General features: G+C 38.6%; 7 protein-coding genes across 8 annotated transcripts; 3 read left to right on the forward strand and 4 right to left on the reverse strand.

Moving 5' to 3' along the window:
* The first annotated feature begins 330 nt into the window (after window positions 1-330).
* On the forward strand, window positions 331-4,874 carry LOC133796638 (ribosomal RNA small subunit methyltransferase, chloroplastic). Its single transcript, XM_062234239.1, has 10 exons — window positions 331-618; window positions 972-1,121; window positions 1,373-1,426; window positions 1,760-1,858; window positions 2,457-2,552; window positions 3,020-3,104; window positions 3,455-3,507; window positions 3,836-3,919; window positions 4,117-4,227; window positions 4,316-4,874. Exons 1-10 carry the CDS (start codon window positions 373-375, stop codon window positions 4,379-4,381), a joined length of 1,044 nt encoding a protein of 347 aa, XP_062090223.1. The 5' UTR covers window positions 331-372; the 3' UTR covers window positions 4,382-4,874.
* LOC133796640 (uncharacterized) lies at window positions 4,735-5,665 on the reverse strand. Its single transcript, XM_062234241.1, has one exon. It carries the CDS (start codon window positions 5,438-5,440, stop codon window positions 4,961-4,963), a length of 480 nt encoding a protein of 159 aa, XP_062090225.1. The 5' UTR covers window positions 5,441-5,665; the 3' UTR covers window positions 4,735-4,960.
* Window positions 5,666-6,355: 690 nt separating this feature from the next.
* LOC133796639 (protein-ribulosamine 3-kinase, chloroplastic) lies at window positions 6,356-10,222 on the reverse strand. The gene is made up of 9 exons (XM_062234240.1): window positions 9,949-10,222; window positions 9,148-9,301; window positions 8,881-8,971; window positions 8,720-8,794; window positions 8,547-8,635; window positions 8,270-8,388; window positions 7,497-7,637; window positions 6,841-6,917; window positions 6,356-6,629 (listed from the first exon to the last, which is right to left on the reverse strand). Exons 1-9 carry the CDS (start codon window positions 10,052-10,054, stop codon window positions 6,483-6,485), a joined length of 999 nt encoding a protein of 332 aa, XP_062090224.1. The 5' UTR covers window positions 10,055-10,222; the 3' UTR covers window positions 6,356-6,482.
* A 3,951-nt stretch (window positions 10,223-14,173) lies between these two features.
* Window positions 14,174-15,755, forward strand: LOC133796642 (uncharacterized). 2 transcript variants are annotated; one of them, XM_062234243.1, is made up of 2 exons: window positions 14,174-14,436; window positions 15,041-15,755. In XM_062234243.1, exon 2 carries the CDS (start codon window positions 15,057-15,059, stop codon window positions 15,489-15,491), a length of 435 nt encoding a protein of 144 aa, XP_062090227.1. In that variant the 5' UTR covers window positions 14,174-14,436; window positions 15,041-15,056; the 3' UTR covers window positions 15,492-15,755. The 2 variants fall into 2 exon arrangements, with proteins under 2 accessions (XP_062090227.1, XP_062090228.1); XM_062234244.1 differs by having other exon boundaries at window positions 15,044-15,755.
* A 481-nt stretch (window positions 15,756-16,236) lies between these two features.
* LOC133796641 (RING-H2 finger protein ATL5-like) lies at window positions 16,237-19,036 on the reverse strand. Its single transcript, XM_062234242.1, has 3 exons — window positions 18,516-19,036; window positions 17,700-17,797; window positions 16,237-16,995 (listed from the first exon to the last, which is right to left on the reverse strand). Exons 1-3 carry the CDS (start codon window positions 18,672-18,674, stop codon window positions 16,611-16,613), a joined length of 642 nt encoding a protein of 213 aa, XP_062090226.1. The 5' UTR covers window positions 18,675-19,036; the 3' UTR covers window positions 16,237-16,610.
* Window positions 19,037-29,800: 10,764 nt separating this feature from the next.
* Window positions 29,801-32,244, reverse strand: LOC133796644 (probable xyloglucan endotransglucosylase/hydrolase protein 32). The gene is made up of 2 exons (XM_062234245.1): window positions 31,404-32,244; window positions 29,801-30,174 (listed from the first exon to the last, which is right to left on the reverse strand). Exon 1 carries the CDS (start codon window positions 32,076-32,078, stop codon window positions 31,422-31,424), a length of 657 nt encoding a protein of 218 aa, XP_062090229.1. The 5' UTR covers window positions 32,079-32,244; the 3' UTR covers window positions 29,801-30,174; window positions 31,404-31,421.
* Window positions 32,245-36,434: 4,190 nt separating this feature from the next.
* On the forward strand, window positions 36,435-37,397 carry LOC133795227 (ethylene-responsive transcription factor CRF2-like). The gene has a single exon (XM_062232683.1). It carries the CDS (start codon window positions 36,435-36,437, stop codon window positions 37,395-37,397), a length of 963 nt encoding a protein of 320 aa, XP_062088667.1.
* Window positions 37,398-71,348: the final 33,951 nt, after the last annotated feature.

Consider the following 71,348-nt stretch of genomic DNA (forward strand, 5'->3'; position numbering starts at 1 on the left):
TATTTTTCTTTAAAAGCTTTTTGTTTCTCATTTAGTATATATTTATTATTTATTTTTTCTTTTTCAATTATTTTATTTTATTTTAATTAATAAAACATGTTTAAAGATATAATATTTAAATAATGTAGAAAAATATATAGAAAAGCTATGCATAATATAATATAAAACTTAGATGTAAAATAAAAAATATATTGAAAGTGCTCTAATAATGCCATTATACATTGACAAATGGATTTTCAATTATACACATAAATTACATACAATAATAATAATTCCAAAAAAAAGTAGTTTTGTCACATAATAACCATTTATTTTATGTATATTTTTATCGTGGAAGCACTGTCTTTGTGTGGATCAGTAGAGCCAAACGACATGACTTCACCACTTCATCTCCTCCAATATCTCCCGCCAATATCTATAGCAACGACCACGAAACAGAGGCTAAAACCTTCACTACCATTGCCCAATAACCCAGAAGGCTCTCGAAGACCCTCTTGTCCGTACATTAAAGCTTGCTCCAGAACAAGAAATGAGAAGAGGAATGGCCCAGATGACTACCACGCAATTCTCAAAGCTCTCAACTCTAAAGGCCGCTTCCCAAGAAAATCTCTTGGCCAGGTTTCCTACTGTACTTATATTTTCTCAGTATGCTTCCCGAGAAAGGAATTGCCATCCGTGTACTGAGTTTGCTTTCTGCTCTTTTGTTTGGTTGCTGCGGAAAGTTAAACTTAGTGAAAATTGAAATGACTTAGTAGTGTTTTCCAAATGATTTTAGAAAAGGTTTGCGTAATATGGCTCAAAATCACCTTTTCTCTTTAATTTTGAAAATGGGTTTGATTGAATTTGGGTGCTAACACGTAGAAATTGGTTGAGACATTTTGTCGAGCATTGTTTATACGATTTCTGTAGTACTCTAGTATATAATAATTTTTCTGTTGCCCTGGGTTTTGGCCTTTTGTGTATGTTTACAGCACTACATGTTGAACTCGGAGGTTAACGAGCAGCTTTCCATAGCAGCCGAGGTTAAAGAAGGTGATTTGGTATTAGAAATTGGGCCAGGAACAGGGTCTTTGACTAACGTTTTAATCAATGCAGGCGCTTATGTCCTCGCAATTGAGAAGGTTAGTGGGAAAAATCATAAGCTCTATACTGTGAACTTTAAAAATACTTTTCAAACTGTTGAGTTTTAAAATATGTTGCACATGACAAATCACATGATTAACTGTTTCTCAGCTTTTCTGAAGTTGTTTCAGTTGTTGTAACTTGTAACTGGAATAATTCCCAAACTCTTTTGTTATATATATAATGTTTCAAATTATATGGATCCTGGATGATATTGCAGACTGATTTCATGTATTGTTAATGAGTTTAGGATCCTCACATGGCTGCTCTTGTTAGTGAAAGATTTGCAGGCAACCGTTTTAAGGTATACAATATTTTGGTGATAAAAGTGAGTTTTAGTGAAAGTGATATGTTTATTATGTCTAGAATTCTTTCCAGCATTAGTAAATTTATTGCTTTTATTGAAGAGTGGGAAATATTTTGTTGCAAAATGAAATAAATTATTCTACAGGGACCAGTTCTATAGTCATTTTTCTGTACAGCTAAGAATTGAGCTATGCATATCACAATAGTTTTGGGAAGCTGGATTCATTTGTTTTATGTATTGCAAGTCCCTTTCATTCCGTATTCTTATCAAAGCAAGTTCAGTAGTTAATTTCTCAGGCATTCTTATTATCCTTTTCCTTGAAACTTAAAGGTAATCTCCGAGGACTTTCTCAAATGCCACATTCGCTCACACGTGCTGTCGATTATGGAAAGTGCAAAGTCCCTGAACATAAATTCAAGATATGCAAAAGTGAGAACACTACTCCACTATTATTACTGCACATGTATTTTTTTTTCCTTTGTGGAATGATACACCTAAAGTTGTTTTAATTTATTATTTCTGAATTTCGAAAAGAAGTCAACCAAGTTGAGACTACTTTAAGAGGGGAAAAAGAAAATCCAGAAAGCCAGAGGTCTAATATGATTTTCTTTTACTGCCGTAGTTCATAGGAGGGATATTCCTTTTACTGACGGCCAATTAGAATATATTTGAAATTTACATATGTTGGACCTCACTTTAGAGGATATATTTATATCTATTGAGCTTGAGAATTAAATCTAGTCTGTTTTTCACTGCATCACAGGCAAGTATATTACCAATGAACACGGCATCTTCATTTTGGAATGCCAAGTCCCCACACTGGTATTCCAAAAACCTATTCTAAGAGTCTTATTTTGGGATGAAATAGACCTAGTCAAAGTAGATTGGCTTAACAAGGAAGTAGTTGTTCTCTTTAGCTGCCTTTGGAAGTCCTTGGGATTGTTTCTTTGCTTACATAACCCAAGTAAAATTAATAGTAATAATTACTTGTTTTACCAGTGTACTTGTGTGACTTTTCAATGTGCAGGTAGTCTCAAATCTTCCATTTAATATAAGTACAGATGTAGTTAAGCAACTTCTTCCAATGGGTGACATATTCTCAGAAGTTGTTCTCTTACTCCAGGTTGTTACTTTTTCCTCATGGTTCATTGTGGAATCTACATTCTTGTTGTTTATATGTCATGGTCCATTTCTTAAAAAAGTATTCATGGCTAAAGTCGTTTCACTTATGAATTATGTTAGGACTGTATTCTTTCTGTCTTCGTATCTGGTCATCATACCAATGGCAGGCTCCAAGACGTTCTTTATGTTAATTTTGAATTGTTAATGTAAATATTTGTGCTAGTTAGAAGATCATGAGCTCTTCCAAAAATAAGGGCATCATCACCTCTAGGCCTTCTGCTTTCCAACCTTTTTAGAAAATAACTCTAAATGCTTGAAATTAGAAAATGCCTTATTTGTTGGTAATCTTTGAAAATTAAGCTCTATGGTCCCACAGCATCATAAAAGCAAGTATGAATTGAAACATCTTAATGAACTACTGAACCTGTATCCTTGCTTTATATGGCTATGTGCTTAAAATTTATTCAGGAGGAGACAGCTCTGCGATTAGTAGAATCGTCTTTGGGGACACCTGAATACCGACCAATCAACATCTCTGTCAATTTCTATTCAGGTATCTTTAAAATTTGTTTACTTCTCTGTTGGCCAACTTTGTCGTGCTTCTAAGTTGTATAACGATTGGTGGTAATTTGGAATTTATAAAAGCAGAAATTACTTAAAATTCTTTTTTTACAGAAAATAGTTGAGCTTTTTACAATCTCGTTGTATTTGTACTTTTGACTCCAGGTCTCATAAAAACTACTAACATTACCTGAAGGGATACTTTCTAATAAATATAGTTTTAAAACTGGTTTCTAGATATTTACACTATTCTATTTTATGAAAATTTGTGCGACATTATGTATGCAGTTTCTCCTTTTTTGGATTTAATACCAAGGTTTCTGTTGTGAAATCCTATTTCAGATCCTGAATTCAAATTTAAGGTGCCAAGGACAAACTTCTTCCCTCAGCCTAACGTAGGTGATCTATCATCTCAGGAATACAGATTAAATGCTAATAATTACCATGGACCATTTTTTCAATATGCTTATGAGTGTATTTCATAGTGTTTTTATTGGAAATTCTACCCAAATTCCTATAGATAACTGCTTCAGCTCTCTGTTTCTATAGTCAGTCACTCTATGTACTTTAAACATATTATGTCAAGTTGTCAACAAATGAGACATTAAAAGATGACTATTTGTTTTGCCTTCACATAATGCACGTACATGGTAGACAAACATCATGTACATTGGTCTTTTATATGAATTGAGGCTGCTCTGATCCTTTCTTATGCTAGTGCAGGTTGACGCTGCTGTTGTTACATTTAGGCTGAAGCGAGCCGAAGACTACCCCTCAGTTACCTCCACCAAAAGCTTCTTCTCCATGGTTGCTTACTTTCTGACATGATTAAGCGTTTTAACTTGTAGAATTTCATTATAAATTATCTTGTAATGTCATGTTAAGTTATTCTCTGCATTATCTTGTTGCAAGCTATGTCAAAACAGGTGGTTAGTTACCTTTGTTCATGCTTCTCTAAATCTACCCAATTTCTGCTAACTTTCTCTTATTGTTTGTCGATAAAGATCAATTCTGCTTTCAATGGAAAACGAAAGATGTTGCGAAAATCACTTCAGCATTTATGCTCATCAACTGAGATCGAGAACGCTTTAGGAAGCATTGGTCTTCCAGCTACGGTATTCAATTATCTTATCCTCACAATTAAATCAACTTTATGTTCTCATTCTCCAACTTACCTTAAAATTCAAACATTTCATGTCACAGTCGAGACCAGGAGAGCTTACTGTGGATGATTTTGTGAAGCTTCACAATTTGATTATGGAGATCTAACTCTTAAATCTGGTCGTTCTACTAAAGCTAAGCTAGAGAAGAAACTATACATACACTCAACTATGGCTAAAGATGGATGGAAAATTAGATTGACAATCCAATCCAGAATGTTCCAGCTGATGAAAGGAATTGGCACTCGGCTGCATTAATTGGAATCAAAGAATTTTCTGGCCCCCCAAACAGAGGTTCGATAATTTATGTTGCACCACTTATTTTGTGTTGGATCTTTAGCAAACAGAAATGGGAAAATTCATCTTCTTGTTTGCTTTGACAGCGTAAACATCGTCATTATATAAGAAAATAAAATGAAATGAAAAATGCAATTGATATATCTGTAAATTGTGTCGACTCAGTGCAAGAAAATAATAATTGCCATTCAAAGATTTAACTCAAAAACTCTCCCAGGATTAGGAAAGTAGGAAAACAGGTTTCTCATTGTAACGTAGTGTACATTTCTGTTCAGCTCTTCTGAATCACAATATTTCTTTTTCTTTTTTTTCATCTACAAATTTCTTTTCCATAAACACACAATGAATATAAGAAGTGACTAGGGGCTGAGTTCTATGTCTGTTCCCTCTCTCATCCATGAAATTGATACACAAGGTTCAGAGCTCTCAACCTCGTGGCATAAGGATCAAAACCCTCAATGACCCCATGAAACCCATCATCATTCAACCTTCTCTCCTCCGCCATGGCCACCGCCGAAGGCGAAAGCGGCCGCTTGGGACGCTTATTCTTAATGAAGCAGTCCCTCATCTTCTCCTCCACACTGTCCACGGTGCCTCTGTAATTATCTTGTTCGACATCGTCGTAGTCGTCATCACCCACTTGCATCGGCTCATTGCCATTGACGACGGCGTCGGCGGTGGCGAATAGGGGTTGGGGGAATTGGGGTTTAGAGAGGAAGGTGGAAAGGTGTTTATGAGATTGGTGGAAGGAGGAGTATATTTGGAGAAGGTGGGTGGGGTCAGCGGTGGTGGGGAGTTGTTTGGCTGCGAGGATAGCTTCCTCCATGGAGAGTATAAGGTCTGGTAGAGATGGTGGGGCTTCTTCGTCCATGGTTGAGTCGAGTTACGAGTTAGGACTCAGACCAAGGATGGTGATTCGAGTTCGGAAAATTAATTACTAGAGTAAATCAAAGGTTTTGAGTTAGGCTTTTTTTTTTTTTAATTCTGAGTGAGTGAGTTATCTGGTCTATGCTGCCTTTATAGTTCACTTGCTTCTTTTTCTTTTATCCAAAATTAAGTTTCCTACTAAAGTATTCATGTTAGCAAAGACGCCACTAATTTCAAATTAGCACTTTCTCTTTTCGCATACTTCAGGTGAAAATTCGTCAACTCAATATAAATTTATTTTTTCTAATTGTTTTTCATAGCAACTCAAAAAAATGATGAAAATTATTTTATAACACACTCAATTAAATATGTATATTTATTTATCCATTATTAATTTCCTGATGAACTAAAGTTACAATGTGAAGGGCAATGAGTTCCTAAATTTTGTATGTGAAGTTCTTTCTAAATTTTGAAGGGATGAGAGGGATGATTTTTGAATTAGAGATTTTCTTTTTTTTTTTTTTGGTGTTGTGTTGTGCTTTTAGAGGTAATTAGGTCATTTTAAGTGGGTAGATAGATAATTTATGAGAAACACCAAAAGGGGTATAAACACAAGACATCCAGCTTGCTGTCATGATAAAACGCGGTGTTTGGATGTGTGAAGGTAAATGGATGATAATTTTTTGAAGTTAATGTATGAATTTGGATAATTAGTATTTTTAGCTGGGGACAATATTCCAATTGTGTTAATTGGCTTTGGGTTAACATTCAAATCAATATTGAGATTAACTCAAAAGACAAATAAAATTGAGATTTTATCATAAATTCAGTTAATTTTTCAAATGGCTGTTTTTTTGCCATTAGAAACCATTTTTGTCAAACGATCAACATTTACCAAAGGCAATAATGCAACAAGAACAAAGTTCAACCTAGGCTTTTAGAGTTCAATTGATCAAAATAGTATAAATGACAAGCTAGATGGTATATACAATATACATTGATATTGAACTTGGTCACCAAAAAAAAAAAAACAAATAAAGGAAGGCCTAGGCTTTTAGAATCCGTAGATAGTGATCTATTATAGACATGGCAGAAGAACGATAGCCAGAACCAAAAAGATTGTAATGATTCAAGTAATGATACAACAAATACAGATCTGTCCTCTTCTCAAACCCTGGTTGTTTGGGCATCACCTGGAGAAAAAAACACACACATATTACTCTATAATGATGAAACACTTGTGAGTTGGTACTTAGATTAGGCAAGCTTGAGTTGGTTGTTCTTAGATTTACATTTACTTTAGGAGAAACCAGAGTTATTTATATCAATATTATGAGGTCTAGTCTCTATAGACAACAGAAGAAACGGTTTTCTTTTCAGTTCTGAACTGGAAATGACAATTACCTCAAAATAGGCACTGTAAAAAGATCCTCCAAAGCCAGCACACCAGGACATTCCAAACTCGGCCTCATTGTGTCCATCTATAAGAGAAAGAAAAATAGCACATGAAAGTGAAACCAAGTTTAACTTTTGAAAAATCATTACCAATTCTTGAGTCGTGACCAAACTCTTACATGATTCGAAACTAAAAAGGTATTGTATTGTAAAAGTCGTAATCATCAAGTTACACAAGTATTGTTTTTGTTCCTTCACTCTAATACAACCTCAACTTGTGTAACCTAAATTCTCCTTTCATCAAAATTTATAGTTAGGCTCTGTTATAGAGTTGGTTAATTTTGTAATGAGAGCTAGCTAATTATACATATACGTAATAGCTTGTAATCATTAATTAGATATGAAAGATACAGATTCCCTTCTTCATATTTTCCTTTCAATAATGACTAATATCATCCTAGTAAAAAGCAGAATAGCTGGTACAGAAAACAGCAGCAATTTGGAGAATTTAAAGCTTCCAAACGGTTAAAATTCCATTATGTGTAACTTATCATGCGAATTACAACCATATATTAGTTTTAGAATGTCTTCAACTTAATAGTTCACTTTCAATGAATTCTGTTCTAGCAAGATGCGTAACTATCATTAGCCTCGTTACAACTTACAATAACATGCAGGGTCAAGTATAATAGGCTCTCCATTTTTGTCGGCACCAATGTTCCCACTCCACAAGTCTCCATGTAACAAGCATGGCTCTATCACCACACCATCAAAAAGGGGTCCCATACTTTTCACCAATCTTTGTCCTGAATATATGGATGACAATAACCCATAGTCAATAAATCATTTATCAACTATAATTAAATGTTAAGGATTCTCAAGACCCAGTTAAATAGTCATAGTAACAAAGCAGACCACCAATAACAACAAAATCAAAATAAGGTTTTGAATACTGATAGACCTCCAATATGGTTCGCTTATGTGAGGCGGAAAAGAGATAACTGAATTAGTTGCATTGTAATTAGTTAGCACTGATTTGGTGGCTGCAGTGTGGGTTTGTAACTGACAGTTTGTTAGGATTTTAGAATGTATAATAGAGTATAAAGGCTGGTATTGAGATGACAAGGGCATTTTGGAACCTAAGGAGATTGGCTATCTCGAATAAGCCATTGTACACTGTCTTTGTGCTTGGTCTCTGATTTGGGGACTAAAGTGTGAGTAATAAAGAAGAGGAATATCATAGAATTGGCTGAGTTCTATCAAATACATAGTGTGTTCAACATCATATTAATCTAAGGGAACCAGAACCGAACTAAAACTATGCTTCCAGTTTACAGTCATGGCATAGTTTCATTTTATGTAAATGATTTAAATTATTTACAGTGAGTTGTAAGTACAACCAGACATGAACAGTGAATTTTCCAATTAACGAGATCACCTTTCTCATAGATGGTCCTGTCACCATACTGGTCTTGTGCTAGCTTCAACTGAAAGCCCAATCTATGTTCTCCATAAAACTGAATCCAATCTGACGCCCAAGTATTTATCTGTGGAGTACTGCAGAGATAAGAGGAAACCATCAAATCATCTTGTTATAAATTATTTAGCATAAACAATTTAACTAGTCAAAAAATTCCACAATATTGTGGGTTCCCAAGTATATGATTATGAATGATTGACAGAAACCATGTTTTTTCAATATCCAATAAAAGTACCTTCCAATAGTGTTATCAACATCAAAACCAAAGCCTTTGTCTGTTTTTCCAGCTCTATGCATTTCTGCAAGTTTCCTTCCTAGAACAGACTGAAGACCAATAAATTCAATAAACTTGGAAGGCAAGCTTTTTGTAGCAACATTTAACTTATAGAAAAACTTAGTAATCCTCACCTGATCACCTCTAGATGAACCAAATTCAATAAACTCCATGATAATGTAAGAACCACCCGTAGGTAGGGACCCAACCTACAATGCTTAAGAATATATTCAACTAAAGTCTGCCCTCATAGCTAGTAAACTATTACCAGATTAATAGATTCAAATTTTGCGACCTTGAATGGTTTTGGTACACGAATTGAATTGGTTTCGTACATGGCATTTAATCCAAGAGCTTCTCCCTCAAACATTGAGGGTCCAATACTCCTGATTCAGGGTTTTATAAAGCATGAGTACTTGAATGATTTGAAATTGAAATTATAATTAATGTAGTAGCATCTATAACAACAATGGCCTAACAGAAACAAATTTTGCAATAATTGGATCGGTCATTGTGAGCAGAATAATCTGATCAAGGACAATACTAAGTGTGTATAGTATACCTATTTGTTTTGACAAAGAAAGAATCAGCATCAGTGTCATAGCGATTGGCACGATTGATGCAACCACCACCTACAGGACTAATTCTTGTTATTTTCGTCGCGTTTCCTTCAGAGAGAATCCATTCACGGATTGGATCATCACTCATGGCATTCACTGTAAAATAGCTCAAGAAAATATGAGTTTAGTTAGCAAAAGAGAGGTCCTGGTATTTGAAATTTAAGGCTGAAGAATGCAGCTTAGCAGCTAATTTTTTCACCTAAATCAGTTCCATTAAAGTTCTAATTTATAACAATCAATAATTGCCAACCGTTAAGATGTAAATTCTTCTAGAACTCAAATAACTCAAGAAATACACTGACACAGTTTATAAACATTCAGAAGCGTTCAGAGAGTAAATTTGCAATACCATAGTCTTGTGTGTCAACAAAATAAAAAACAAAAACAAGATACAACAAATGAAAATCAAATTGACACTGTGAATAAGAACATTAATCCAACCAAACATTATAAATATGTACATGTTAAACCATATAAAAACCCAGGAACATTATAGAATAACAGACAAACTCCAATAGCAAATGCTAAGATTAAAAGAGAAAGCGCATTCATGATTGCGACGAATTAAGAAATGGGTATACTCCAAAAAAAATTGAACTGTGACCGCATATAAAACTAAACTCTTCATGGAGAAGAAAAATTAAAGCTAAAACGCCATCCGCGTTCCGGTTTCCTTCATTTGTTATGTTAAATAGGACTACTTTTTTCCTTTTATAATCACAAATTTGATGACATATTCTTACTGATAAAAGGTCTGTGCTTGTGCTTGGTAGAGGAGAGTCGAGGAAGACGAGTAAGACGATAAGGGAAGCACGAAGGTGGAGCTATGGCTCCCAGATGAGCCACCATTATCACCTTAGAAAAAAAAAAAGTTCTCTTTCTACGGGTCGGACGGCCGCCGAACCGGGGTCGGTGATCTGTTACTCGTGTCGTTTTAATTGCTGGACTCGTGTCGTTTTGATTGCTGGGTTTTCATTCGTCTGTTATTCAGCGATGAAAACAGACAAACGACTAGGATGGGATCGTCTACCTGAGACACGTGTCTCATAAAAGTGGAGATATAATTACTTTTGAGATTTGCATAGCAGGTCCCAATTATACAAAAGTTGGGAAGTTGGTTTCCTAAAATTTTGACAGTGTATGGTGGAGGACTATTGCTGCCAAGAAAATTAAAATTGTGGACATTTACTAAAAAAATTTACAGACTAATGTACTAAAAAAAATTAGGACTAACTTGCCAAAATAAAATTATTTGTACTTATATGTTAAGACATTGTTCAAAATTTATATAGTTATAAAAATATAATATAGAATAAATCACATATCGACTTACATGTTCACATATTTAATATTTTTGAGATAAAAAATATAATTGTAAAAAAAATATTTTAATAATAATAAAAAAAATAATTTTACTTTTACTTTAGGGCTTTTTTCATTAATACATATATACAAAAGTTTTAATGCAAAAATATGGTAATTAAAGAATTCATTCATTAATATATTCCTTTAAGATGTTTTGTAAAAATACGATTTGCACAATAGTACGCTTTTGAAGTAAGTATTACAAACAATGTGAATCTTAGTCTAATTGAAATTGAATAAAGCATAGTCAAACATGTGTATATGTAGTATGTTTTGTTATTATTAATTTTTTTTTAGATTCCATGTCACATGAGTACCATGTATAGAACTTTATGTTCATTTATATATATATAAACTAAATCATATATATATATTAGGGCTTTTTTCATTAATACATATATACAAAAGTTTTAATGCAAAAATACGGTAATTAAAGAATTCATTCATTAATATATTCCTTTAAGATGTTTTGCAAAAATACGATTTGCACAATAGTACGCATTTGAAGTAAGTATTACAAACAATGTGAATCTTGGTCTAATTAAAAGTGAATAAAGCATAGTCAAACATGTGTATATGTAGTATGTTTTGTTATTATTAATTTTTTTTTAGATTCCATGTCACATGAGTACCATGTATGAAACTTTATGTTCATTTATATATATATATATATAAACTAAATCATATATATATATATATTATCATAAATTATGGGTGTTGTACAGGTAAAATTATGTGGGTATATGTTCAACACGTGGAGTAGCTGCATTTATAAAAAAAAAAAAACAAGTATATAGTATGTATTGATATTGTTGATCTTCTCATTTTCATGATTATATATGTCACTTGAAATAAAGTTGAAGATCAACAATTTTATTAATATAATACTGGGGAAAATTTTATAATTGTGAAAATTTTAAATGTGTAAAATTGAAAACTTGGAAATGTCCATGTGAAGTTATGATGCTATTTTAATTAAATTAATTAATTATTCCTTCATTTTTTTAAGTCTTTGTTTTGAAGAAATAAAATAAAGGAGGTTGCAACCTTCAATGCTTTTCTTCCCACCTTCAATATTTTTTCCCTCTAATTTTGAGTTGTGGTGATAAGTGTTATTTCGTAATCGGACTTGTTAATTGAAATTGTTGATACTACAAAAATGAAACTTTATTATATGGTTGTTTAAGGAGTTTCAATGGTTGCTTAACATGTTACTTTATGAGTTGTTAATCAAGTTACTTTAATGAATGCGTAAGGAGATTCAAGGGTTGATTAATAGGTTATTTTATGGGTTGATTAGGATATTTAAGGTTGTTTAACATGTTGCTTTATATGTTGCTTAATATGTTGTTATATAGAATTACTTCAGAATTTTCAAGGGTTGCTTAAGATGTTGCTTTATAGATTGTTTATGAAGATTATGGGTTGTTTAGGAATTTCAAGAGTTGCTTAAGATGTTGCTTTATAAGGATTATGGGTAGTCTAAGGAGTTTCTAAGGTTGCTTAATAGATTGTTATTCAGTGTTGCTTAAGGAGTTTCAAAAGTTGCTTAATAAGTTAATTTATGCGTTGTTTATCAAGTTGCTTTAAGAATTGTGTAAGGAGTTTCAATGGTTGCTTAACAGTTTGTTTTATGAGTTGCTTAACATGTTGCTTAATATGTTGTTATGTAGAATTGCTTCAGAATTTTCAAGGGTTGCTTAAGAGTTTGTTTTATAGATTGTTTATGAGGATTACAGATTGCTTAGGAGTTTAGAGAGTTGCTTAACATGTTGTTTTGTGAGGATTATGGATTGCTTAAGTAGTTTCTAGGATTGCATAATAAGTTGTTTATGAAGTTGCTTTAAGGATTGCGTAAGGAGCTTCAAGGGTTGCTTAACATGTTAATTTATGAGTTGCTTAAGATGTGTGATTTATGTGTTGCTTAATAAGTTATTACATAGAATTGCTTTAGAATTTTCAAGGGTTGCTTTATAAAATGTTTATGAGAATTATGGGTTGCTTAGGAATTTTAATGGTTGCAGAACAAATTAAAAGAAACATATACTATTTTATTAAGTTTATGAGGTAGCTGCAGCTCAGGTTGCATATATAAGGTTGTTGTTGGTGTTCCATAGGAGCTTGCTGAGGTTGCATCTCATGTTGCTGAGGTTGCATATAAGGTTGCTAGTATGGTTGCTTAAGTTGATCCAAATAACTTTTTTTTTCATCATTGTTTATCAAATTGACAAATCAACCGAAACATCTAATAAAGCAACCAAAACAACCTTATAAACAACATCATTAGACATATGATGAATTCAAAATAAAGTTTAATAAGGTTACTATAGAGTTTAGGTTGCATATGAGGTTGTTACGGTTAATTAAATTTATGTTTGTGTTAATATTTAATTGTAGCAACCTCATATATTATCATGTTGCTTTGATCTTATATTGATTGTTTTTTTTTTAAAAAATCATCAGATTAATTAGGAAAATTTCTTGTTTGTCATATTTTTTGTCAACTTAAAAAAAAAAACAACCTAATCATAATTTTTAATAAGTTTTTATTTCAAAATTAATATTGTTATAATAACATTAGTTCTACAAGTATATAACTCTCATCATATATGTATATATATAGAACTTTTTATAAAATGTGGAATCAATTTGATTCAATTCTCTCTTATAAATGGAACGTACTTATAATCATTTTAATCAATAAATAATATATATATACATATGTGAGTACAATAAAAATGATGTCAATGAATTAATAAAGAGAAGCAAACCTACAAACTCAATTGTGTTTATCTGGAGGCATTGATAAAAATACATATCATCATATAACAAAGTTGGTAAGTGGTAGACAACAGCGTTTAAATAAAAAAGTATATTAGCTTTAAGTAGATCGTATTTTTGAAAATTTTAAATTAGTGAAATAGTATAATTGAAAAAAATACAATATAAATATAAAAGAGTAAAACTTGGACCGTAAAATTGAAATTTTATAGTAAATGTTAGTATACCAGGGAATTTCCCTTTACTTTATTATATATTTTAAGAGTATGTGTTAAGATGTATAATTTTATTGTTTAATAACTAATAATAAGATAAAAATTTAAATTAGGTGTACAAAAATTACAATTTTTTAAAATACATGTAAAAAAAATTATTTAAATAATTAATTTATTAAAAATAATATATAAAAAATCATTATATGAAAACATTTTGAATCATTATAGCAATTAAAATGGTGATTATCTTTTGAAAAGAAATAAATAGAATGGTACTATAGCCAATTTTAGTAAGACACCACCTCAAACCAAAAAGAAAAGAAAAATGCCCTAATTATTATTCCAAAAGTTTAATTAGTCTTATTTGCAAATCCATCCTGAACTTTTTATTTTTTGCAAATTGGTCTTGAACTTTTTTTATAATTTTTTTTTTAACAATAAACATTTCATTGAGTCAAATGAGTCAACTCAATCGATGTAGTCTTTTACAAATTTGCCAGATTCTATTGACTTTTCTCAGGACTTTAATTGAGGGTTAAAGTGTCTTTCAGTAGCAAACTTTGTTTCACCATTGGATAAGATGAATCCAACGGCTTATCACACGGGTAGGAGTACGGGACTTTCTTCCTCTTACGTCTCTCTCTTCCCTGTAACCGTCTTCCATCTTTGCACCCAAAATAAAAAACCGAGCTTTGTTTATTTTCTTTGATAATAAATAAAGTTTTTTTTTAATGCGAAATTTGTAATTCAAAACAGGTTGTTGGCTCTCTTTTGGTTTTTTTTGTCTGTTGGGTTTCTGGCCTATTTTTTTTTTTAGGCATAAACTTTGGGATCAAAATTTGAGGGTTTCTTCTTCTTCCTCCGCGGAAGGTATGATTTTTTTTTTTAATTATAATTGTTGTTTTTCATGTGGGTTTATTGGTATTTGTGTTTTAGATTCGGTTTACAAAACAAGTTCAGGAGTGTTAATCTATATTTTAGGCCATGATTTTTTTATTTTAATTTCGATTTTTGATTTGTGGGTTTTTTATTTTCTTTTTTATATTTGATTGGCTCTGGTGGATTAAGAAGAAGAATTTGACTCTGTGAAACATGAAATTTGAAATTATTTCATGAACTTCTGGTTTTGAAACGTTACTCAATATCATTCCAATGTTATTTTTCATAGTTGACTAGCTTGCTTAGTTTTTACTTTTGTACTAGTTTTAGGGTAAACGAATAACTGTACTATAAATACATATTAAAATCATCAACATAACAAGATCTGCAAATGACCGCTAATTTATAATACAACTGTGTTTCGGGGGGCTATTAAGCTGAGGACTGGTGTTAAATGTTGTGGCATTCATTTGATATTGTATTACTATAAAATTTAATGTTAGATATTTTTACTTCTTTCTATAATATGGGATTTTTTTTTCCGTTTTAAGACTGTTGATGCTTACACTTTTTTTTTTCTTTTTCAACTTCGTAGTAGCACTGGGGGAGAAATGCAGGATCCAAGGATGTTACAACCTGATGAAATATCGAATCATAAGCCTCGAAAGAAGAAGACACCACACCGAAAGGCTCCTATGCTTGCTGCCAATGCAGGTCAAGATGTACAAGGTTCTATGCCGATGAAAGCAGTGCCAAAGGCTCCTAAAAGAAATGTGACGAATGTGGTTTCTCCATTGGTTCACCAATCAGATAGGTCAAACTCAGATTCTGTGCCGGATTCTTCAACTTCTGGGAACGATTATCGAGCACTCAGGCGGAAGTATTTGCTGCTTGAGGAAGAGAGTTGCTCACTGGGGGGAGACTTGAGAGCAATCGAAGAGGAGGTTAACACCCTTGAAAATGAGAAGCTTGCACTCTTGGACAAGCTTGTTGTGTTAGAGGGCCTGGTTGATCCTTCCGAGTTGCAGTCTCAAGGGAAATTATAACTCATAGTTTCTCACATCATCACAGCTTGTTGTGATATGTTTTCATATAGTTGAAGAATGGATCAATGTCGAGCTCGTTGAGGAAGTCAGCTCTCCAAAACAAGGTTTTTATTGGGTAGTAAATGTATGATGAATGAATGAAGAATGCCCTCTGATATTGTAAATAGAGGTGGATAAGACAGACAGCTCGTAGTCATAGGTTTGATTCATTGTTTTTAACTCACTGAGTTCATATATAAGACTTTGTTGCATTGATTTCTTTCACTTCGCCGGTTTGATGTTTGTGATCATTCTAACTCCATAACGGACACTAGTGAGACATTTTAGAGGTATAAAGGCATGTATAATCCTCCTTATCGTAAAACTTGGCCCAATCACTGCTTTTGTTTGTTAATCTATCCAAACCTTTTCGTGTCAAATGGGAGAAAGAACCCAAGTGCAAATTGATCTGTCAAAAACCCATTGATATTTTATTTAGAATAATCCGCAGTTACCATCTTCAAAGTGAATTTTTCTTTCTTCGTCAGTTTTTTTAAACATTATATCACGTTTGATGCAGTTCTCTTCTGCTAGTTTGTTTCCTCTTAACTAGCATTGAGCTTCAGAAAAATGGGATTTAACTAATAACTTGCAGTAGGTCTTGAGGCAGTTTTCAAATGTTGCTAATCAAAACTCGCTTCTGTGATGTTAACTGAAAGATGTTTTTTTTTAAAATAAAAAAAAAAAGATCAACTTACGAATCTCATGGAGAAAAAGACTAATTTCACTAACCAGTAAAAACTGAATACTTATGATTGTAATTCCATACTTAAATTGTGAGGATTATGTCACAGTAAATTAGCACGACTTCAGTCTGATAATGCTACAAAAGAAAGGTGAATCATATGTACAAAAAGTATTGAGAAAACTTCCAAATCTAAAGACCTCCTGCCCTACCATCGATTTCCATTACCCTGGTAACTTGGAGAAAAGTAATATATAAAGTTATCACCACTCGGAAACAAACAACAAAAGCTACTACTCTCACCACCGAACTCACCTTTTTCTTTTCCAGGAAAGAAAACAATGCATTACCCATTGGGCCACGTGTAACATTTAAGAAGAGCTAAACTTGTGTTATCATTGCCTTGTTTCTGATTGTCCAGAGGTAGTCGGTTCAGCTTCAGAGTGGTTGCTAATGTTTGCCACAGATGATCGTTCTAATTCTATATGACTTTGGTTGCTAATGTTTGCCACTGATGATCGTTCAGGGCCAGGTAATAGCCACTGATGAGAATGTTCATGTGGGGTATTTTCAGACTCATCAAAAGACTGAGCCGAAGTGAACATTACTGGTCTGCCATGTTTTGTTCCCATAGACTCTTGTAATGGCAAACGGCAAACTGGACAAGTAGACTGTTTTCTTAGCCATACATCGATGCAAGAGAGGTGAAAATTATGGCCACATTTGGGCATAATTCTTAGCACTTCTTTCTCTTGATACTCACCCAAACATATTGAGCACCTGCATCAGAAAAGCGACAATAAAATTTCAGTCTCACCTGCGTTATCCATGGAGAAGGGAAACTACATAAAAAGACCAATAAACTGTTGAGTTTGATTAACATATTTGTGAAAGTTTAAAAAGCAAAAGAAGTTTTGTCTTAATTTCTAATGCTCAGCGTTAAGCGATCAGGTGGAGCATGGTGTCTACAACTGCTAAAGTATGTAAAATACGTATTCCTAATCAGAGTAGGACGACTAATCCATTCTTATTAGGACTACGAAAAGTGCAAATTCATTACCTCTACATAGTTAAGGTTGAAAATAGTGTCAATCAATTGCAGAGATAATAGGTAAAAGAAGGGCCTTGAACTGCAGTTTATAGTTTCAAAACTTTAAAAGATTGTATTTTCTCAACAGAAAAATTGGCTGATTTGATCTGTGAATGTAGGCATTCTTGAATAAACACTGGCGCTCAGCATTTGCTTGTATGCACATTTTTTAAGTTCTTAGCCTGTATCAAGGATTATTGGTAAACTGAATCGGTTCTTAACTCTAACAGCATGCTACAGAAATTCCTAGTCTTGTATTTCATCCTCATATGAAAAGTGAGGACCCAAATCGCCACATCACTTTATGGCCAAATTTTGGTAAAGATGATAATTTATATCTATATAGTTAAAGAGTTTATCACTTATATAGAGGTGGGCAGGTAGCCAAACTTACTGTGTGTCTTCTATAGAACTGAAGGCCTCATGGTTGAATTTCATAGTAGGAATTGCAGCAACCAAAACAGGTTCAAGGCCACTAGCCTGGTGCTCTGGCTGCCAGCAAACAATGAAAGCTTAAAATCCATATCTCCAAATTGAACCACTAACAGATTGAAAGAAAAAAAAAACGTAAAAACGTCAAGCTTAATACAAGAAATAGAAAATGCAACTTTGCATTTTTCTCACAAAGCCTCCCACAACATTAGGGTATAAATTTAGAACCCAAGAAGTCAACCAATGTCCATATCTATCTATATTTAGTTAACCACTGAAACCGAGCAAGCAATTACAACAAGGGGGTTTATATTTGTCCTAAATTTTCATTAGATATTTCAGCTATCTTCCAACTTCAGCAATGTTTAACCATTTTCAGCTAAAAGTAAATTTTATTTTCAAAGTTTCGTTTCTTCACCATTTCAATCCCCAGTACAAGAATAAGAGAGGGAAATTGTTTCCATCAATTTCAGAGCTTGACTCTGAATAATAAAAAACTCATATCAAAACAATAATAACTATATCAGCATCATATTTTCCCATGGAAAAAATAAGCCTGGATGAAATCAAATCTCTCATCTCTGAAGAAGCTACGGAGGTGCAAATTGATATCTGGATCACCCCCATATGTAAAACAAACACATACAATATACTAGATATATATATATGTGTGTGTGTTTATACAGAAGTAAGTGTCTCTAACGAGATTCATACATGGATAAAACCACTAAAACCCAATAATATAGTTGAAAATATCAGGAGACAGAATCAAACATACCTGTTCAAGATCAATCCTGGATTCAATCTCGAACATAGGCCGGGATTCGTTCCTCCGAAGTCTCCCACAAATTATTCTTGTGCAAACAAATACAATAAATGTTGCGCTCATACCAAACCCAATAACAGTAGTAATCAAATTCATGCCTCCACCCACCATATTTCAATGGTCTCCTACTTCTATACCCGATTTCAAGACGACCAAAAAAAAGTACAACCAAAAGCCAAAAATGGCAACAACAAAAAAATCCCTCTATTCCAACACAGAAACCAAGAATGCCCACAATCAAATTGCAACAATTTAAGAAATATACAGATCAGAAGCAAGAAGATTTGGAAGCCAAATCACAAAAACGAGGGTACCCATTTGGAATTTCAGTCGCTTTGTAATGACTCAAAGGTGAGTGAGCAATACTATTAAGAAGTGGGCTATGAAAAAAAAAAACAAATGGTGGGGATGAGGGATTAGACTCTAGAGAGAAAGAGAAGGAGAGAGAGAGAGGAAAAGAGAGTGGAGGTGTGGGAGGAACGAAAGAAGGAAAGAAGAGAAATCATTTTCTTTCCCTTTGGAATGGTATTGAAGTGGGGTCCATCCCCATCAAAAGAAGGGACCCACTCTAGACTTGATGAGCTTTAAATAATCCGACGATTGAGGATGGTTGTCAGTTTCGGCGGCAAAATAACATAAACGGTAAAAATAAAAATAGAAATAAAAATAGAGAGATTATATTCATATTGGTTGGACTGGGATTCTTTCTTCTTTTGTAATTAGTAAGTTAAAAAGTGAGAGAAAGTGTAGTAGATTTTGTTTTTGTTTTTGTTTTTTGGTCAGGTATGTTTGTGTTTGTGTCTGTGTTTGTGAGAATCTAATAATATCTCAACTCTTCTATCTTTTTTATCCTTTGCTTTCTGCACTTTCTCCAGTCCAGTTCTCAGCTTTCTCAACCATACTACTTGTGGATAAGGCAAGGCCTAGACGCCTTGAGTGAGTCAAACCCCTTTTTTTAAGTTTTGTTTTTATTTTTTTGCTTTGTGGGCATTTTGGCCTTTTTATGTTTTTGTTTTTTTAATATGAAAAAACAATGTAAGCTTCGCTCTCTACCAGAGGTCATATACCAAATTTTTTAATATGCATTTTGTTTAATTAATGCAAATGATGTAACTTTGGCTAATTTAATACGTTTATAGTATTAGATTCAACGGTAGAATATAAAGGGATAAAGAAAGGGAGTGGAATACTTGGATTACTTGCTCTACAATTGATGCATATTCTAAGCCAGTAGTTTTCCTTTTGGTCTTAAGACCTAAATCTAACTTCAAACAAGGTTGTTTTTTTATCCTAAGAAAAGTCATTATTAGGGCAAAAATGTCATGGTAAAATATGACTTAATTATTAACCATCATTAGATTATCCTTCTTGCTTGTGGTGTTCTTAAAATTGAATGTTAATGTTTTTTTGTTATGAATATGATTTGAGCCTCCTTGGTTGTGTTTTTTGCTTTCATGATAAATTTAAGAACTTTATGAACATGTAGAATGTTTGTAATAAGTTTTGATTTTATCATAAATAAAATGTCTCAAATATGTTAAGCTTGATTAACATTTTTTTATATCCTTTTTTATAAGTTTTAAAATATAGGAATAACATTTTTTGGATCTAATGATATAATTTGTAAAAATTAAAAGCACATCTAAAAAAACTTTAAGTTTCAATTAATACCATTTAAAAATATTAAAGACCTAGCTGATAAAAAGCAATTTTTAAGACTTAATATTACAAAATATAAAAAAAAGACAGAAGCTAGCAAAACTCATTATACGAGGGATGTACTAAACTTCATTGTTTAGATAAATTACAATATATAATTGAAGTGGTTCACACAAAATTTACTAGCCAATTTAACTTTATAACGATGCAACAAGCCTACTTTGCTAGCTTAGCTTACTTAAGAAGATTTAAGTTTTTATAAGATTTAAATATGAATATTTTTATATTTCTTAATTTATTGTACTTCATATATATATATATATATATGACAAAATACTAAAATGTTGTGGGCATTTCCACCCTTAGTGCGAGAAATTATATTGCTAGTGGATTCGCACGAGTGGATTCGCACCATATTTGTTAATAAATATATATTAGGCGAGGCAATCTGCATATGATTATGTCAAACGATTCTATATAGACATGACGATGTGATTGCGTGTTACAATGTGAATACTTTCAGGGTGCTCACATTTTTTATACGATTCCCTTAAAGAACTCCTTGAAATCAGGACACTCGTTGAGGAAACATTCAACCAGCAGAATCAGACAATTAACATACGTGTTTCAAATATAGAAAAAGTGGATTCTATAAATTGTACACTTATTATAATTATTATATAAAGATTATGCATTTATTTTAATTTTTGTCATTTTAATTGTAAATGATTAAAAGATACCTAGTTTAAAAAAATAAACAAAACAAAAAGGAAAGTTTATTTTTCTTATAAATAGGTAATCTGATAAATGAAAAAGAAAATTGAATTCAGACATAGTGTAGATAAGCTCGAATATCTGGTAGAACCACCATAATTCTTTGTATCTTTGCTTTATTTATTGAGTGCTCAAAACTATATTTGAGTACTTTGTTACAAAATTCCTCCAACAGCATAAATCATTTTTCCATCTAGAGTTTATATATATATATATTTATTGGGGAATTCTCTTATAAGGATTTCACTTTAAGCCCTACCGGTAGGGCTTTCAGTGTTCTCGACCCGTGAATAGTTTTTGGCGCGATTTTTTATGACCGTGTATATTGTAGCTATTTAGAGCATATGCAGATTTTCAAAAAATTTCGAATAGTTTACAGTACCGAAAACTAAGTTCAAACATGTTGTTGCACGTGTGACTAATTTTTTTTATGCGCGTGGAAAGCAACATCTTTGAACCTAGTTTTCAGTACTGTAAACTATTCGGAATTTTCTGAAAATTTGCTGGATACTCTAAATAGTTACTGTTATCCTTGTTTTCCCCGGGACGCGTGGCGTGACACCATGGGTGCATGGGCTCCCTCAAAGAGATCCAGGCCCATCCTGAGCCCAATGAACAGGGAAGAAGAAAGTCCTGATAGACCTTGTCCAGAATGAACCAGGCCATCAATAAGTGAACCCGGACAAGGTGTCCCCGTCCAGAATGAACCGGGCCATCAGTAAATGAACCCGGACAAGATGTCCGGATAGGGAAAGTTTGGTCTTCCCTGAAGCTGACAGGTCCCCGAGAAACACAGAAGTTGGTCTCCTCAACTATGAACAAGAAGTTACGCATGGAGCGTACACTGTTCCTGGGATACAGTGCCGCCACTACACTGACATATCTTGTCCCCCGAAGCTTCCCCGTAGACCGTAACACCCAGACTGAAGCTACTGTTTGTCGCGAGTCTTATAATGTGATCATGTTTGGGCTGGCCCAATGGGCCTTGGTTAATATATGTTGTATATTTCAATACTTTGTATTATGGCTCCATTAGCGAGCAAACTATGATTACATCTCTATTGAGCCAGGATTAGTCCAGCCCAAGCCCATTGCACAAGACTGTCTATAAATAGTGCTAGTTGTGCACAGTAGGGGAGATCCCCAGGTTTTTCTTGTAAGCAATTACTCTGCTCAAACTTGCAGAAAACTCCATTGTCAAAAGCTCTATAAACTCTAATACAACTGACTCGTGGACTAAGGCTCATTAACGTCCCAACCACGTAAAAACGTTGCTTGCATTTTCTAAATCATTTCTCTTTAAGCTCTCTTATCTTTAATAATTCTAGTTGCCGAAAATCTCGGTAAATAGTTACAATATACACAATCACAAAAAAAAATCAGACTGAAAACTATTCATGATTGATAAATAATAAGAACTCTATGGATATATATATAAATATATATAAAAAAACACTATTATCCTTTCTTTATATATATAAATATAATTTCTCTTTCTTCTATTGCGTAAAGCTAGAAGTAAAATCTCTGTTATTTTCTAAACTATACAATTAACTCTTCCATAAGAAATGAAATTTATATCATATTTTCACACATCGCATTTAGTTTATTATTCTTCACGGCAATGTTTTTATCTCTATCAAATGAGGAACTGTATCATTAAAAAAATAAAGTGAAATCAATAACCATAATGTATAAAATAAAAAATGTACAAGTATTAGTATTTATTTACCAATAGGATTATAACAACATGGAGTAACTAAAATGGTAAAAACGTCTCGTTTAAAAGAATAATCATAAATAAATTTGTGGAAATCGACTTGCATTAGTGTTAGTGGGTCCGTGGAGCCACAACGTACCTTCCAAGAAATTTTAGAGTAAGACACGTGTATGTTAGATATACCAACCCTTCTATATCTGAATTTATAATTTCGGGAAAATATATTACTTTATTTATTATTATTTCGTAAAAGTAATTTGTCACATCATAGCAATACTTGTGCCTAGCTACAATCTCCGTAGTCCACAAAACAAATCTTTGTATGCTAGTCGAACAAAACATCTACTCTTAAAACTCATTAAATTCTATCCACCACTATTCATGGAAATTAAATTTAAGGGGGCCTCCCTACTATTCAATAATATTATATAAAAATTGTGCACTTATGACTTATGTGCCAAATCTAAAGAAAATCTAAACAACATATAAAAATTGCAATCATTGGAACTAAAGTGTTATTTTCTTACCTATTTTCCTATATTAATTAATATGGCCTTTACCTTGGAATAAACCTTTACCCATGCAATTAAAAAATACCATGATTTAAAACTTTTTATATATAACTAAGTTTATAATATGATATTTATATAAAAAAAAAGTTTATAATATGACAAGTGTTTAAAAGTGAAAGAACGTGAGAAAAAAATATTATGAGATTAAAACTCAATTTCTTTGGCGAGATATCAATTGAGGTTTATCATTAATTGTAACGTCTCAATTTCTCTAATAAGGCTCAGTGTATTGATTAGGGGTCAAGAGGGCAATAATTAATTTATTATGTAAGTTCTATTATAATATAACAGTATTTACATGTTTATGTGTATTAAGCATGCATGTGAGTCTATTTCTTATTAGAAGTGCATTTTCGTAATTTTGGCACGTTGATGACATATTTGAATATATATGTATTATATGATTGAGACCACATCATTATGTGGATATATTTTGGTTATTCGACATGAGACGATCCTTGGGAGCAAGTTAGCGGTATAGTCATAACGATGTCAAAATACCTCGCTCGGGGTGAGCCTAGGGGTATTTTGGTAATTTAGTACATTACCGAGATTTATCGGGTAATGGGGAATTATTTAGTAATTATTTGAGGATATTGGAAGTAACGGGAATTATGAGACGTTAATTGAGATTAGCGAGAAAAGTGGCAAATGACTAATATGCCCTTGAGGGCATTGAAGAGTACATTAGTGGGCAAGGGGCATTTTTGTAACGCCCCAACTCCAGGAACCGTTACGGTGTGCCTCGTAAACAGTGTTAAACCCGCTAATCGAGTTATTTGGCCAAAATTGTGTAGCTAAGTATGATTAGCGGTTTAGGGATTAAAATTTTTGGTTAAGATGTAACGTTTCATTAGAACGTTTAATATATACATTGAGATCCCAAAACTATAATTTCAGAGTCTACTACAAGAAAATATTTACAACAGGCCGTTCTAAGCGGCAAAACAGGGTTTAACCCTAGTTCCTCTTTAAACCTCGGCCGTGGCGGACGAGCAGCTGCATATGTACACATCATCACCTAAGCTCTCCAACTCAAGGATGGTCCAACTTTCTTTTGCCTTTACCTGCACCACATAGCACCCGTGAGCCGAAGCCCAGCAAGAAAACACAATACAATATGATATAATATCAACAGTGATCAATTGTTCAGGACCAACAGTCCAAGCAAATAGGTGACTATCACAAAAGTCACAAATGTGGGGACAGCACCCTTTAGCCATGTGATGATAGGATCATCAGGGCTTAACAAATGAGTGAGCATCTCACTAGCTTCAACAGGATAGGTGCATGGTGATTGGTCACCAACATAACCTTCCTCCCGACTCTAGAGTCGTAACTATGGAACAGCGTTCCCTAGCCATGTGACAGACAGTCACCGGGGCCCTATGCCCTGGCTCTGAGTGCTAGTCTTAGACTAGTCAAGCGCTTATAAGTTCATCGACCTTAGGGTCGGTCCAGCATTAATGCCATAGAGCCATTCAATGCTGATATCGATTAGATCTAATCTTCATTCGGCCCTGCGTCCTCGACGCTCATGCCATTTCTGACCCTCAGGTCAGTGAAACACGACCGGTGCTCAACCCGTTGTGAACTTAACTAATAAGTCACAGCCTCACAGACGGATCTGACACCATTGCCGATTCTGATTAATAAATCAGTACCATACACAAGTAAGCCATGCCACTAAACATATATCACATGTTCATTATCCATAAACAAGGTATTCAACATGCTTACTTAACAGGTACTAGTACAATTAGGACCATGCACAAACACAGAGGCTCAAGCTCTGAACGATATCATACTCAGTATACAAATCATGTCCTAACCACATGTTTCTCGTGCATCACATGCATCATATTTAACAATCCAACATGCATGGGGCATCAATAATAACCATGCATGTCACGTTTAATAATCAACCAACATGCATCAAGAATAATCATGCATGTCACATATACACAGGGTGCAGTTTTCTTACCTCAGATTCGAGCAAGAACTAGTAAAAGAACGACCCTTGAGAACGATCAATCCTTTGATCCTTTAGCGGTCACCTAGTCATAACCAAATATAGAACCCCATCAATAAAATAAATCATAAAAATGTTTATAATCTAAAACCACACTCCCGGAATCCATCCCGCACTCTCGGGAATCTTAATATGCTCAAACGGGGCAAAGGAACCAAACCCCGAGCCTTAAGGATCATTCCGAGCCCTAAAATAGGCTTGCTGAAAAATGGACCAGCGCTGCAGCCCTATTTCCAAGTCAGAGAGCCCAGCTCTCTGCCCTGCCTAGCGCTGCTGCGCCAATTACAGACCAGAAACTTTCGGGTTCTTCTTCCTTGCGATTTCTCTTGAAACCAACCCTCCAAACCAATCCAAAACCTTACCAAAACACCCAATTCAACCCCTAAACTTCATCTACATCATACCCTCATCAAAACCCAATCAATCTTACACAAAAACTCTCATTGATTCCAACTATCCACACCAAAACTATAAGCTGAAAACTATAAAGAAAAACAGAGTATGGCTTGTTTTCATGAATGAATTCTTACCTCAAACTTGGGATTAAACCCTCTTCAATGGTTGAACTAAGTTTCTAAGTTCCCACCTTTGATCTCCTAGCTTGTTTCCTCAAGTTGGCTTCAAAATTCCAAAGGAAGAAAGAGAGAAAATGGTGTACGGGTGAGGGAGAAGGATGAGGATAATGATGCTCTGTCTTTTACACTTCCACAGCCTTCTAAACTCCAAAGGCCGATATATAACTTAGGGGTGAAAAGACTATTTTGCCCCTAGGTCAAATAAAGGCTCCTAAACACTCCCAAGGGTAAAACCGTCCTTTCCCGCTTATCTCGTTAATTATAATTAACGCTCTCCAATTCCCGCTATTCTCAATATTCTCAAATGCCAATAAATCATATCCCATTACCCTTTAATTCCCAGTAATGTTCTAATCATCAAAATGACCCCGAGACTCACCCCGAGCCCCGAACTTAAACCCGTTATGACTAGACCGAACACTTACATCTCATGATCGTCTCATGCCGAATAGCTCGAACCAATCCACCTTATAATATGGCTATATTAATTAATCACAACCATGCACCCAAAATACACAATTACGCCCACAGTGACCAAATTACCAAAATACCCTTATAATTATAAATACACCCATATGCACGCATTTACCATCATATAATAATATAATTCACATAAACATGCATATGATCATTAAATAACATCATAAATCAATTATGGCCCTCCTGGCCTCCTAATCAAGGTCCTAACCCTTATTAGGAAATTCGGGGCATTACAATTTTGGTCCTTTCCTTCCTAATAGTGACTTAGTCACTGAGTTCCTTCAGAGGTAGGAAACCAAAGAAACCACACTCAGCTCACTCACACACACACTCTCTCTCGTTCCTCTATATATCTCTTGAAGCTCTTGAGGAGTTTTGATTTTTTTTTAAGGAGAAAAGGCTTGGAATTGAAGGGAGTTGAAGCTAGGATTGAATTGGAAACAACTCAGGGGTCGTGATTCTCAGTTGAGGTAAGATTGTGCTCTGGTTTTTGGTAAAATTCTGTTGTGGTTTAAGTTTTGGTTAAGTTTTAAACTTATGGTTGAATTTTGATTTGGGTTGAGGTAGGATTTGGCTTGGTTTTGGGGTGTATAAGTTGTTTATTATGTTTGGAAATATTTGTGGGGTATAGTTCTGGATTTGGTTTGGAGTTGTGGTGAGTTTGCAGGGTTTTGGTTCAGAGGAAATGGTGGAAAAATCCCAGATATTCTGGGTTCGCGCAAGAGCGTCGTGACGCTGTTCTTCCGAGCCGCAGCGCCTGCTAGGTTGTGTTGCGACGCCAAGCCATTTTCAGGGGCCTAGGTTTTTGTAGTTTTAGGGCATAGGCCCAGGGGCTCGGGGGACGGTTTCACCACCCCGTGTGGTGGAATTGGAGGTCCCGAGAGCACGAGATTAGTCTCGGACTTCATTTATGGAATCGAATGGTAATAAGAATGTTATTTATGGGTTGTAACTAGGTTACCGCAAGGGCTCAAGAAAGGATCACTCTCGAGAGTTGTGCTTGCTTGAAAATTGCACCCAATACGTGATATATGTGATTAGGGCTTGGTCCGGTTGTTAAATATATATATGATAAGGGCTCGGGCCCCTGTGACAGAGCATGATTATGATTATGTCTGTGATTAATTGATTAAGCATGCTTGAATGCTCTGTATAGGGATAACTGTTAAATGATGTATGCTTGTGTTACATTATTTGATTGAAAAGCATCGACTTATAAGTCAAGGGTGACAATATCGCGTTGAACGTTGGTCGAAAGCATCGACTTATAAGCTAATGGCGGCAATAGCGCTCCTAATCAGGAGCGTGACATACACTTGTCCGACCCAATGGTCGTTGGAAAACTAAAGCGTCAGGTACACTAGGCCAACTCCAAGGCTGGTTATACAGAGGATAGGGCAATGGGCTCTGGGGTGACTCCATAGTCCCATATCCTAGGGTACTGGGCCTCGATATGACTTATTTATCATTTATTTAGAGCAACGGGCCCCGATGTGACGCTGCAGTCACTTATCTGAATATAATACATGCATTAGTAGAACTATTACTGCTAGGCATGCTTATTATGATTATGTAATATGTTATCAACTGCTTATGAGCATGCTTAAGTTTTCTTGTTGAGTCTTGGCTCACGGGTGCTATGTGGTGCAGATAAAGGGAAAAGGAAGTTGGACCAGCTATGAGTTGGAGAGGTTTAGTGGCGGCGTGTACATATACGGCTGCTCGACCACCACTGTCGGGGTTTCTCAGAGGAACTAGGGTCAATTCTTATTTTGCCGCTTAGGTCGGCTGGTTGTAACTTTTAAATTGTAATTAGCCGTTTAAACGTTATTTTGGGATCTCATATATGAACGTAAACATTTTAATGAAATGGTTATCCCCTTGGACCAAATTTTTTAACCTTAAACCGTTAATCATGTTTAGTTACACGTTTATGGCCAAGAGACTCGTTTAGAGAGTCTATTACTATTTAAAACATACAATGTAATGATCTTGGCTATCTAGAGCGTTACATTAATCAAATGCCAATAAATCAAGCTTGAAATGAAATGGCTTGGACTGTATTGGCTTTCACCTTTTCCTTCTATTGTTCATGTTTTGTAAAAAAAAAAAAAAGAAGTCTCAAGTTTCACAAGTACTTTATTATAGTGTGGGGCTGTAATCCAGAAAATGAATGTTCCAAAGTTATAGTCTCCTTTTCTAATCAGATTAAGATCATAATTACATGATTGATATGATATAATTTATGAAAATAAAGTTATAAAAAGAGTCAGTTCATTTCCGCCCCCACATACCATTCTAGTAATGTACCATGCAATGAAAATCACATTATCTCTCCCCCTCAAAAAAGATCCTAATAAAACTGTAGTTTATTTGGTCATGCATTTTATATCGAAACTAAGTGTTTGTCCCATACTTTAAAACACAAGAATTAGCTCGCAAAAGTTGTCAATCATGGAGTGCATCATACCACATGGGACTCACACCCACGTGCATTAATACATGGTTAGTCCTTTTAACATGTCAAATTCAAAGGCACATGGTGGAACCTTGAACTAGAAATACTCACTTTGGAATACTACTAAGCTCACTACAGAATTGTATATTTACTTTATTTTCAAATCTCGACACAGTACAAGTGGCACTCTATCATATTCATAGTGGTGCTATAATGTGTAAGGTTCTCATATCCAAACTAATCAAATTATTTTCAACCAATTCAAACAAATTGAGTTACAAAAAATTTGATATCTAATTATAATTAGATTGAATAAAAAAAACTGAATCTATAATTAGTCTGGATTGATAGGCATATGAAACTGAAAATACAATTAAAAACTCATCTAATTCAATCTTTATTAAAATATATTTTTAGTTTTTATTGGCGGTCATTTAGACTTATTATTGTGTTGTTTTCATACAATATTAGCGTTTTAGTTATAAGTTTGAAACTTATTAGTTTTAAATTAAAATTTTTGTTTTTTAAACTTAATATTTCCCTTAGAAACTCAACTAGTGTAATGTCTTAATGTAGTATTAAATAGTGTTTTGTTTTTTTTATTTGTTAATTTATTTAATATTAAAATTTAAGTTAAAAGATAAAAAAATATATATATATTAAAATAACTTATATAATCTAATTATTGGATTAGATTTTGAGATAAAATTGGATTGAATTAGATTAGATTTTGAGACTAAATTAAATGTGATTCGATGCTCATTTACAACATCTAATCTTTAACTGGATTGGATTGTTTAAAAGTTAAAAAATTGAATCGGATAGGACCAGCATACTTAGTTCTGCTCATATCAAAACTACAGGTGTTGAAATCGTTGGATAAACTATAGGGAAGGAAAAGAGTAGTGTGCTTTAGTTTGCCAAAAAGTTGGATCGGAAAGTAACCAAAAGTTGGAAAGTGAACGAATAAGAAATATTGGATTAAACTAACATTAGCATTGCCATAAACGACACCGACACTCGACTCGTTTCTTGGACGCAACTTTCAATAAAACAAATAGAAACAAAAAAAATAGAAAAGAAAAGGCAAGATAATGAAATAGTGGATTCACGTGATACATGTTTTGTGCTCATGATAATAAATAGATACATAGTAACCTGTTAACATCAGAGGATTCTCTTGGTAAATGGAAATCTATAAGGTTATATAATACATTTACCAATCAACAAGGCAAAATTTCCCAAAACACCGTGTGATCATTCACTGCATCAAGTTTCCCCTTGACGCTTTCAAAATATGAGATATCTAGATCAATCATTTCAACTAAGGTTCTCTTTACTCTGCTAAGATAATTCCCAAAGAAGAGATTAGATGCCAAAACACGAAAGATTCATTTCTTATCCCTGTACTGTACAAAATATTATGGTGGGCCTGAAGAAAAAACAAAGCCATTTGGGTCTATAACTCATGGTTTTTGACTTTTGAAATCCGTTTCAGGAGTGCTAGTTGGAAATTTTCTTTATCACATATATTAGGATATCATATATATATAATAATAATAATAAATAATGGATACTAATCCAAAGTTTTAGAAGGTTTCTTATGGGTACTTATTATTTAAGATCACAAGAAAAGCGAGCAAATGATGCAAGAGTGGCATCAAAAGGTAACATCAAGAAAATAAATTCAAAGAAACAATCGTTCTATGAAATCCACTATAAGAAACAGCCACGCATATATATATATATATATATTGACTCTGGTGTGACACAAGTCATGTGTCTATAATCATAGAACCTAACACTAACCCACCAAGTCAGAGCTCAACTCAGCAATTATAATAATCACCCATATATATGTGACCCATTTTTTTTTTTCTGAAAGAGAATATATATGTGACCCAAAGCAGCCAAGTCTCATCTCATCCACGTTCACAAGTGTTTCCAATCCACAAACTAGACCAAATGATAATCATAAAGAACACAAGTAGACAATAATATCATACAACACCCCAAATTCTCTCCAATTGGGATTTATATAATGTTCGCAGATATAATCATTTCCTCTCATCAATCCCTTTTGATGTAATTAAAAAAATCATCAAAGAATTAATTAGAAAAGGGAACTTCACCAGCTTATATAAACACCAAATATTTGAAATTTGTTTTGTTCCTTGACAAAGCAGACTCACTTTTAGAACTCAGAATGGGATAAAAATAAAAATAAAAATATATTGGCAAAGACACTATTATAAAAGTCATAATCAAACAATTCAAAACTAAATAATCATAAATTACTTTCTCATCAATTTGCTAAAGAATACCTTTTTCCCAATCTTAATTTGGACAGACCAACTTATTATTATTTTTTAATATTAATTAACAAAAACACATACCAACAAAACTCAGCTAACCCAATGGTACCAACTAATTTCCATTCTGAAAATTCACCACATAAAGATTTCCATAACAAACAAGAATAACATTAGAAGAATTAAACAAAAGAAACCAAACCCATCACAGTACAAACAGCCTAATATTCAGTGGAAAAAGTGTAATAGACAACTCACCAAACCAAAAACGCATTATCAGAAATCTTCAACAACGGCAGTCCCAGCAGCAGGCACATGAATCTCCTTGTAGAGACAATGATAAGGTGCATCGCAGCCCACGTAAGACCCAGTCCACCTCCCTTTCGCAACCTTGCTAGCGTCCCAAATCGAGGCATATAGAAACATGGGTCTGTGAGGAAAACCCAGGCTTTCTTTCCTCTCCTCCTTCCTGATAATTTCCCCATCGATCAGCCACTCGATCGAATCGGGGGCCCACTTGATGACGTACAAGTGGAATCCATCCGAGCAATCGAATCCCAGATGGTGGATCTTTTCTCGTTTACCGGTGCCGGCGTTGTAAAAGTTGGTCTGAACAATGGTACGGTCTTTGCCCAAGAACTCGAAATCGATTTCGTCTTGAGACTTGTCCCCTTCGAGTGTCGAGAGGTAGAGATTGAAATTAAGACCACTGGTGTTGCCTCCGGGGCAACGGATTTGGGCGCTGAATGTGCCGTAGCGGAAGCGCGTGGTGGTGCGCCACCGAGCTCCGCCGCGGTGATCGTAGGTGAGGGTAATGGAATTGGACTCGGCGCAGTGATTGCATGCCTCTGGGGTGTAGTCTATGGCGATCTCTTCGAGGGGTTGGGTCCGGTGAAGTGGTGGAGTCTCTGGGTGGAGAGCTGGGTCCGCCATTGGAGTTGAGCTAAGGAAGATGATGAATTTTAATCAGATGAATTTGGACCACATGATCTGATTACTTTTTATAACGTTAGTTTGCGTTCGCTCTTCTTTATACCAAAATTATCAATTAAAACAAATTAAAGTGTTTAAAAGTTATAGAAAGAAAGCAGTTAATGCATTATACATTTGTTAATACGATGTAAGATACAATTAGGATTTTCTTCAAACTATTAGGGAAGATAACTTAATTGAACGTAAGCTAATAGGCTAATAACAAGTAAATTTGGCGAATGGAATATTGATTTGTTAAAACAACAAAAACTATTATACCACTTTTTTTTTTGGCTAGACATTCTATAATGTAATGTTCCAAACAACATTGGATTAGTGCTTCCATGGTACTAATCATAATAAGATTATATTATTGGAATCTCCAAACTTATATAATAAATTTATATAGAATTTTTTTTTGACAAAGTAAAATTATATAGATTTAAGTGTCATCATATTACAATTAGTTAATTACACTAATTTAAACATTACACCGTACTATTATAACATCGCTTAATCACATTATCGTTTTAATATGTTTTCATTAGAAAGTTACATCCAAGGAGAGCTTATTCTAATATTGTGCTAAGCAACAAATTAATAATAAATCATATATGATTTAAAATTGAACTAAACTATATATATTGAGATTTTAACATAACATTTAAATATAATATTTAATTTGATGACAATATAATTATTTAATACAAATTTATGATAAGGTTCTAATAACATAATATTTAATGCTTAGTTTTATGTGAGTTTTCATTACTAGGCTATTATAATTTTGCTCTTTAAATTCCAAAGCTTACTATTATCATTATTATTGACATTGGAAGATATTTTTTTTTTGTCGGGTTGGAAGATGAATATTTGAATTTTAAGATTTTCTCTTTTCAGGCTAAGGTATAGTACCACAATATGTTATGTCTATAACCAATCTTAAAGTACATTAATTGTTTGAGATACTTTTTAATTAATATAAATTATCCATTTCAATGGAATCTAATTTTACCAAGCATGATGTAAATAAATAACTTTACCAAGTAAATATTGATATCTTAAATTTTGGGTGAAAAAATGTGAACTAACAAGGTTTACATAAATTATACTTAAATTTAAATATATATATATGATGATTTCTTACATTAAAAATCGTCAAACCCGCAACATAATTTGAAGGTATTGGAGTTGCAAATTTACTAAATTGCGAAAAAAAAACCACATTAATTCTGCATCCTGTTTCATTAGTTATCTCTCGAAACTCTATATTCTTTCAATAAAAATAAATAGGGTTTGAAACAAATTTTTTTTTTTTTTTTTTATAACTGAAACAAAAAATTTCTCAATCACGTACGAAATCAGCTGGAATCATTATATAATAAGGGAAATTTGCGTACGATTTGTTTTATTTTAAATAATAGTTTCAATAATTATTTGTGATAATTAGTTAGCTTTAATCGATTTTTAATTAGGAAAGTTTAAAATAAATCTGTTAATTACAAATTAGGATATTTTATTAAGTTTAAAAGAAATAAAAATAATTTTGTTTAATTTTTTAATATTTATTAGTTTTTAAACCAATTGGATAATGCCACATGTATATGTTTGACACACTTAATAGTTGAGAGACTAATTTCTGCACCAAATGTATAAAGATAAAGATTTTTGTCGCCAAAAAATTTACATAGAGATTTAAGTACAACAAAATGAATTACGCAGAAATTTATTGCCCAAATTTCCCTTATAATAATCTCTACATGATTAGTATATGAATTATGTATTTACATTGGACGCACCTAAAATAAAATATTAAAGTATGCTAGCATATATTTAAATATATAATGTGTATGGACTTTTTTTTTTCTTTTCTCAAATCATACATCACATTATGAAAAAATACTTAAACTTTATATTCAAGAGAAACATTTTGCGAAAATAAGTACCGAGATAAATCCATCAACTAGCCAAGTTGAAGATCCATCCAAAGGTAGTACTCCGTATTGGAGCATAGTGTCCTACATGAAACAAGTATAAGAATATTGAGTCATTAATAAGTACATGAGTAACTCTATTAATAACCAATTGATTTTTAAGATAGAACCACATAATTCTTATCATGGTATCGTGACTCATATCTATAAATAGCGGGCATTTGATCCACACTGATCCAAATAATAAGTCGAATTAAAAAAAGAAGTAACTTGCATGAGATTTGCATAGTACAATAAGATACTTGAGATCCAAATAATAAGTCAAGCCGAGATCAGCATAGTGCAAAAAGACACTTGAGATTAAAAAATTAAGCGAGCTGAGAAATATCACTTGTGATATAGTGATTCAAGATTTGTGAGTAAAAACTAGCTACCATCTTGAGTGGAGATATTGGAGTATAATGTCTCACATAGAATATTGAGTCATCAATAAGAACATATGTAACTCTACTAATTACTAATTAATTTTTAAATTGAATCTAATAATTCTTGTCAGTCCCAATTAATAACATGGGGACCAAGTCTTTTTATTTTGGCAGCTAGATAATTAATATCGATGGTTTTAAAGACAAATTTTACTATATAACACCAATTAGCAGACAATAATCACTAAAGTTTAGCTATTCTAAGAAGATAATGAAATCCAAACTCATGTTTGGATTGAATCAATAATTAATAATTATTTTTTAGAAAAATAAAAACTTAAATGTGGTATAATTTTTTTAAATTTAGATCAATTATAAATATATACAAAAAATGTATTAAAAAATCTCTTATTAAATTTGTGAAAAATATTTTTATTAATTTTTTTTCCCTTTTATTTTCCCCCATAAATTTTTTTCTTCCTTTTAAGTAATTCTATCAAGAGAGCTATAGTACAATTCTAATACATTGGATTCTTGAGGCCGTGAGCTTATTTATACAAATCAATAATTAAATCAAAATTATTTTGTTTTTAGATACCCTTGTTATTAAAATCCATTAGCAACCCTCCCAAGCCATTGGTTAATCCTCACGATGTTAAGACACTAATCGGATTCCACGTGTCATTCCACGTATGTCTTATTGCACAAAATCCTTATGGCTAATGGACAAATATCTATTTTCTATCCCAAGAGGAATGAAAATATTGGGAATCTTGGGCTGCCTTAGGACAAAACTTCAGTCCCAAATGACTCATTAAACCTCATTCCCAAACAAAATAATAAGTCGAATTTTGGGAGAAAATTAAAGCAAGGGTAGTTTGGTAAGGAAAAGTACAACCAGCGGAAACGACACGTTACGGAGTTATGGAGCCCACAATAAAAATTCCAAATGGTAAATTCAACGTCACTAACCATTAAACTAAACTTTCCCGCCGGATTTTAAAATTCTGACCCAACGTCTCAAATCCGTTAATCATTTATATACTGACAAATTTGGACCGCCTTTTTCTTTGTCCTCTTCTCTATGCACACTTCTCAAGCCCTTTTTATGGCTCAGGCTTAGCTTAATTTTCTTTTTAGGAAGCTCCAAGAGGAAGCTGCTCAATTTCAATTTCCACCATGAAACACCAAATATGGACAAGTGTTTTATAGTTACTTTTCTCACTTCTTTATCAGGAAATCAAACCAACTTAAGGTCTACGTAGAATAAGCTATATTGAAGAGTATTAAACTAGTATTATATTGTTTTAACATTCATAATAGTGTAATCTATCTATTTTTTTATTTTTAACTAATTAATAACTTCGTGAGTGAGTAATAATATGTGTATTCAAAATAAATACTTAAATATTAAATATAGTAATATGATAGTTTCTTTTAATCCATCGTATTTATTTAAATTAAGACCTACTATTTTAAAAAATTAATATATATCACTATATATAATGTTTGAGTATATATTTTAAATTCGGATATCTCTATTCTAAATTTGGAGCTTTTGAAATTACTTATATATAATTACTATGCATAGATATAAGTTCGAGTTGATCAGCAATCAACTTGTAAGTACATCACAATACGTACAAAGTATTGAGCATTTAAAAAATTGTTAATATATATAAGAAAACAAACAAACAAATATATAATAGAGATCGATAAGTATATGCCGATGCTACTCATCACTTCTTGGAAAGCAACCTACATTTTTATTTTAATTATATATAGAAGTATACCACCAAAACCTAGTGTCATTTAATAATGTATATAATATACATATGGTGTGCCAACTCATATACTATATATATATATATAAGTGCATGTCTCTCATTCTACTATTATAACTAGATCTAAAACTAGACAAAAAAAAACCTGATTATTGTATATATTGTATAATAGTAATGGCTGGAAGTGAAGCCACCAAAACTACTAGTGCTACAATCACCACTACCACCCCCACCACCACCACCACCAATACGGCTCAATCACGTCGACCAGCGGTCCGGAGATTCGTCGGGGTCCGCCAAAGACCATCGGGGCGATGGGTGGCCGAAATCAAGGACTCGTCTCAACGAGTCAGGCTATGGCTTGGGACATACGACACACCGGAAGAGGCCGCCAGAGCCTACGACGAAGCTGCCCGCGCCCTCCGAGGCGAGAATGCTCGCACCAACTTTGCACCACCGCCAGCCGACGCCAACAACTCAGTACCATGCTCATTAATCCCCTCTCCTTCCGGTGCTGGATCTGCCGGCGGCCCCGAAGGCCGGCAGGGACTGAGCTTCTCTTCTATCAAGGCCAAATTGAGTAAGAATCTTCAGAGCATCATGGCGAGGACAAGCGAGAATAATAGCAACAAGTCAAAAAGTAGGGTTAGCGACCACTTTACCTTCGCTAGTATATTCCATTTCAGGAATAAGTACTACCCAGATCATCATCATCAGTATCAAAACTCCATGATGATGATGAGAAACATGAATATAGATCAGACAGTGGTGCAGCCGAGTATTGTCGTTCCTCATGTCGTCCAAGACCAAACGACGTCGTGTTCATCGTCGTCTTGGGAGACTTCGAGCGTTTCGGATTGCAGCCCTGAATGGGTAGGGTTCCGGCAAGCAGGCGGGTTCGATTCGGATGGGTCGGATATCGGGGAAGGGTTTTTGGATCATCAAATGAATGGTAACAATTTGGGGTACTGGATGGATAGCCCGGAGATGAGTGTGTGTAATAGTAACAGTAGCAGTAAGAGGTTCAAGGTTTCTTCTTCTGTGGTGGTGCCTCCAACGTTCAGTGCTACTACTAATACGTCGCCGTTTTTATATGACGGTGATCACGAGATTATGAATTCAAATTATGGGGTATAGTTAGTGGAATTATTACTCTACTCTTATTTAAGTACTCCAAGTAGTTTTCTTTTGTTGCATATATATGTATAATAAAAAAAGCTTCTTATATATGAGGCTGAGAAGTCAGCCTTTATATAGATGATCAAATTAAAGATGTAGTCAATTGTCGTATGTTATTCTGAGTTATGTATGTTACACATATTGTACAAGCTCTTCTTTAAAAAAAATCCAAGAATTTATGTACATAGAAAGATCAGATGGTTGAATAGATTTACAGTACATGTTATATGAAATTTGGTTGCTATACAAGGAAAGCGACTCTATATATATAATTAATGACAAGTTTGTTAGATAATTAACAAAGGTTTAGTTAAACTATTCAAATCTATGCACGGTTGCGCCTTTGGGATCGATATATTTTTTATGTTTCTATATATGACACCTATTGCTACAGACAAAAAAGGAAATATTAAAACCTTGATCGTTGGTTGTTATACGACATGTATACATAAAATTATTTAGAGATTGAAGATTTCAAACTCTATTTATGTAAGCTTAACTAAATATAATTAACTTTCACACTACCTGGTGTAATTAATTAACAGCTTTCACACTTCATGGAGAGTGACAATTTTTTTTAAGTAAAAGCCACACACTTCTATAAGTATTTTTAACGTGTATTATTTGTAGGAAAAACATAACTTACATAATACTTGAATAAACGCAATATGATAAATATAATATTTATATCTACTAAATTAAAGATACATAAATATTATAATTATAAATAATACAATATAAATAACTTATAATATATATAACAATATTATAATTATAAATAACTTATAATATATATATAACAATATAATATTATAATTATAAATAACTTATAATATATATAACAATATAATATTATAATTATAAATAACAATATATAAATAACTATAATATAAATAGCAATTATAATTAATTTACACAATAATTATAAAGAACAAAATTAAAAGCCGATGCCTGTGTAACACACAGTTTCCTTAAAACAGATTCGCCGCCCCTCTACGAGGTTTCGACGTCTATCTCCTAGGATACAACGGTGAACGACAAGTAACTACTCTATCACACTAGAACAGATCTAAAAACTCTAAAGAGTAGAAAAGAAAAAACAATACTGAAAATATATATATCTTAATCTCCAATGGAAGACAAATATATATAACAACATATGTTTTGGTGTAAATAAAACTAATGCCTCTAATCTCTATATATAGGCTATTCTTGAGACAAACTTTTATTCACAAAAGATGTGGGACAAAAACCAAATTTGGTTTTTCCATTCAAATATCCAACAATCCCCCACATGAATGGAAAACTGACTCAAGAATAACCAACAGATGGTTTGGACCTAGGTGATAGAGTTCAACGGTAGAAGCCTGCATAGGATAGGTAGGTGTTACCCTTTGAACCTTCCCTTGTGTAAGTATATTTACTTTACTGGCTGATCAGTAGACGCGATGTCTTTGAACTGTTCTGCCGTTCGTGTAAATGATGATATACCACACACAGGAATCTTCCTGACATATATTGGTTCTCAATATTATGTTCGTTTTGGCCCTGAACATTTCCCTGGTTCTGCAAGAGATATTCTAGGAATTGAGCCCTTATTCAATCCCTATAGAAGCGGCCCATCTTCTCTCTCACATAGGTGATTTTCTTAATTAAGAGTAACCCGTATTACTCTGCTCGACATTTCGACGCATAAGAAATCATTAAAAGCATAGCTTAACCTTTACCTTACGGTTATCACTGTTTCATCATAGGAATGGACAATGAGGATAACCCCCACAGTGATCCAACATAGTCTTTACAGTTTTAGTTGTCCCTTTGAACCTAGATCTTGGGATCTCCAGTCAACTAGGTGGGGTGTCTACTGTATTGACTTTATTCATTCATAGGCTTTAGACCCATTCCCCTCGATGATTTTTCAACCAACTCTCTATTTAACCCTTTGGTTAGCGGATCCGCAATATTATCCTTTGACTTCACATAGTCAATAGAGATAACTCCAGTTGAGAGTAGTTGTCTAATGGTATTGTGTCTACGACGTATATGTCTAGACTTACCATTATACATATTATTATGCGCCCTACCAATTGCAGATTGACGATCGCAATGTAAGCCAATAGCTGGCACTGGTTTAGGCCATTTTGGAATATCTTCTAAAAATTGACGAAGCCATTCAGCTTCTTCGCCACACTTGTCTAAGGCAATAAACTCAGATTCCATCGTGGATCTAGCTATTACCGTTTGTTTAGAAGATTTCCATGATACAACTGCACCACCGAGTGTGAACACATATCCACTCATAGATTTTAAATCTTTCATGTCAAATTTCTAGTTCAACATACTCTTGATAGATTTGATCAACTTATCACTGCTTCCAACAATGAGTATGTCATTTACGTAAAGACAAAAATTGACATAGTCATTATCTGTTTCTTTAACATAAATTTAAGTTGATTCTCAACTTCGGTCTTATGGAGAACAAATTTCTCTATAGCCTCGTCTTTGCTTTTCAGCAAATACACATAGCAATATTTCGTGCTATCATCGACAAAAGTAATAAAATACTTATTGCCTCCCCTTGTTTGAACAAATTTTAAATCACATACATCGCTATGGATTAAATTTAGGGGTTCATTATTCCTTTCAATCGTTTTGAAGGAAGACCTTGTTAGTTTTGCCTCAACACAGGTTTCACACTTATGATTTGAATCAATGTGGAATTTTGGTATGTGATTCAAGTTAATTAATCTACGCAGAGTATCATAATTAACATGTCCTAGTCTACCATGCCAAACATTGGAAGACTCAAGCAAGTAAGTAGAAGAGTTATTAACTTTATTGATAATTGGTTTAACAACCATTATACTGAGTTTAAACAACCCATCAGTTACATAACCACTTCCCACAAACATTCCACTTTTGGACAGAACAACTTTGTCTGACTCAAATACAATTCGGAATCCATGTGTTGTTCAACAGTGAACCAGACACTAGGTTTTTCCGGATCTCTGGTACGTACAGTACGTTGTTCAGAGTCAGCTCCTTTCCAGAAGTCATTTTTAGGATCACACTTCCTTGACCCGCAATTTTAGATGTGGCAGAATTTCCCATGAAAATCTTCTCGCCATTATCTACCTGTTCAAAAGATTTGAACAGACTCTTGTTTGAGCATACATGCCGAGTGGCACCAATATCAATCCACCACTCCATTGGGTTGGAATTGACTAGGTTTATCTCAGACACCATGGCTGATAGATTTATTAGATCAAACTTAAAGAAAATTCTTAGGTTAGCCTGGAAGGGTAAAAAACCCAACCATTCGTGGTCTAGCCTCTCGTAGAATATTTCTATTAAGTATTTATCCAGCCTCAAATATCTCTACTAGATAATTTCCAAAGAACACTAGAAGAAGGGTCCAGCCCCTGCCTCATCAGTCTAGTTTCTTTGAAAATATTCAGTTCCCAGAACTTCTCTAGTGAGATTTAAGTTCAAACGAACTTTTCGCAATAACAATATCTTTCAATATATAGATATAGAAATATCACTGATATATTCAAATATTATATTTAAACAATAATCTGTTTTAAGATTGTAGGAAAAACATAACTTACATAATACTTGAATAAACGCAATATGATAAATACAATATTTATATCTACTAAATTAAAGATACATAAATATTATAATTATAAATAATACAATATAAATAACTTATAATATATATAACAATATTATAATTATAAATAACTTATAATATATATATAACAATATAATATTATAATTATAAATAACTTATAATATATATAACAATATAATATTATAATTATAAATAACAATATATAAATAACTATAATATAAATAGCAATTATAATTAATTTACACAATAATTATAAAGAACAAAATTAAAAGCCGAGGCCTGTGTAACACATAGTTTCCTTAAAACAGATTCGTCGCCCCTCTACGAGGTTTCGACGTCTATCTCCCAGGATACAACGGTGAACGACAAGTAACTCAATTACTTCGCCGAACCAAATATGCCCAAACTCTATCACACTAGAACAGATCTAAAAACTCTAAAGAGTAGAAAAGAAAAAACAATACTGAAAATATATATATCTTAATCTCCAATGGAAGACAAATATATATAACAACATATGTTTTGGTGTAAATAAAACTAATGCCTCTAATCTCTATATATAGGCTATTCTTGAGACAAACTTTTATTCACAAAAGATGTGGGACAAAATCCAAATTTGGTTTTTCCATTCAAATATCCAACATTATTTACATAGCATGTATTTGTGATTTTATTAATAAAAGTAAATGCCCAACTTTTATTTATAAAAATGTACCAGATTTTTATACTCCGAATATTCAAATTTTTACACAAAAATATTGGACTTCGTCTGACACACACACTTTCTCTCCACACTGTTATTCTGAAACCCAAAAACATCGGCCACCGCTATGTGAAAGTTGTTCGTCGATGACCAGGCCGCCCAAATTAAGTTTGTTGCGATCTTATTACCATTGGAACAAGCACTTTGAAATGAGCAAAAATCCAACATGATTTACTCTTTGATGGTGTCATTTTGGTGTATATATATATAGTAGGCATAGATTAATTTCTCACCATTATTATCAAAAAAGATAATTTGAAGATGTCCAATTTGTGCTAGAATCGTTATGTTTCAAAAAGTGATTTTTTATGTAACGACCCAAAATTACTATTAAGGCTTAAGGACCTTAATTAGCGTGTCGGGATGACATAATTTGTTTACATGTGATTAAATGATTAAATGCATGATTATTTGGCATGTATGATTATGTGTGTTGACGCAGTTCTTCGCCAACAGGTAATTAAGAAAAGAAGAGAAAGTGATTAGTGCTAATGTTGAACCGTGACAGATATATGATCTTGGAAAAGTGAAATGGTGACTCAAGACACGTTTTTTAAGTGGTTCGAAGGTTAAAATCCTTCTACTCCACCAATCAGTATTATTGCTATATACTGGATATTTGATTACAGGGTATTTCTTACAAGAGATAGTCCAACCCTTATCAACTCCCAAGGTCTCCATATTTATAGGAGAAGGTACCTGGGAGTTGGTAAGAAGGTCATCCCGTGACCTTCTTACCTATCGTATCAACTCTGTGACATTCATTATTAATTCCTAAACCTGACACATAAGTGTGGTCAAATCAATAGGTAAGGAGATAATGGGCCGCACGGCCCAACCCAGTCATGGGTGTCTGAATACGCACGTTCCTGCTGCGTGTCCGAGAAGTCAGGGGCATATCAGACACGTGATGTCTGATATGTGCACGTTTACATTGCGTGTGTTGACTTCTCAAAGAGTCATAGCCTCCAAATCCAGCTCGTACCATGAGCTGGATACCTAACTCGACCTTCGGCCTCCAGAGTCCGGACTCAAGTCTTAGGCAATCTTGGCGAACCTTTGGGTTACCTCGATCTAAGGAGGTACGATCTTATGACGGAAGCTACGGTTTTGGGGATATCCATGAGGTAATCTTGATTAGGCCGCAGCTCTTCTCGCTAATCAGCTCGTGGGAAAATCAGGGTGTACATCTGCCCCCCAAGCCCCTGCTCGTGGTATACTACGTCGTATAAGGCCACAGTGGGGGCTTTTAGGCATCCCCATGAACTCTTCACATTCCACATCTTACGCAGGCGCCTGATACGTGGAACATCGTGGTTGGTGACGGTACGTCTTACGAGAACCGCATTTAATGGCCTAGCCTATGCCCAGCCATTGTTTCGTATTTCGAGTGGAGGGCCTTGGATCCCACATCAGGGCTATCCAACGGCCCTCTACACGTGATCCTTTTTATATATAAAAGGGGTGGCCACCTTACGCATGGGCCACCCTTTCATTTGAAATTTCTCAGAACTTCTTTCCTTCTTCTCTCTTCATCTCAGAAGAAAAAGAAACCTTCCTTTCTGCGACCGCCATTCTCAGTGTGCAAGAAGCTCAGGCGTGAGGATTCCTTCGAATCTTTGGAGACAGCAACTCCTACGAAGCTCCAACCTAGGCGACACCTTCATTCACCTCCCAACCAAACACTGTAAGTCTCCTGACCATGCGTGTTTTGAAAATATTTTTCACTGTAGCTTAGGTAAATATTTACTGTAGCCACATGCAAGGGTTTATTGGTTTTTGTGGGTATGAAGGGTGAAAGCCTTTTAGGTTAGGGTATTCTTTGCTGTAGGAAATCGTTTGGGAGTATGGTTTATAGGATGCATTTTCTGGGGAAAATTTCAGGGTAGGAGTTTTGGAATTTTGGGTGCAAAACCGGGTAACTTAGGGGACACGCTTCACAGACGGTTTTGCAATCTTTGCCTACTGAAACTTTCCCCCCAAGGCAAATTCTATCCTGACCCTCCTGACACACGAATTCCGAGTAATCGGGGATCTGCTGAGAGCACAGGCGCGTGTTCATTGAACCACGTGGTCCCACTCTCCACGGGCTGGGCTTACCTCAGCTCGTGCAAATAACATTTGATTTTTTCTCATGCTTGGGTCGCCTTTTCTGAAATATTTTCTTTTGTTCGCTAGGCGACCAGATGGCACCGAAGAGGAACGCTTCCAAGCAGACCGTCAGCAGCTCGACCTCCCAGCAAGACAAAGGAAAGGCGGTGTTGCCGGACTCCTCGATCCCCAACTTTGGGCCGGCAGTGGAGCAGGAGCTCGAGGTGGCTCCTGATGCGTTCTTCGAGGTGGAGAAGATCGTCTCAAAGATCACCGACCAGACGAAGATCAATAAGATATTCCTCTCCCACAACATCGCGCTGGGGAGGACGTCAATGATTGCCCGACCTCCCGCGGAAGGCGAGCGGAGTTGCGCGTCGCTGGACGAGGCATTCGCAGCCTGGAGCGGCGAGCATTTCAAGGCGGGGGCATTCCTCCCACTGGACCAGTATTTTGCTGACTTCCTAAATTATGTGAAGTTGGCCCCATTCCAGCTCCCCCCCAACTCTTATCGGTTGTTGGCGAGGTTGAGATATTTATTTTTGAAGCACGAGTGGGAGGTCCCCACTCCAACGGACATTTTGTACTTCTTCTGTCTCAAGGCCAGCCCGGATCAGCGGGGGCGAGGCGACGGGTTTTACTACTTAACCCGATTTCCCAATACGGCTGCGGTCATCGAGCTGCCCAGCCACCCCAACGACTTCAAGGATCAATTCTTCATGTCGACGGGGTTCAGGAACTGCGAGCTCCACTACTTCAATTGTCCTCGTAAGTGTTTTTCTTCCTTAGCTCGTAAGTTAAGTGTCGTTTTAGCTCCTCCCGTATCCATTTCTGACTTAGACTAATTCTACAACCATCTTCGCGAGGACAGAGAAATCTGTGACCCTCGGGGCCCAATACGAGACACTGGTGGGCTTGCCCCCCAGCGAGAAATATTACCGCGTGCTCGTAACAGATGAGACGATGGTAGCCTGCAAGCTGATTTTCCCAAATTAGACTTTGAACCTCAGGAGGCCCCGGGGGCTTCCCCCAGCTTGCGACACTATACCCATCATCGTAGAGGAGGTCGCGGGAGATGAAGATGAGGAGGACGAGGATGACGAAGTTCCACTTGTGAGGAACAGGAAGCGGGCTTTGGAGGTCGCCCAAAGGACGGGCGAGGAGAGGATCCAATCCGGAGCAGCCACGGGTCCTTCTGGCCAAGGTAACCCTTACATGTTTAGGAGTCTAGATAGGGCCACAGCAGACCCCCGGCTGGCTAGGTTCAATCCTAGGCAGCTCGTCCATCGTCACCGAAGTGATCCGGACCTGAATACAACCTTGCTCCACTGTGTCAACCGGCTTATGCTGGACTACCAAGATAGCCGGCCTAGGGGTACCGTAGTAGTAGATAACACCCTAGCCTTTAGGTCGATCCTATTCGAGGAGTATGGGACCAACCTTCGGACATGGCCATCACTCCGGAGGGGCGCCGTAGCTCCGGGGCTTAGGCAATATGTAGAGGAATCTAGCCCTGAGTCAGCCTCGGACCCAGAACTCGCGCTAGCTCGGGAAGTTATCAACTTAGATTTCTCGGGGGGGGGGGGGGTAGGATTCCCTTTAGTATACACATACTTGAATTTTTTTTTTCATTACCCCTTTGTTTTTGTTTCTGTATGATTGCCAACTCTTGTACTAACCATGTTCTCATTTTTACAGAAGAGATGTCTCAGCCCGAGGAGAGCCTGCGAGGTGCGTTCTTCGGGGGGAACCCCCCAGCAGAGGCCGCTGGGCCAAAAATGAAGAGGCTCCGGACGTCCAAGCACGCCTCCGGGACCCCCGCCAAGTCTCCTGCAAAGGAGAAGGAGAAATCCCCAACTGCTCAGGTCGTGGGAGCGGTTCCTCCTGCTGCAGGGGGAAGCAACATGCCTCCACCCCCTCCACGAGCTCCGGCCGCCACTCGAGACGCAGGAACGGAGCTCGGGACTTCGGCGATTGTACCCTCCGAGGTACGCATCCCAGTCAATCCTCAGGACCTGGGGAAGATCCCCGAGGCCTTCCGGGGAACGGTGTATGAGTGGGCGAACTACGCCGTCAGCCACATATACAAGTTCATCGAGAAGGAGCTCCGGGCCATCGAGACAATGAGCCCGGTGGGCGTGCTGGAGTCTTCACTGGGCATGGCCATGACGGTAATATAACTAACCTTTTTGTGGTTTTTATTACTACACTTTGCCCTGTTTTTCCTCTTTTTTTTCTAAGGCAATTGTCTTTTCACCTTCGCAGAGCGCCGTTGCCCTTCACCGGAGCATTGCCAGGACCAAAACTCAGCTCGAGGACATGAGGAGCGAGCACCAGACTACCCTTCAGGCGGCTAAGGATGCCTTGGCGGCCTCGTAGGTCGAGTTGGAAAAAACCCGCTCGAAGGTCCAAGAGCTCGAAACCTCCCTCGCCACCTCGCGGATAGACCTAGATGCCGCGAAGGCTGAGGCTCAGGTCGCCCAGGCCACCCTAGAGGCCGAGCAGACAACTTCGGAAAAGTCCCTGGAAGACCTGTTCTACCATTGTTGGGCCTACAATCCAGACGCTGGCTTCTCCTTCCTGTCAGCGAGCCTCTGGGAGCGCTTGCTGGTGAAGTTCCAAGCTCGCCTTGATAAAGAAGCGCCCTCCGAGGCCGGGGAGGGCTCTGGCGCAGCTGAGCAAGGCGAGACGGCGACCTCCAAGGGGCCACCTGGTGGAGCCTAGGGCGTTTCTTCTCTTGTGCCCTTCACTATTTTTTTTTAATATTTTTTGTGTAACCTTTGCATGAGGTGCTTCCACCTCGAGACAATTTGATTCAACGCTTTTAATTGATCCTCTTTCTTGCCCTTACGCATTTTGGTTACAATTTTTTGAAAAACTTAGTTCGCGTTAATCTTTATCCATATCTCGAGTTCTCTAGGAAGAACAACGATCAATAGATTTAAATCAACTTCTAAGTTTTATGACTCGGTTATGACCAGGAACTTATTTTGAAAACTTAGTTCGCGTTAACTTTTATCCATATCTTGAGCTCTTTAGGAAGAACAACGATCAATAGATTTAAATCAACTTCTAAGTTTTATGACCCGGTTATGACCAGGAACTTATTTTGAAAACTTAGTTCGTGTTAACTTTTATCCATATCTCGAGCTCTTTAGGAAGAACAACGATCAATAGATTTAAATCAACTTCTAAGTTTTACGACCTGGTTATGACCAGGAACTTAATTTGAAAGCTTAGTTCGCGTTAACTTTTATCCATATCTCGAGCTCTTTAGGAAGAACAACGATCAATAGATTTAAATCAACTTCTAAGTTTTATGACCCGGTTATGACCAGGATCTTATTTTGAAAACTTAGTTCGCGTTAACTTTTATCCATATCTCGAGCTCTTTAGGAAGAACAACGATCAATAGATTTAAATCAACTTCTAAGTTTTATGACCAGGAACTTATTTTGAAAACTTAGTTCGCGTTAACTTTTATCCATATCTCGAGCTCTTTAGGAAGAACAACGATCAATAGATTTAAATCAACTTCTAAGTTTTATGACCCAGTTATGACCAGGAACTTATTTTGAAAACTCAGTTCGCGTTAACTTTTATCCATATCGCGAGCTCTTTAGGAAGAACAACGATCAATAGATTTAAATCAACTTCTAAGTTTTATGACCCGGTTATGACCAGGAACTTATTTTGAAAACTTAGTTCGCGTTAACTTTTATCCATATCTTGAGCTCTTTAGGAAGAACAACGATCAATAGATTTAAATCAACTTCTAAGTTTTATGACCCGGTTATGACCAGGATAGGACTTAGTTAGCGTTAATCCTTATCAACATCTCGCGTTTTTTAAGAAAAACAACGGTCAATCGATATGAATCAACTTCTAAGTCATTAAGGAGACCTGGTTATATCCAGGTACCATATGCCCCCCAAGTAACTGGGAAAGGGTCTTTCGTGGTTACTTTAGATTACACTTGCAAACATGTACAAAAAGCCGATTCTCATTAATAATAAAAAATGGCCTTCCAGGCCTTACAAGTGAATCATTGATAATATTTCTTTAAGTGGATGGCGTTCCAAGTCTGCGGGACCGCCCCTCCATCAAGCCGAGCTAACTTATAAGTTCCCTCCTTAATGATTTCGATAACCTGGTACGGTCCTTCCCAGTTTGGTCCCAAGACTCCATCTTTGGGATCTTTCCCGGCCAGGAAAACTCTCCTTAGGACCAAGTCGCCAACGCTAAAGGCGCGCTTTTTGACTTTGGTGTTGAAGTAGCGAGTGATTTTCTGCTGATAATGGGCGAGCTGGAGTTGCGAATCTTCTCGCCTTTCATCAACTAGGTCAAGGGAATTGTACAATAGCTCGTGGTTGTGGTCCTGGTCGTAAGATTGGACCCTATGCGAAAGCACTTTAACCTCCACGGGGAGGACAACCTCACTCCCAAAGGTTAGGGAAAAAGGATTATGACCCCTAGGAGTCCGATGCGAGGTTCGGTATGCCCATAGGACCTGGGGAGCTGTTCTGGCCAGACCCCCTTCGCTTCATCTAATCTCTTCTTGACGCTCGCCTTTAGAGTCTTGTTGACAGCTTCGACCTGGCCATTCGCCTGAGGATAGGTCATGGAGGAGAAACTTTTCACAATTCCGTACCTTTCACAAAACTCGGTGAACAGGTCGCTGTCGAACTGAGTACCATTATCGGAAACGATCTTCTTGGGCAGGCCGGATCGACAGATAATGCTTTTAACCACGAAGTCAAGCACTTTTTTGGACATTATCGTTGCCAAAGGTTCTGCCTCAGCCCACTTCGTAAAGTAGTCGATGGCTACCAAGGCGTAACAGACTCTGCCCTTTCCAGTGGGGAGGGCGCCAACCAAGTCTATCCCCCAAACGGCCATGGGGACGAGATCATCTTTAGCTCAACTGGAGGAGCTCGGGCAACTGCGGCGAATCACTAGCACTTGTCGCACTTCTTCACGTATGAGATCGAGTCTTTGGACAGAGTTGGCCAGTAATACCCCTGCCTCAGGACCTTTTAGGCCAAGCTCTGCCCCCCAGTGTGGTCTCCGCAAAAACCCTCATGCACCTCCTGCAGGATGGCCTTTGCTTCAGCTGGAAGAACACATCGCAGTAGAAGGAGGGAGTGCCCACGCCGGTATAACACCCCATCTACTATCGTATACATGGGAGCTTGATAGAGTACTCGCCGTGCATCATTATGCCCTTCAGGCAGCTTTCCCTCGACGAGATACTCAAGGATGGGGGTCATCCAGGTCGGTCTGGCATCGATCATCTCGACCTCCGTCCTGACATCTACTATGCTTTGTTTCTCCAAGAACTCTATTGGCACTAACCCCCAAGGTCTCCGTTTCCTCAGAGGTGGCGAGCTTGGCAAGAGCGTCTGCGTTAACGTTCTGCTCTCGAGGTATCTGTTCGATCGAGCCTCGCTCAAACGCAGACAGCTCAGCTTTTACCTTTGCCAGATAGGCGGCCATCTTGGGTCCCTTTGCCTGATATTCGCCCAGAACCTGATTTACCACGAGCTGGGAGTCACTGAAGCACTGGACGGAGTTCGCCTTCAACTCCTGGGCTATCCTCAGCCCGACCAGCAAAGCTTCGTATTCGGCCTCGTTGTTGGAGGCGTAAAATCCGAATCTCAGCGCCGAGTGGAATCTATGTCCCTCGGGGGATATCAAAATGATTCCAGCTCCGGAGCCGTTCTCGTTGGACGAACCATCTACAAAGATCCTCCACGATGCCTGGGGCAAGGTGACTTGGTGCGAGTCTTCTGCGGGATCCTCCTGGAATCCCGTGCATTCTGCCATAAAATTGGCGATGGCCTGAATTTTTATGGCAGTTCGCGGAGTGTACAAAATCTCGAACTGACTGAGTTCGATTGCCCATTTTAACAAACGTCCCGATGCTTCAGGTTTTTGCAAAACCTGCCTTAAAGGTTGGTCGGTAATGACGTGTATCGAGTGGGATTGGAAGTATGGCCTGAGCTTTCGCGAGGCCGTGATAAGGCAGAACGCCAATTTCTCCATCAACGGGTATCGGGATTCAATCCCGAGAAGTCTCTTGCTGATGTAGTAGACTGGTCTCTGAACTCGATTTTCTTCTCGTGCCAACACGGCACTAGCTGCATCCCCGGTGACAGCCAGGTAGAGAAAAAGAGGCTCTCCTGCTTTGGGTTTGGATAATACGGGTGGCTCGGCCAGATGTGCCTTCTGGTCGAGGAATGCACTTTCTTACTCTTCTGTCCATTCGAACTTCTTGTTTCCTCGGAGCAGGTTGTAGAATGGCAAACACTTATCAGTGGACTTGGAAATAAACTGATTGAGGGCTGCCACTCTTCCCTTCAGGCCTTGGACATCTTTTCGCGACCTGGGCGAGGGAAGCTCGAGCAGTGATCTGATCTTGTCGGGGTTTGCCTCGATTCCTTGGGTATTGACTATGAAGCCCAGGAACTTCCCGGACGCGACTCCAAAAGTGCACTTCTGCGGATTAAGTCTCATGCCATACTCCCGTAGTATCCTAAAACATTCTTCCAGGTCGGAAACATGGTTATCGGCAGTCTTTGACTTGACTTGCATGTCATCAACGTAAACTTCCATGTTTTCCCCAATCTGGCTTGCGAACATTCTGTTTACTAACCTTTGGTAGGTAGCTCCGGCGTTCTTCAGCCCGAACGGCATGACCTTGTAACAATAGACGTTAGTTGGGGTCATGAAGCTGGTGTGTTCCTGGTCTGCCGGATTCATGGCGATCTGATTGTAGCCTGAGTACACGTCCATAAAGGACGTGAGCTTGTGCCCCGCCGTGGCATTTACCAGCTGGTCAATCCTAGGCAGTGGAAAACAATCCTTGGGGCAGGCTTTATTCAGGTCGGAGAAGTCTATGCAGGTCCGCCATTTTTCGTTGGGCTTCGGGACCAGCACGGGGTTGGCGACCCATATTGGAAATTTGGCCTCATGGATAAAGCCACATTTCTTGAGCCGGGCCACCTCTTCCTCCAAGGCTTCAACCCGAGCTGTTCCTAGGCGTCTTTGCTTTTGGCACTTGGCGGGAACGCTTTTATCCAGATGAAGTGTATGCATGATGACACTTGGGCTGATTCCCACCATGTCCTCATGGGACCAGACAAACACGTCCAGGTTATCCCGCATAAATTTAGTCAGCTCCGCCTTCCTCTTGCTATAGAGGTTTTTCTCGAGCTTGACCATCCGTGATGGGTTCTACGGATCAATGTTCACTTCCTCGAGCTCCTCAATCGCCTGGAGCTCGAATCTGTCCTCGCCTATTCAGGGGTCAATATCCTCACTTAAGACGAAATTTTCCCCTTCGGCGCTTTGAGGTTTTTCAATCTCAGGATTAGCTAAGGGTTCCTGAGATTCCTCTCCACCACCTTGAATGGCCATTGCCAGCTGCCCGGGTTTAGATTTTCCCTTCATAGAAATTCTGTAGCATTCCCTGGCAGTGAGCTGATCGCCATGAACAGTGCATATTCCCGTGGAAGTAGGGAATTTCATCGCGAGGTGGCGAATGGAAGTGACGGCCTCAAACGTCATGAGCGTAGGTCGCCCCAAGATCGCGTTGTATGCAGCGGAGCATTCGATGACCACGAATTCGAGGAGCTTGGAGACTGTCTGAGATCCTTCTCCTAGGGTGATCACCAACTCGATCGTCCTTATTGCTGCTGATCCCTCTCCCGAAAAACCATACAGCATCATGGAGGTCGGCTTTAACTCAGTGACGGTTAAACCCATCTTTTCTAACGTGGATCGGAACAGGAGGTTAACCGAGCTCCCGTTGTCGACCAGCACCCTCCTCACTCTCTGATTGGCAAGCTGAACTGCCATGACCAAAGGGTCATTGTGAGGGAATTGGACATGGCCCGCATCTTCCTCCGTAAAAATGATCGGTTGTCTCTCCAATCGCTGCTGTTTTGACTGGCGCTGCTCCGGGACGAACTCTACTCCGTTATGAGCCTTTAGTTCGTTCACGTATCTCTTCTGGGCACCCCTGCTCGTGACGACCATGTGCGGACCTCCAGAGATGGTGGATATCTCTCCTCCAACCACGGGAGGAGGAACGTCGTGATCTACCCGAGGCCCGGGCTGACTGGCCGGGACTTCTAGAGCAGGTCGACTTGCTGGAACCCTGTTCCGCGCGTATTGAGCCAAGGGCCCGGCTCGGATGAGAGTCTCGATCTCATCTTTTAAATGCCTACTATCGTCGGTATTGTGGCCAACATCGTTATGAAAACGGAAAAACTTGGAGGTGTCTCTCTTCCCCTTATGGTGCTTTAATGGTTCCGGCCTCTTCCAGGGGACTCGAGTATAGTTGGCTAGGAAGATGTTCTCCCTAGACTGGGTGAGCTCTGTATAAGTCGCGAAGACGGGCTTGAATTTGTCTACGGACTTATTCTTCTTTTGGCCGTGTTGACCGTTTTCGCCATTCCCCTTTCTCTTGCCTCCACCAGGCTGGTTGTTCTGTGAGACGTTTTGGGTCGCTACCACGACCTCCGTCCCCACTCCAACGGGCTGTTCGGGGACCTGGCTGGTTCCCGCAGCTGAGGCTTCAGCTTCCTCCAAGTTGATCTATTCTTGGGCCTTGTTAAGGAATTCGCTAACCGAGCTGACTCCCTTCCTTTGTATATCCTTCCAGAGATCTCCTCCGACGAGGATTCCAGTTCTCATGGCCATGAGCTTGGAGCTATCATCCGCGTCTCTGGCTCGAGCAGCGACGTTCGCAAATCTGCTCAGGTAGGTCTTCAGAGTCTCACCGGGCTGCTGCCTCACGTTAGCCAGGGAGTCGGCCTGAACACGGGCGACCTGGGAGGCTCGGAATGCCCTTTTGAAATCTGCCGAGAAAGTCTTCCAGGAGCTGATTGACTGTCTTTTACTTTGCTTAAACCACTGCCTGGCAGGTCCAGTCAGTGTGGAAGGGAAGATTAAACATCTCAGCTCGGGGCCAATGTTGTGGGCCATCATTAGGGTGTTGAACATCCCTAGATGGTCCGATGGGTCTCCGTCCCCATTGAACTTTGACAGGTGCGACATACGGAAACCAGATGGGTACGCCGTTGCTACTATGCTGGGGGCGAAGAGTTCCATCTCGTCCCCTGAATCATATTCATCTTTTTCTTTTTCTGACAGGAGTTCCCTCATCAGCTCCTCCATCTGAGTCAGGCGCTCGAGGGTTTGGTCCTGATGTCCGTGGTTATTCTGGGGCTGTTCAACAGCTCCGGGCCCATTGTACACATTTGGTGGGTTATTACCCCTCCTATCTTGAGATAGGTTATTTGTGACATTCCCCCTGTTACGTACTTCGGACAGGGCCCCCCCTGAGCGAGCGTGGCCATCTCGTCCTGCTGGTTCCCCCCTATGAGAGTTAAGGCGATCTCGCAGGTCGCCCCCCTGGGTGGTTTGATGACTTTGTGCCGAACTCAAACGTTGACGCAGGTCTCCCCCAGAGAGATCACTCTGGCGACTGCCGGTCCATTGGCTCCTGCTAGATAGGCTTGGAGTCCGCCTTTGGTGGTGAGGATTTGGGCTTTCCCTTGGCGCCCTGCTACGCCGGGAAGGTCCAGCTGATGGCGGGTTTCTTCGACTACTCCCATAGGCTGGGATATCTCGGACGGGCCGAGGAGGAGACGGATATCTGATGGGAGATGGAGGATGCGTGACTGGAGAGGCGATCCTAGTTCCGTCAGGACGGATCAAATTTGGTGGGGGCCTTTCGGCCCTGCCAACCTGCTGGTCCCGCGCCTGGCGATCTGGACGAGGCGCAGGACGGTTGTTGGGGACGGGCTGATGCTGTGAGCCCTCCCCGGATCTCCTTCGGGAATTACCTCGAGCTCCCCTGGGCGCTCTCGAGGATGATTGGGAGCTAGGTGTCGACGTCCTGATCGAACGGTTGTATTGCTGCTGCCTGGCTCCAGGCACTTCTTCGAAGCTTGCCTCTCGATGGTGTGACGAAGGAGTAGAGTTGGATGTCGGAAGTCTGTCCGAGCGACTATGCCTGGACCGGTTACCCCGGCGAGACTTAGGAGCCTCGCCTTGCCTCTCTCCAATGTTAGCGCCGGTTGTGAGAGGGGTAGTTGGGCCAGCACATCCTTGATTTGCTGGCTAGCTATTGCTAGCTGGCTCCTTAGCTGAGCGTTCTCCATCTCCACCGCCGTGTAATAACACGGGTTTGGATTAGATGGCCGGGGGCCCGAACTTCCGGTGTCATCTTGGCCCACCGGCTGCTTTCTTGGCTGCTGCTGGGTTTCAAGAACTTGTTCACTAGGGGTGGCCTTATGATGAGCCTCCTGCCCATCATGCTGCTCTGTCTCGTTACCGTGCCTGGATCGAGTAGTCACCATGGTTGGATGTTTGCGACAGCACTAACCAAACTTGCTCTCAATGAAAGCACCAAACTGTTGACGCGGTTCTTCGCCAATAGGTAATTAAGAAACGAAGAGAAAGGGATTAGTGCTAATGTTGAAACGTGATAGATATATGATCTTGGAAAAGTGAAATAGTGACTCAAGACACGTTTTTTAAGTGGTTCGAAGGTTAAAATCCTTATACTCCACTAGTCAGTATTATTGCTATATACTGGATATTTGATTACAGGGTATTTCTTACAAGAGATAGTCCAACCCTTATCAACTCCCAAGGTCTCCATATTTATAGGAGAAGGCACCTGGGAGTTGGTAAGAAGGTCATCCCGTGACCTTCTTACCTATCGTATCAACTCTGTGACATTCATGATTAATTCCTAAACCTGACACATAAGTGTGGTCAAATCAATAGGTAAGGAGATAATGGGCCGCACGGCCCAACCCAGTCGTGGGTGTCTGAATACGCACGTTCCTGCTGCGTGTCCGAGAAGTCAGGGGCATATCAGACACGTGATGTCTGATATGTGCACGTTTACCTTGCGTGTGTTGACTTCTCAAAGAGTCATAGCCTCCAAATCCAGCTCGTACCACGAGCTGGATACCTAACTCGACCTTCGGCCTCCAGAGTCCGGACTCAAGTCTTAGGCAATCTTGGCTAACCTTTGGGTTACCTCGATCTAAGGTGGTACGATCTTATGACGGAAGCTCTGGTTTTGGGGATATCCACGAGGTAATCTTGATTAGGCCGCAGCTCTTCTCGCTAATCAGCCCGTGGGAAAATCAGGGCGTACAATGTGGATATGTAAAATGCATGTTTATGAGTATTAAATATGCATGTGGGCCATGTTTAGTTTATAATGGCATATTTGTAATTTTGGTCTGTTGAGGACATAAATGTAATTATGTGTGATAAATTGTTGAGACCACATTATCATGTGGATATATTTGTAGTGTATGGCTCGAGATGGTCTTAGTGAGTGGATTGGTGAAATAGTCACAGCGGGGATTAACACCTGGCTCGGGAGGGGCCTAAGGGTATTTTTGGGAATTTAGAGAATATATCAGGGATTATTAGGTATTGAATAAGTAAATGGTAATTATTTGGAATGACATGATTAATGGGTAAGTATTAGTAACTGTTTACCGAGATTTTCGGAAACTATACTAATGAATATTAGATAAGACTAATGATATGGAATTTAGAAGATAAAAACAGGATTTTTACGTGGTTGGGGCGTTAATGAGCCTTAGTCCACGAGTCAGTTGTATTAGAGCTTGGAAAGTCTTTTACAATAGAGTTTCTCTCTATGTTTTGACAGAGTAACTGTATACAAGTCGAAAAGAGATCCTTTCCCCAGTGCTCTATCGCCAGTATTTATAGGCTCATAGGAACACTGGGTCTAGGCCGGGCACGACCCGAGCCCATCAAAGGCGTGGATACTCTTGGCTTCTCTGGTGGAAGCCCAATACAAAGGATAAAAATACATAGGTCCAAGAATCATTAAGGCCCAATGGGGCGGCCCAAGGACTATATTTCGCCCAAAAAAATGGTGCTTTTGGTTTGGGCACTCCAAGTTACAAGGCAGATTCAGGGGACAAAGCCAGTCAGTGTACTGGCAACGCAGGTTTGAACTAGCGGCGTGTAATCCCGAGGTGGCCTTTTCCGCAGGTGAAAAGTGGGGACAACCCCCACGCGTCGTGGGGCAGCTTCAGGGTCATGGATGCCTTTTCCTGCCAACCTAGAGGACATGACCCGGGTTCGTTTACCTCTGTCCCTCTTCGTTTAACACAGGCCCGGACCGTTTACCAGGCTCTGGGATCGTTTTGCGTATATCGCGACTGTATCCCCAACTGGTCATACGCCTCCTGGGCGACTGTCATGGATCATCTTCCTGGACACCATCCGGGTCTGGAACCACACTTGAGTCATCGTCCTTGGTTACTCCCGTACTAAGCGAGCCTGGGCTAGGCCCATATCCAATCGCCCAGACCATGGGCCTGGACCATCATCCCGGGCCCACGACAGGAAATGGGGATAACAGTAACATTTGAGGAATTAGTGGGAACTGGGGGAAAATTACCATTTTACCCCTAGGGATAAGTTGAAGGCTAATTAATTAAGAGGGGCAATAGGGTCTTTTGCCTAGAAACTAAATGATACACTCAGTAAACATTTAGAACCTAAGGCAGAAGGAGGTAGAAGCATCTCACACTCTCATCTCTCTCTCTTTCTCATACGATTTCTTTCTCTCTCACTCTTAAGGAAGTTGAAGCTTATGAGACTTGGGAAATTGAAGGAGCATAGGCTGGGGAGTTGAAGGAAAATAGAAGGAAATTAGTGAGGATTCAAGCTAGGAATTAAAGTTGGAACTTGTGTGGATTCATCCATAGTTGAGGTAAGTTTTGGTCTTTTAATTTGCTGAAGAATTTAGCTTAATTGGGTAGAATTGAGCTGCGCAGTCTTGAAGCTTAGAGTTTGTACAATTCTGGGTTCTTGGATATGTATTGAGTGATGAATTCTGGTTGAATTGGGATAGTGATTGAGGTATGATTGCTAAGGTTTTGGTGTCTAAAATGTATGATTTAATCTTGAATTCGTAGCTAGTTTGATGTTGAATTGGGGAGGTTTGTTTAGGTAAAATTCTGGGTTTAAGTCTTGAGGTACTTGGCTGGGAGAAGCAATTGAAAAACCCAAATTTTCTGGGCTTGAAGGAGGCGCGCTGTGACCCAGCCTTGGGGTGCCGTGGTTTGTGTGGCCTGTTTGGCCTGGGTTGCTCTCTAACTTGGGGGCGTGCTGCGACTTACTCGGCCAAGTCGCGACCCGCCTCCCCCTTTGGCTTGCGTACTTGCTATCTGACTTGTGGGAAAGTCGCGACCCACTAAGCCAAGTCGCCCTTAGAATTGTTTCTAAAATTGTTAAGGCTCGGGGGTTCGAACCTAGGCGCTCGAGACAATTTCTACTACCCAGTTTAGTAGAAATTAAGGTCACAGAGGCTAGTTTATGTCTCCTAAGTATTTATTTGAGTTGGAAGTTAATAATTACCCATTGGACACTGTGATTAGGTTTATCACCAAGGCTCGGGGCTAAGGATCGTGCTCAGAACCATTTCACTTTCTCCGTTCGAAATTAAAGGTAAGAAAACGACATCCTTGTGTGGCTGTGTTGGGACTGAGTTTCCCTTTATTTGAATACATATGTTGTATGATTGTGATATGCCATGTGAGCATGAAATAAACGGCCTAAGAGAGTCGGGGCTGATAATTTGCACACAGGACGTGGCTCAGCCACTAAGAGCTGGGCTTAGCCAGATAAACACTGGACTCGGCCTAAGTGAGCCGGAGTCAGTGGGTTAAACAGAGGGTGCGGCCTAAAGGCGTCGACCCTAAGTATTGTATGATGATTGTGATAAATTGTTGAATATAAGTATATTTTCTGTTGTTAATCTAATGCTTATGGCTTGCTGAATACTTGGGTTATTGTCATGTGAATTATTTGACTATTATCATTGATTATGTTATGCTGTTATGGTTTTCTTATTGGGTCTTGGCTCACGGGTGCTACATGGTGCAGGTAAAGGCAAGAGTAAAATGGATCAACCATGAGTTAGAGAGCTCTAGGGGCGAGGTGTATATTGTCAGCTGCTCATCCGCCACGATCGAGGGATTGTACAGGGACAGAAACCTAAAATGTGTATTTTTCCATTAGAATGGTCTTGATTGTATATAACTTTTGGAAGTTTGTAAATTTGTCCTTTAAACCCTGTTTTTGGGATCCCATGTACTAAATATTTTTTTTAATGAAAATTATCCGCTTGTGACCAAAATCTTTTAACCCTAACTTGATTATGACTTTAGGCTCACATCTTTATTTAAATGACTTGTTTAGCAAGTCTTGCACTATTTTAAACATACAATGTAACGGTCTTGGTCATCCAGGGCGTTACATTTTAGTTGTTTTTCTATTGTTAACTACATGCATCTCAAACATAAATTCATTTTAAAAGCAACCAACATATGAGTTTCCAAAAAGTATGTATTCATTTTACATTTTAAAAGTTACAAAATAGTATCCTAAACAAGCGAGTATTTGGTCATCATTTTTATAAGAGTAAATGCAATTTTGGACCCTATGTAGTGCAAATGTTACTGATTGGACCATGTGTTTTTTTAAATGATAATTTTGACCCTGTGTTTTATAAAATGGAACAAATTAATACCTTGGACTCAATTTTGGTCAAACTATTTTCAAATATGACCAAAATACCCATAAAATAAACTAATTAAAGATATCCAAAATAAATATAAAATACTTAATTAATATAAATTTAATTTAATATTTAAAAAAGAAAACAAAACATATATTCAAATTTTGAATTTCTAAGAACATCCAATTGCAGCCCAAACCATCCCAGATTCAAGCTCAAATTTTCTACTTATATCATATACAAATTTATAAACATTGAGATTTAAACTTATATTTTCATACAACCTCACATTCAAACTTTGAAACATTGAACTGGAAACTATCAAACAAATCCAAAAAAAAAAAAAGATTTGAACATAATCGTTGGCTTGCTTTACTGCTATGATTCAAGAACCCAGATTACTAACCATCACCATCTCTACATCTCACTGTCCTTGTAGCGACCCAAATTTGCTAATAAGGCTTGGAGCCTTGATTAGTGTGCCTGGAGGATAATAATTGTTATATTGTATTAATTTATGTGAATTTAATGAATATGTGGTTAGAATGCATGTTTAGGTGGAATAAATATGCATGTGGGCCCCATTTGGCTGTTAAGGGCAAATTGGTAATTATAGCCCGTTGATGGCATAAATGTAATATATGTGATATAATGGTAATATATCTGTGATGCACGTTCCGAGACGGTCCTAGGGAGCTATTCCGCTTAAAGTCACAACGGGATTTAATACCCGGCTCGGGAGGAGCCTAGGGGTATTTCGGGAATATTATAAATTTAATTGGGGACTTTTAATTAATGGTTAATGGTATTCTAGTAGCTTGGGTAACCATAGGTAACCATTGAGGATAGTTACTCTAAGTGAGAAAATGGTATATTTGTAAGAGGTTAGGAAAGGCCTAAGTTGTCCTTGAGGATTAGTTAGAGTATGGGTTAGATGGAAGGGTAATTGAGTCTTTTAGCAGCTGATTGTGTTGGGATAAGGTTGAGGGAATTTTAGAACGGTTTAGAAAACAAAGGAAAGAAAGAAAAACAGAACTTCTCAGCTCTCTCTTCCTTCCATGCGATTTCTTCTTCCTCCCCTTGGTGATTGAAGACTTGCTGAGTTTTGAGGATTTTGGGCTAGTGAATTGGAGGAATTTGGCTGCTGTGGCTAGGAAAGTTAGCTCAAAGGTGTGCTAAGGTCAGAGTTTGGGAACAAGAGGAATTAGCTTGGAGTTGGACTTGGAGGAGACTCAGGGACGAATTCCTGCTTGAGGTTCTCGGAGAGGCTCGGATTAGAGGACCGTGCTCGAGGATTCAGTGCTCAAGAAGCTCGGGACACAGGTAAGAAAACTGCTGTACCCATAGAGCAGGGCGAGGCCCCTTAGTTGTGTTGCAGGGCACAACTCTATATGATTATGTGTTGGGTGCAGCCCATTGAATGTGTTAGTATATGTCTAAGTTATGTTTAAATTATGTTGTGTATGCATATATGTGAATGATCGGCTAGGGTCGGGAACAGCGAAGGCCGAGAACGGCAAGGGGCTGGGAGCAACGTTTTGCACGCGGAGTGCGAGTTGCCAGGGTAAGATCTTAAAGGATACCTGGGATATCCTTATGGTGTAGACCGCAACTCAGGGCCTGGTAAAGTGCCTGAGACGGCATGGCCGTATGTGTTTAGTTTATGGAAAAATTGGTTACATGCTAAATGGTTCATATGTGTATATTATCTGTTTATGTGGAGTTTTCTTGGTGGGCTTCGGCTCACGAGTGCTCTGTGGTGCAGGTAAGGGCAAGGAGAAGGTCAACCGACCATGAGTATGGAGAGCGTGACGCGACGCGTACATGTCTGGTCTGCCTGGGTGCCACTGTAACGCCTTGGTTACCCCAGAACAGTTACGGTGAACAGTGAACCGGAAATTTGACTCGCTACCCGAGTCCTTTGGTTAAAAACGTGATCTAAGTGTTATTATCAAGCTAAGGTGAAAACCAGTAAAAAGGAAAGGGTAAATTTCATTAAGTAAATAAACTGCTCATGAGCCTTTTAAAATGTTTACAAGATGTCCATAATACAAAAGAGTCGCTACAGTTTCAAATTTACAATCCCCGCCGGCCTAAGCGGCAAAAGTAGGGTAAACCCCTAGTCCCTCTGAGAACTCCTTAACTTGATTATGTGCTGGGTGTAGCCCATTGAATGTGTTAGTATATGTCTAAGTTATGTTTAAATTATGTTGTGTATGCATATATGTGAATGATTGGCTAGGGCCGGGAACGGCGAAGGCCGAGAATGGCGAAGGCCGAGAACGGCGAAGGCCGAGAACGGCAAGGGGTCGGGAGCAACATTTTGCCCACGGAGTGCGAGTTGCCAGGGTAAGACCCTAAAGGATACCTGGGATATCCTTACGGTGTAGACCGCAACTCAGGGCCTGGTATAGCACTTGAGACGGCATGGCCGTATGTGTTTAGTTTATGGACAAATTGGTTACATGCTAAATGGTTCATATGCGTATATTATTTGTTTATGTGGAGTTTTCTTGCTGGGCTTCAGCTCACAGGTGCTCTGTGGTGCAGGTAAGGGCAAAGAGAAGGTCAACTGACCATGAGTATGGAGAGCGTGACGCGACGCGTACATGTCTGGTCTGCCTGGGTGCCACGGCCAGGGGTATTTTTGGAAGTTGTTTGTAAAGAATCCTATTTTGTCGTTTAACCGACTTTAAATGTATTTTGATTTGTAAATATTTATAAACAATATTTTGGGATCCCAAATGTTAATTGTCTTATGAATTTCAGTAAATGGATTTATTTTCAAAATTTATGTTTCTGTTTATGATTTAATTACACGTTTATTTTAAAACCTCAATTAGCGAGTTAAAAGCACGTTTTAAACTCACTTAGTAACGACTCTAAGGAGGTAGGGCGTCACAACTTGGTATCAGAGCGAGCCAAGGTTTATGGGTTCTAGAGATTGACCAAACATGTACGCTCGCTGTCAGTGACAAGCTCGACTCAGGGTTGGTTGATTAATATGCTTGAATATGTACTTGAATACCCTATTTGCCTGCCTGTTTCATATAGAGCATGATGAATGAGTTAACATATGCATGATGCCAGGGCATGGCCCGTTGTGTGTTATATGTTATCTGTATGTTATCTGGATTGCTGTTCATGGTTGGCTGTTGTGATTGGGAGGTGGTATTGGACTTTGTTGTCATGACTGATGTGCGACGTCATTGATTGCAGGCATATAGTTGTGATGCCTCAGCAATCATCTAGACTCCGCAGCTGTAACGCCCCAACTCCAGGGACCGCTATAGTGCACATTGCAAACAGTGCTAAACTCGCTAATCGAGTCATTTGGCCATAAATGTGTAACTAAGTATGATTAGCGGTTTAGGGATTAAAAATTTTGGTTAAGATATAACGTTTCATTAGAACGTTTATTATATACATTGAGATCCCAAAAATATAATTTAAAGGTCTATTACAAGAAAATATTTACAACAAGTCATTCTAAGCGGCAAAACGGGGTTTAACCCTAGTTCCTCTTTCAAACCTCGTCCAAGTATTGGTCGAGCAGCCGCATATGTACACGTCATCACCTAAGCCCTTCAACTCAAGGATGGTCCAGCTTCCTTTTGCCTTTACCTACACCACAAAGCACCCGTGAGCCGAAGCCCAGCAAGAAAACTCATATGCTCATAAACAGTCATATCACGATATTAAATCATATCTGGCATGCCTAGCAAACATAGCTTTATTCAGGCATGCAAATGAATTCAAACAATGCTGGGGTATCCAGGATAAGAAATCCTACCCTTCTGATTGGAGGACTATCAAGTCAATCCTAATCAGATGAGTGTTTCGACACTTGAGGTTCTGGTAAACCATGCTAAGTGACTAACAAGCAAGTCACTACGGGGCTCAGCACCCAAAGCCATGCATATGATGATCAAAATGATCATACAGAGCTCACAGCTCTGATCAGATGAGTGACTGCCAAACAAGTCACTAGGGGCTCGATGCCCATAGCCGTGTAACGACACCGTTACCTGGGCTTTCCTGCAATGGCTCTAACCAAATGAGTGACTGATGGGTAGACACTAGCTTAAACAGAAGAGTGGCTGCTGGGTAAGCCACTAGCCTTAAACATAAGAGAGACTAATGGGTAAGTCTCTAACTTAACAGATGAGAGACTGATGGGTAAGTCACACAAGCGCTTATAATATTCATCAAACTTGAGGTCGGTCCGACATTAATGCTCTTTGAGTCATCCAATGCAGGTTGTCGATTAGATCTAATCTTTGTTGGCTTACGTTGAACACGCGAAGGCCGTCCTGACTTATGAGTCAACACCGTGTGACCAGTGCCCAATACCATTGCCGAACCTGACTAATGAGTCACGACTTCACAGTTGATACTAACACCTTTGCCAATTCTAACTAATGAGTCAGTACCATGCACAAGTAAGCACTGCTACCAAACATATATCATATGTCAAACATCCAAAGATGGGGCATTCAACATGCTTACTTAACAATTGCTAGCATAATAATGATCATGCACAAACACAGAGACTCATGCTCTGACCAATCTCATATTCATCATTCATGGCATGCCCTAATCACATGTTTCTCGTGCATCACATGCATCATACTTAATCATCCAGCATGCCTCAATAATAACCATATGCAAATGAGCAAGATTGCTAAGCATTCAATATGCTATCAATGTTTACATTAAACATCCAACATGCATCAAGAATGACCATGCATGTCACACGTGGGGTGCAGTTTTCTTACCTCTGGTTCGAGCGAGAATTAGAACAACAATGACCCTTGAGAACGATCGATCCTTTAATCCCATAGCGGTCACCTAGTCATAACCAAATATAATCTCCAATTAATAAAAATCAACAATGATAGGGTCTTGGTCTAAACCCCACTCTCGGGACCTCGAAACATGCCCACACGGTGAGTAGATTCGATCCCGGGCCTTAAGTATTGAAACCCCGAGCCAAAATCCCTTAAAAACACTTAAAACAGGGTTATGAAGAAATAGGGTAGCGCTGCCCTCCTAGCGCCCCAGCTCTCTACTCAAAACCACAAACCACCCCACCTCCTCTGCAGGTAGCGCTGTAGCGCTACCTTCAGCAAGCTTCAGCCCAGAAATTTCCTCCTTCGATTCTACCATTTCCAACTCAAATCAAAAGCTTCCCAACATCAAATTCAGTCCCAAATGAACCTAAAAAACATCCTCACATGCCCCAAGCATCACAACCCCAAGAATCCTAGCCAAAACACCCATTGAAACCCAACTTTCCAACTCAAAAACCAGCTGGAACTTAATTCAGAAAACAGAGCAAAAACTATAGTTCTAATGGCCAAAAACTCACCTCAATCTCAGCAACACACCCTCTTCAATGGTGGAGCATAACCTTAGCTTATCCCGGCTTGGTTCCTTGGCTTGATTCCTCAAACAAAGCTTAAAAATCCAGAGGGAAAATGGAGGAAAAAGACCATCGGGAGAGAAGGAGAAAGGGTACTCTGTTTTTGCTTCTCTTCTACAGCCTTAATGGCTTATATAAATCCTTTAGGGGGAAAAGACCTAAATGCCCTTAAGTCTAAAATATAACCTTAACAGCCACCAAGGGCAAAACCGTCCTTTCGCACCTATTTTGTTAATCATAATTAACACTCTCCAATTCCCGCTATTCTCAATATTCTCGAACACCAATAATCCATATCCCATTACCCTTTATTTCCCGGTAATGATCTAATCATTAAAACCACCCCGAGACTCACCCCGAGCCCCGAACTTAAACTCGTTATGACTAGACCGAACACTTGCATTTCATGATCGTCTCATGCCGAAAGGCTCGAACATATCTCCATAATGATGGGATCTAATTCGCTAATCACAAAATGCACCCAAATACACAATTATCCTCTAAACGGCCCAAATTGCCAAAACAGTTTACTAAACAGTTGTGGACCCACATGCATGTATATAACATCATATTATAATATAATTCACATAAACATGCACATACTCATTGAGTAGCATAATAAATCAATTATGGCCCTCCCGGCCTCCTAATCAAGGTCCTAACCCTTATTAGGAAAATTGGGACATTACAGCGGCAGTCGGGCCGAGGATGACAATCAGGGTCAGGACCCTCCACATGCCCCACAGAATTAGCAAGAAATGTTTTCTGAAATGGAAGCCAGATTGCAGAGAACAGAAGAAGAACTACGTCAATTGAGGCAGCAGGCTCCTCCACAGGTCACTGGGCTGCCAATACAGCATGGTGCAGCGCCAGTGCCGATTCAGCTTGTGGTTGAGAACAGGTGGGAACCTCTGTATGAAAGGTTCAGAAAGCAGCATCCTCCCACCTTTGAGGGTGGGCCAGACCCACTGCAGGCAGAGCAGTGGATGAATATGGTTTCCTCTATCCTGGATTTCATGAGGGTTGAGGGAAACGAGAGGGTTGCCTGTGCCAGTTATATGTTCAGAGAGGATGCCCACATCTGGTGGGATGTTGTGGTTCAGAGAAGGAATGTGGCAGTCATGACCTGGGAGTAATTCAAGAATATCTTTAACGAGAAATATTACAGTGTGGCAGTCCGAGCTGCAAAGGTTGATGAGTTCATCAACCTGACTCAGAACCGGTTTACCGTGACAGAATATGCTCTGAAATTTGATCGGTTGGCGAAGTTTGCGCCAGATTTAGTGCCGATTGATGCGGCAAGGATAGACAGATTTGTACGGGGGCTGAATGTTATGATCGCCCGTGATGTGAAGATCACCTTGGATCCAGGAACTACTACCTATGGTCAGGTTGTGGACAAGGCCCTTACAGCAGAGGGGGCCGAGGATTAGATCTGGAAGGAGAGCGCTGCTAGGCGCGATGCTAGGAGGACAGTGCCATATTTTGTCGAATCCATTCGGGGTAGTGGCCCCAGTGAGCAGAAGAGGAAGGCCCCTAATCCCTTTGTTCCTCCCAGTTCTGATAGGAGGGTGCGGGGTAGTTTTAGTGGTCGTCAGGGCGGAGGTGACAACTGGAGGAGTTTCCCAATGTGTCCTCGGTGCAGACGACGACATCAGGGTGAGTGCAGGATCAAGGCCTACTTTGTCTGTGGGAGTGCCAATCATTTGAAGAAGGACTGCCCATAAGTTCGAAAGGAGGAGCCGAAGCAGGGAGACAGTCTTGCTCCTTCCAGAGTGTTTACTTTGACTCAGACTGAGGCAGAGGCTAGCCCCTCACTTGTGACAGGTCAGATTTCTAGTGCTGGGTCTTTGTATACTGCATTGTTTGATTCGGGAGCTACCCACTCGTTTGTGTCTGCTAGGGTGATAAATCAGCTGTGTAGACCTAGTGTTGTGCATGCTAGGGGTTTTCAGACTTTGTTGCCAACTGGGGAACTGGTAGTCTCTAGGAGATGGATTAGGGCATTACCAATAGAGGTAGATGGTAGAGAATTGTCTGTTGATTTGATTGAACTTGAGATGGATGACTTTGATATGATCTTAGGAATGGATTGGTTTGCAAAATATGGGGAAACGATTGACTGCAAGCGCAAGATGGTGACTTTTGAACCAGAAGGGGAGGTACCCTTTGTATTCGTGGGGATATCTGGTGGACCGCGAATACCTATTATTTCAGCATTGAAAGCTAGAGACCTGATGCAGGAAGGTTGCATAGGATTCCTAGCAAATGTTGTGGACACCTCTAAGGTTGAGTCGGTTAGACTAGGTGAGACTAGATTGGTGGTGAATTTCTAGACTTATTTCTAGCAGATCTACCAGGCTTGCCACCGCAGCGGGAGATTGACTTTGTTATTGAGTTGGCGCCAGGGGTGGAGCCAGTATCTAGGATGCCTTACAAAATGGCTCCAGCAGAGTTAAAGGAGTTGAAGATTCATCTACAAGAATTACTTGATTTGGGGTTCATCAGACCGAGATTCTCGCCATGGGCTGCTCTAGTATTATTTGTTAAGAAGAAGGATGGATCTCTTAGGATCTACATTGACTATAGGGAGTTGAATAAGTTAACCATTAAGAACAAGTATCCACTGCCTAGGATCGATGATTTATTTGACCAGTTACAGGGGAGTACGGTGTTTTCCAAGATTGATCTCCAGTCAGGTTACCATCAGTTAAGGATTAAAGAGGAGGACATACCAAAGACTGCTTTCCGAATGAGGTATGGACATTATGAATTCCTGGTTATGTCCTTTGGATTAACCAATGCTCCAACAGCTTTTATGGATATGATGAATAGGATTTTCAAGGATTACTTGTATAAGGCCGTAATTGTATTTATCGATGATATCTTGGTGTACTCTCAGTCAGAGACAGAGCACGAGCAACATCTGCGGTTGGTTTTGCAGCGGTTAAGGGAGCATAAGTTATATGCTAAGTTCAACAAGTGTGAATTTTGGCTACCGCAATTCACGTTTCTGGGTCACATTGTCAGTAAGGAGGGTATTCTGGTTAATCCAAGTAAGATTGAGGCAGTTAGAGATTGGCCTAGACCGAGCAATGTTCCTGAAGTGAGGAGTTTTTTGGGTTTAGCAGGATACTATCAGCATTTTGTTGAGGGGTTCTCCAGAATAGCTACGCCTTTGACAGAATTGACAAAGAAGAAGACAAGGTATGTCTGGACGGACAGATGTGAGAATAGTTTTAAAGAGTTGAAGCGACGAATGATCACCGCGCCAGTGTTGAGTCTGCCAACAGATAATGAGAAGTTTGTGGTTTACTGTGATGCTTCTAGACAGGGTTTGGGGTGTGTGCTGATGCAAGCTTGTAAGGTGATATCCTATGCGTCGAGACAGTTAAAGGAGTATGAGCAGAGATATCCCACACATGATTTGGAGTTGGCAGCGGTGGTATTCACACTTAAGATTTGGAGACATTATCTCTATGGTGAGAAGTGCGAGATATACATCGACCATAAGAGCCTGAAGTATTTCTTTACTCAGAAGGACCTGAATATACGCCAGAGGCGGTGGATGGAATTGGTTAAGGATTATGACTGTGATATCCTATACCATCCTGGGAAGGCTAATGTAGTGGCTGATGCATTGAGTCGGAGAGGCCCAAGACAGTTGTTCAGTTCAAGGCAGATATCTGATAAGCTAGCTGAGGAGATGACTAGAGCGGAAATAGAACTGGTGGTTGGCCGGTTAGCCAACATCACTCTTCAGTCTACACTCCTTGAGAGGATCAAGGAGGCGCAGGGGAAAGATTCCCAGTTGAGAGGTTACAGAGAGAATGTCTTAGTCGGAGCGACTAAGGACTTTTCTATTTCAGAGATAGGGTTACTGAAATACAAGGGTTGGATTTGTGTTCCAATGAATTCTGTTATCCGACGGGAGATTCTAGATGAATCACATACCACTCCCTACTCTTTACATCCTGGTACGACGAAGATGTACCAAGATTTGAGAGCTTTATATTGGTTGTTGGGCATGAAAAGGGATGTGGTGGATTATGTGGCCAAGTGTTTAACGTGTCAGCAGGTCAAGGCTAAACATCAGAGGCCAGCGGGATTGCTGCAACCTCTAGGGATTCAGGAATGGAAGTGGAAGGATATTACTATGGACTTTGTGGTTGGTTTGCCGAGAACCGTGGGACAGCATGACTCGGTGTGGGTGATTGTGGATAGGTGTACCAAGTTAGCCCACTTTCTGCCTGTCAGGATGACTTATACCATGGAGCAGTATGCTGAATTATATGTGAAGGAAATTTTTCGACTTCATGGAGCTCCGAGGTCGATAGTGTCTGACAAATACCCTACCTTCACCTCCAAGTTTTGGGAGAGCCTGCAGGGGCTATGGGCACGCAGTTACGGTTTAGTACCGCTTATCATCCTCAGACAGTGGACAGTCTGAGAGGACGATTCAGATATTGGAGGACATGCTGCGAGCCTGTGTATTAGACTTTGGGGGATCTTGGAGTAAGTATCTTCCTCTGATTGAGTTCTCGTATAATAACAGCTACCAAGCGACTATCGGAGTGGCTCCGTATGAAATGCTATACGAGAGAAAGTGCAGATCATCTATCCATTGGGATGAGACGGGTGAGAGAAGTTATTTGGGTCCTGAGATGGTTCAGAGGACCAATGAGGCGATTAAGAAGATTAGAGCGCCAATGCTCGCCTCCCAGAGTCGCCATAAGAGTTATTCAGACCTGAAACACAGGAGTGTAGAATTTCAGGTTAGTGATCATGTGTTTCTTAGGGTTTCACCTCTGAGAGAAGTGAAACAGTTCGGTGTTCGGGGCAAGCTGAGCCCTAAGTTTGTTGGACCCTTTGAGATTCTGGAGCGGGTTGGGGAGGTAACTTACAGGTTGGCGATGTCTCCAGCCTTATCAGGAGTTCATAATGTTTTTCATGTGTCCATGCTCTGAAAGTATGTACCAGATTTGACTCACGTACTGAGTTATGAGAGTTTGGAGCTCGACTAGGATTTGTCCTATGAGGAGAAGCCGGTTCAGATTCTTGACCGGAAAGATAAAGTTTTGCGGAGTAAGACCATCACCTTGGTGAAAGTACTGTGGAGAAACAGCAAGGTTGAGGAGGCAACATGGGAACTTGAATCAGACATGCGGGAGCGGTATCCCGAGTTGTTCATGTAATTTCGATGACGAAATGCCTGTAAAGAGGGGATAGTTGTAGCGACCCAAATTTGCTAATAAGGCTTGGAGCCTTGATTAGTGTGCCTGGAGGATAATAATTGTTATATTGTATTAATTTATGTGAATTTAATGAATATGTGGTTAGAATGCATGTTTAGGTGGAATAAATATGCATGTGGGCCCCATTTGGCTGTTAAGGGCAAATTGGTAATTATAGCCCGTTGATGGCATAAATGTAATATATGTGATATAATGGTAATATATCTGTGATGCACGTTCCGAGACGGTCCTAGGGAGCTATTCCGCTTAAAGTCACAACGGGATTTAATACCCGGCTCGGGAGGAGCCTAGGGGTATTTCGGGAATATTATAAATTTAATTGGGGACTTTTAATTAATGGTTAATGGTATTCTAGTAGCTTGGGTAACCATAGGTAACCATTGAGGATAGTTACTCTAAGTGAGAAAATGGTATATTTGTAAGAGGTTAGGAAAGGCCTAAGTTGTCCTTGAGGATTAGTTAGAGTATGGGTTAGATGGAAGGGTAATTGAGTCTTTTAGCAGCTGATTGTGTTGGGATAAGGTTGAGGGAATTTTAGAACGGTTTAGAAAACAAAGGAAAGAAAGAAAAACAGAACTTCTCAGCTCTCTCTTCCTTCCATGCGATTTCTTCTTCCTCCCCTTGGTGATTGAAGACTTGCTGAGTTTTGAGGATTTTGGGCTAGTGAATTGGAGGAATTTGGCTGCTGTGGCTAGGAAAGTTAGCTCAAAGGTGTGCTAAGTTCAGAGTTTGGGAACAAGAGGAATTAGCTTGGAGTTGGACTTGGAGGAGACTCAGGGACGAATTCCTGCTTGAGGTTCTCGGAGAGGCTCGGATTAGAGGACCGTGCTCGAGGATTCAGTGCTCAAGAAGCTCGGGACACAGGTAAGAAAACTGCTGTACCCATAGAGCAGGGCGAGGCCCCTTAGTTGTGTTGCAGGGCACAACTCTATATGATTATGTGTTGGGTGCAGCCCATTGAATGTGTTAGTATATGTCTAAGTTATGTTTAAATTATGTTGTGTATGCATATATGTGAATGATCGGCTAGGGTCGGGAACGGCGAAGGCCGAGAACGGCAAGGGGCTGGGAGCAACGTTTTGCACGCGGAGTGCGAGTTGCCAGGGTAAGATCTTAAAGGATACCTGGGATATCCTTATGGTGTAGACCGCAACTCAGGGCCTGGTAAAGTGCCTGAGACGGCATGGCCGTATGTGTTTAGTTTATGGAAAAATTGGTTACATGCTAAATGGTTCATATGTGTATATTATCTGTTTATGTGGAGTTTTCTTGGTGGGCTTCGGCTCACGAGTGCTCTGTGGTGCAGGTAAGGGCAAGGAGAAGGTCAACCGACCATGAGTATGGAGAGCGTGACGCGACGCGTACATGTCTGGTCTGCCTGGGTGCCACTGTAACGCCTTGGTTACCCCAGAACAGTTACGGTGAACAGTGAACCGGAAATTTGACTCGCTACCCGAGTCCTTTGGTTAAAAACGTGATCTAAGTGTTATTATCAAGTTAAGGTGAAAATCAGTAAAAAGGAAAGGGTACATTTCATTAAGTAAATAAACTGCTCATGAGCCTTTTAAAATGTTTACAAGATGTCCATAATACAAAAGAGTCGCTACAGTTTCAAATTTACAATCCCCGCCGGCCTAAGCGGCAAAAGTAGGGTAAACCCCTAGTCCCTCTGAGAACTCCTTGACCGTGGCGGTCAAGCGGCCCTGTATGTAAATCACATCGCCCAAGCTCTCCACTCAGGGTTGGTTAAGTTTTTCCTTCCCTTTACCTGCACCACAAAGCACCCATGAGCCAAGGCCCAGCAAGAAAACACAATATAGCATGATATAATATCAACAACGATCATAATAACCATTCAGGACTATCAGTCCAACAAATAGGTGACAATAGCCAAAAGTCACAATAATGAGCATCGCTCCCTCTAGCCATGTGACGATAGGGTCACCAGGGCTTAACTGACAAGTGATTCTTTCATAAGCTTGGTCAGGACAGATGTATGGTGATTAGTCACCAACATAACCTTCCTCACGACTCTAGAGTCGAAACTATGGACAACGTCCCTAAGCCATGTGACAAACGGTCACCGGGGCATATACCTTGGCTATAGACATCTGGTCGTAGACCAGGCAAGCGCTTATAAGT

Source organism: Humulus lupulus, chromosome 8, assembly GCF_963169125.1.
Source record: "Humulus lupulus chromosome 8, drHumLupu1.1, whole genome shotgun sequence".
NCBI classification, from domain to species: domain Eukaryota; kingdom Viridiplantae; phylum Streptophyta; class Magnoliopsida; order Rosales; family Cannabaceae; genus Humulus; species Humulus lupulus.

Excerpts from the sequence above, each read along its gene's own strand:
- LOC133796644 (XM_062234245.1), bottom strand. The coding sequence starts at position 32,078 with ATGGCGGACCCAGCTCTCCACCCAGAGACTCCACCACTTCACCGGACC.
- LOC133796638 (XM_062234239.1), top strand. The coding sequence starts at position 373 with ATGACTTCACCACTTCATCTCCTCCAATATCTCCCGCCAATATCTATA. Across the intron at positions 2,553-3,019 it reads AAGTTGTTCTCTTACTCCAG|GAGGAGACAGCTCTGCGATT; the intron begins GTTGTTACTTTT and ends AAATTTATTCAG. Across the intron at positions 3,508-3,835 it reads ACTTCTTCCCTCAGCCTAAC|GTTGACGCTGCTGTTGTTAC; the intron begins GTAGGTGATCTA and ends ATGCTAGTGCAG.
- LOC133795227 (XM_062232683.1), top strand. The coding sequence starts at position 36,435 with ATGGCTGGAAGTGAAGCCACCAAAACTACTAGTGCTACAATCACCACT.
- LOC133796639 (XM_062234240.1), bottom strand. The coding sequence starts at position 10,054 with ATGGTGGCTCATCTGGGAGCCATAGCTCCACCTTCGTGCTTCCCTTAT. Across the intron at positions 8,972-9,147 it reads TTCTTTGTCAAAACAAATAG|GAGTATTGGACCCTCAATGT; the intron begins GTATACTATACA and ends ACCCTGAATCAG. Across the intron at positions 6,630-6,840 it reads TTTACAGTGCCTATTTTGAG|GTGATGCCCAAACAACCAGG; the intron begins GTAATTGTCATT and ends TTTTTTCTCCAG.
- LOC133796642 (XM_062234243.1), top strand. The coding sequence starts at position 15,057 with ATGCAGGATCCAAGGATGTTACAACCTGATGAAATATCGAATCATAAG.
- LOC133796640 (XM_062234241.1), bottom strand. The coding sequence starts at position 5,440 with ATGGACGAAGAAGCCCCACCATCTCTACCAGACCTTATACTCTCCATG.
- LOC133796641 (XM_062234242.1), bottom strand. The coding sequence starts at position 18,674 with ATGGTGGGTGGAGGCATGAATTTGATTACTACTGTTATTGGGTTTGGT. Across the intron at positions 17,798-18,515 it reads CCAGGATTGATCTTGAACAG|CCAGAGCACCAGGCTAGTGG; the intron begins GTATGTTTGATT and ends GTTTGCTGGCAG. Across the intron at positions 16,996-17,699 it reads AGTTCTATAGAAGACACACA|GTGCTCAATATGTTTGGGTG; the intron begins GTAAGTTTGGCT and ends TTTCTGATGCAG.